The sequence below is a fragment of the Haliotis rufescens genome, unplaced genomic scaffold (genome assembly GCF_023055435.1).
Source record: "Haliotis rufescens isolate VD_foot unplaced genomic scaffold, xgHalRufe1.0.p SCAF_8, whole genome shotgun sequence".
Lineage (NCBI taxonomy): Eukaryota > Metazoa > Mollusca > Gastropoda > Lepetellida > Haliotidae > Haliotis > Haliotis rufescens.
In genome coordinates this window covers 41861968-41934056 of record NW_025964372.1, presented here as the reverse complement: position 1 = coordinate 41934056, position 72089 = coordinate 41861968, and the positions used below count along the sequence as shown (strand labels likewise).

Genomic DNA, 72089 nt, shown 5'->3' with positions numbered 1-72089 from the left:
GATTCTGTTATTATCATTGGATATGTTGACAAAAGGCGAAACTTGTGGTTTTTCTCCCAAGGGTAGCTCTGGCTGTGTTTGAGAGTTTCCAAACATCTTCACTGTTGCTGGAAATAGTGAGAACCGAGTAACATTTATCATGAATCGGATACGCGTGATTATCGTGATAATACAAATGTTTAAAATATTTGCAATGGTATACATTTCACTATTCAGAAGGGTACATTATTTTTTTACACTGAAAGAAATAGATACCAATTAAACATTCCAACTCACTCACTTGGTATAAACATGTAAGCACTTAATATACTTAGAATTACAAAATTAAATATTGGTGTGTTGATGCATGACCTATCCCCGTTATCAAGTAGTCCTAAAAGTAAACAAATTGCACAACATGTCTTTCTTGTGAAGTTGCGAAGCATTATTACTGTAATAGTAGTACTGAAGTTGGCTATTACTCACTCTCTTGATTCCATCCGTCCTTGTCCCCAGCTGTAATACTTGCACCTCTCATGATCAGAAGTGAGGCTACAGATTCATGACCATTATGAGAAGCTACATGTCGTGCCGTCCGTCCGTCCTTGTCTTCAGCTGTAACACTTGCACCATTCTTGATCAGAAGTGCGGCTACAGATTCATGTCCATTCTGACAAGCTAGATGATGTGCCGTCCATCCGTCCTTTTCCTCAGCTGTAATACTTGCACCATTCTTGATCAGAAGTGCGGCTACAGATTCATGTCCATTATAACAAGCTACATGTAGTGCCGTCCATCCGTCCTTTTCCTCAGCTGTAATACTTGCACCATTCTTGATCAGAAGTGAGGCTACAGATTCATGTCCATTCTGACAAGCTAGATGATGTGCCGTCCATCCGTCCTTTTCCTCAGCTGTAATACTTGCACCATTCTTGATCAGAAGTGCGGCTACAGATTCATGTCCATTATAACAAGCTACATGTAGTGCCGTCCATCCGTCCTTTTCCTCAGCTGTAATACTTGCACCATTCTTGATCAGAAGTGCGGCTACAGATTCATGTCCAGTATAACAAGCTACATGTAGTGCCGTCCATCCGTCCTTTTTCTCAGCTGTAATACTTGCACCACTCTTGATCAGAAGTGCGGCTACAGATTCATGTCCATTATAACAAGCTACATGTAGTGCCGTCCATCCGTCCTTTTCCTCAGCTGTAATACTTGCACCATTCTTGATCAGAAGTGCGGCTACAGATTCATGTCCATTATAACAAGCTACATGTAGTGCCGTCCATCCGTCCTTTTTCTCAGCTGTAATACTTGCACCACTCTTGATCAGAAGTGCGGCTACAGATTCATGTCCATTATAACAAGCTACATGTAGTGCCGTCCATCCGTCCTTTTCCTCAGCTGTAATACTTGCACCATTCTTGATCAGAAGTGCGGCTACAGATTCATGTCCATTATAACAAGCTACATGTAGTGCCGTCCATCCGTCCTTGTTCTCAGCTGTAATACTTGCACCACTCTTGATCAGAAGTGCGGCTACAGATTCATGTCCATTATAACAAGCTACATGTAGTGCCGTCCATCCGTCCTTTTCCTCAGCTGTAATACTTGCACCATTCTTGATCAGAAGTGCGGCTACAGATTCATGTCCATTATAACAAGCTACATGTAGTGCCGTCCATCCGTCCTTGTTCTCAGCTGTAATACTTGCACCACTCTTGATCAGAAGTGCGGCTACAGATTCATGTCCATTCTGACAAGCTACATGTAGTGCTGTCACTCCATCTTTCGTTACTGCTGCAACACTTGCACCATTCTTGATCAGAAGTGCGGCTACAGATTCATGTCCATTCTGACAAGCTAGATGTAGTGCCGTCACTCCATCTGTCGTTACTGCTGCAACACTTGCACCATTCTTGATCAGAAGTGCGGCTACAGATTCATGTCCATTCTGACAAGCTAGATGATGTGCCGTCCATCCGTCCTTTTCCTCAGCTGTAATACTTGCACCATTCTTGATCAGAAGTGCGGCTACAGATTCATGTCCGTTAGCAGAAGCAAGAAAAAGAGCTGTTGTTCCATGTTCACTTTGGTCGTCAACATTTGCCTCGTTATTGATCAAAATGTGCGCTACATTCTTATGTCCATTTAAACAAGCAATGTGGAGTGGATATGCTCCTGCTAGATACATATACTTCGTTCCCAAGTCAGGACTGTACAATGTAAGTTGAGCTCTATTTTGTACGTCGCCCGTCGTCCTGGAAACCAGATCAGAGACAGCTTCAACGTGACCGTTTTCACAGGCACAGTGCAAAGGCGTCCATCCTCGGTCATCGGTACTTGCTACAGGCTCCCCCTGGTCTATCAACAAGTGCATGCGTCTAATATCACCGAGGCTGGCTGCTTTATGCAAACTGTATCTCGTATCATCTATGCTGGTCGACATATTGACTATTGTATACGCAAACGTTCTGGCATTCGTTGACGCTGGATTATTTGTCAGCTTTTCACATGGAGACTCAAGCACTGCAAGAAGGACAACAATCTTTCAAATACAGAACCAAACAGGTTAATTCATCATTTAGCAATATATATGAAATATACACACTGTTAATCATTATATATTTAAGTCAAAACACGGAATTTAGGAACATATTTTAATTGTCTTCCTTTATCATAACCGACATACAACCCCTCTACATTATGTTATTTTTTGTCAAATCGTGATTTGTTGAATATCCTGTGATAGTAATATTAATATTAAGTTTTTGCCCATTACGAATATAGAGGTCCAGTTTAGCCAGGCTTCACTCGTATTTGAAAAACAAGAAATATTACACACACAAAAATTCAATAAAGCCTGTAACATGTACGCTGTACCTGCTTTAATATTTCACTTCAACAATGGAAATAATGCCAGTCGTTACTGCATCATTAATAGCATGTGAATAATAAGTGAGTGAGTGAATGACAATATTCTCAGCAATGTGTCAGCAACGATGGTTGACTGATATCTGAGCCTCTGATAGAAGGAATTGCGCAAAGATAATCAAAACAAGCAGAGGTCTGCGACCTTTGGAAAATGGACAAATTTTTGGAACGTGCAGTCAAGTGGAATTGCAGAAAAAAGGGTTTATATAACAAAGCCAAAAGCCATCCATGAAGATATGAATGAAGATATGAATGAATGAATATGAAGGGAAGTATGTCCCTTCTTTGCCAACATAACGAGTTGGGCAGCAGAGTTTGAGTGTAACAGGGAGTGCCTAGAAGGCCTGTGAAGTCAGCAACACCAGAACTGATCCAGAGAACCCATGTTGTGGTGATGACCGACCGGCGAATGACCGAGCGTAATATAGCTAATTCAGGAGCAGTGGATTCGCTACTGGTTTTAGTTTTTCGAATTGCTGGAAACAAGCCAGCAGCTGGTGTCAATCTAATAACTCACGTTAATGTCTCTAAGCATTCTGATGCAATTTGTCTAATATATATAAAGTTATTTAGTAGTATGTAATTACTTAAAAACCTAACCATCAACATGCTTGATATTCAGTTCAGCACAACACATGTAACAAATATTAGCTTCCCGTGTTTGCCTCTAAAAGGCGACTATGCTTGTCGTAACGGGATCGGGTGGTCAGGCTCGCTGACTTGGTTGATGCATGTTATCGTATCCCGATTGCGTGGATCGATGCTCATGATATCAATCACTGGATTGTCTGGTCCAGACTCGATTATTTACAGGCCGCCATCATATAGCTGGAATATTGCTGAGTGGGGCGTTAAGCAAACATATAAACTGAACCGCTTTATGAATTGTCCCTAACTTGCGTCTTACAGTACATAAACGTGGTACGACAATGCTAGATTTAGCGGGAAACGAATAATAACAAAGTTTGCTGACATAAGAAGTACGCCTAGTGGTACGTGGGTTTGGACATTCTAGTTTTGTTGTGAGATATATATTGCTATTGGCAGGATATGCTCACCTTGTCGTGGACATACTATTTGGTTATGATTCATAAACACCAGCCTATGACATGGTCGACTCTGATTGTGTACCATGAATATGGAATGGGTTTTGTCTTTTGTATGTATTTTGGTTTTGAGTTATATTTGGAAAACAATATTTATACTCACTATGTGTGTCAGTATCAGGCGGTATATGTTCATCAGCATATTCTCGCAACCTGCGCCAGATGTACCTCCTGTACCAGAGAGTGTGGCAGCTTCTCATGACACTGGGAGGCACCTCCGATAGTACAGCTTCTGCTGCCTGTAACAATATAGAGCCACTGGTGACGAATAATTGACAAAAATAACGACGTTCATACAACGTTTGGCCCTCGCTCAATGAAGGTTCATACTCCAATGAACTCACACAAAGTGAAAGTCAATTCTTATACAAAAAGATTATCACAATTTCTTACCTCGAAGGATGTAGGCCAAGATCTTAACACAATTTTATATAGTACGTGTGACTTCATGTTTACACTGACAGCCATACAACAACCAGCTACATCGCGGAGTAAAATAGTTCCTCAAAAAGAGAGGTGACATGGGCGTATGGATGCACAACTTGCTCTTCAGAAACATCTTACGCAGTGTATGTATTCAAATAATATGCTCATTAAATGAGAAAGGTCTGTAAAGAACTACCTCAGTAAGTATGTCACAATGACAGCGCGTCGTAATAAATTTACATTAAGTAGCAGACGTCAAAATGGCCGACACGATAAACGTGACAGGGGAGATTTCCGAAGTTGTTAATGAACCTGTGGCGGTAACATGTGTTAGGCATCATTGATCAACTGGCCAATCATTGAAAGGTGAATAAAAATGTGTCATTCAGACACTAAGGTAAATTCATAGATTGCTGGAGACGGTCAATATAAGCCTAGACATGTACACGGAGTGAGTTGATACTACGATAGTTTAGATGTGCATTTCTTCGTTTGTTCATTAGGATAGGCCGCAGCGAGGATATTCGTGAACAATCATGCAGTCACGCTCTCTGACATTTCTCAACGTATACTGAAACGCTGAGACCAAGAGTAAATGTTCTAAATGATCAGAAAGAACGATTATGTATGTTTTCGTGGTTTGGAATTCCCAGGGGTTTGTTTCCCCAGGAATGTGGAAGTAGTCCGTCAAGAACACTGTCTCGTGAAAAACGTATGAACGTCAAATTGTGTCGTTCATACAAATATGAAGGTCAATTTCGCGGTCATGTGACCGACATCTCGTTCAGTGGAAAAGCCGTATATCGTGTAAACCTTTAATTAAAAAATCATAAATGAGTGACCACTGTTGTGAGCTTTTTTTCTCTACAATTTTAGTAATAAAGTCACGAACGTAGTTTCTATTAAAAAAATGTCTTTGCACATCACAATTAATGACTGCACAAAACAGTGTCAAATAACGAATTTCTGTACAAGAATGTTCTTGTGAAATATGTGAAGTGGGTGTGGGTAGCTTTCACTCATCACGCCGAAGATCCGGGTTCAATGCCCGGGTACAATGTTGAAGCCCATTTCCAGGGTCCCCTGCCGCGCTATTGCTTGAACATAGCAAAAGGTGGCGTGAAACCAAGTTCGCTCACTCACTCACTCAGAGACTTTTTTACAACAGCATGATCCCGTTGAATATGAACGCAAAAAAAGTCCAATCTCGATTTAGAGTGCCAGAATACATTGTACACATTGAAATATATTATACTAAGAAAATAAAAGCCCAAATTGTCATTTTCCTTTCAGAGATCCCTCTCGTCAGTGCTTAATACAAACATACTGTATCCTAAAACCTTGTTGGTACTATGGAAATTTAAGTGAACACATATCGTAGAAACGGATCAGTATATCAATACTGGTATGGTATGTTGAGATACTACTAGAAATATTCAGTTTTGACAATGACACATTTGAATGGCAAGTACCCAAGCATGCTCATGCGATTGACATTTGTAATATAGTTCCTATGCTGGGTGGAATTTCAGAATATTTAGTGAAAAGAGTAAATGTTGAGAAATTTAGATTGTATATTAAATTGTAGCAATCCATCATGTTTTGCTGTATATTGCTCTTATAATTTATATTATACAATTATGAAAGAAATTTATATATCTTGTTCTCATCTAGTTTACGTACCATATTCACAAACACGCCACAGCTATGTCCATCTCTTTGACTCAGTACTGGATATTCTGTCTTTGTCCATGTGACCACTGACCCATCACCTCTCCTCAAACTGCGTGTATATTTTCTGAAATAGATAAAAGATATATTTGTTTCCGCTGCCTCAAACCCACCTACAACCCAGCGCTATACATTTAGGACTGATTAACTACACGTTTGTAGCTGAGCCAGATTGCAGCTTTTGTTTCAAAATCGGTAGCAGACATTCATCAGTGTGTACCTCAGCTCTGGTCAGCACAGTAGTCTTCATCAATTGTAGGCTGGGAGTTGACCACATCACCTGTTCGGCCCACCCACTTACTGTGTTGTTCATAGATAATCTCACCCGAGTGTCTTTAAGAGTAAAAAATATCAACGAGTGTTGAAATATTTGACATCAAAAGACACAAGGGGGAGATTTAATTCATCATCCAACATCATTCTGCCAGCTGTTTCAGTTTGTAGCAGTTATAAGCAGTGTCTTAAGTGTAAAAAGTATTGCTAACAGCTTCAGTAACTAATGATGTGACGTCATGGTAACAATGACGTCACTATGGATGCAAAACAGTGTGATGCACTTATGTTGCAGCAATATCTACAGTATATATATATATCACTTGATCTCACCCAAGTGATATCAGTTTTGGATGATAAAGGTTTATATCTACATATAGCTGGCCACGCCCTCAAATTACCTCCAATGTTGTATAAGTTTGTCCCCTACATCAAGGACAGGCTTAGAGTTGACCACGCCCACTGTTCCATCCTGGGCATTGGCGACCAGAAGCACCCAGTGTTGATTCAGTGGCATGTTCACTGGCATCAGGATCCACGTGTAAGTTCCAAGTTCCTCCTAATATACAATAAATCCGCAAAATCATTGCCATAATTAAAACAAACACCTTGAATGATACCGACTATATCACGAGCATGTGCTAATAAATCACTGGCAAATAGTGACAATACCAGTTCGCAAAAAGGTGACCGTATTCTGTCCACCGGTGGCACCCGTCACAAACACATGCAAAGACAAGTCAACCGGTCGCCCGAGAAACAGAGACATAATTATTGTACAAAAGTCAAAACATGGAATTGCATAGTGTTTGTCACTGATGCAAACTAAACATTTTAATGCTTTTCAGACTAACGCCTGGTCTCCAAAAAAGGAAAGCACATACATTTATATTAAAAAAGGAGTTCCACTGAGATGGGGGACAAGCTAGAATGTGGAAAGGGTTATGTCGCTTTTATTTACAGTAAAGGTTTTGGTGAAAAGGAAAATAATATGGTCTTGAATGTTTTACCCTGATCAAGCAAGATTCTTTGATGCTCTTTAACAACATAGACGTATGTCTATCTACAGACTACTGTATTATTATTTACAATAAGTTCTTTTCCATTTGATCAAGTTTACTGATATTAGCATATCCATACGATTACTTCCCTCTGATTTGGATACATGCGTATGATATTTATGTTGAAATGGCTATGATATTGAACATTTCAAACTCAATAACTAAAGTGGTTAATGTCTGAAACCTGCATCACTTCTTGCTTTCCTCCCTCATTAATCTGACCGATGTGAAATAATTGGAACACTGTTCAAAGCGGCCATTAAACCTCGTTATAACCGTAGTTTACTGCACATAGCATGTTGATATATGTCCAGTGATGATATTCTTGAAAAAGGAAAACTGCTGCTCTAGACCTTCAATGAACTGTCTCCAAAACCGACCTCATATCTCATAGAGCCTAAATTAGATGCTAAACAAGGATCCATAACCGAATCGAAGATCTTCAAATGTCTCTTTAATTTCCATCTTTGGACGAAAACCTAATACCAGTACTTTACTCATCCCTTAAAACAATGTACATGACTATGCTCGTCCATACCTTGCATGGGTGCACGTCATACTCGTCTTTCTCCCAATGGTTGACAAGGAAGGAATCAAGTACAGCGCAGTGGCAGCTGTGGATCCTATTCCACGTGGTCTTCAGGACATGCATGTATGCATTCATCACCTGCAATGGAGGTTAAACTACGGTTATAACGAACACGCTTATAACGAACTGACGGATATAACGAACTTACTTTTTTGGTCCCGACTATCTGCTGTAGTTATGCTGTATATATGCTTATAACGAACTACCATTATGACGAACTAAAATTAGCAATCCCTTTGAGTTCGTTATAACCGTAGTTTACTGTATGCGAAACCCGTTTGTCACGTGTTACAACCAGCAATTTAGAAAAACATGGCAACATATATCCTAACTGCTCAAATAACGATTGAGCGAGTTAATACCACTTGGCCTGTGAGCAATTTCAACTATTCGAACAAATGTTTTTTTATCATCTATCAATATTGTACCATTTTCATCTTTAATAATGTTATTCCTGATATCATTATTTGACATGGCCTACCGACCACGACCGAGAAGGAAGATTGTCCTGGTCGATTTTGTACCTTTGATTTGTCCAAGTAATGTTAAACATTTAGAAAGAATTTTCAGAATTAAATTATATAATACATAAAGAGCAAAACATAAGCTACGAAATCGTGAAAATTACCTCATCGCCAAGCCATGCTGTTTGATCGAGGAGATGATTCCTCTGTATGTTGTGGGGCCCCACCTTGCACATCTGAGGATCCGTCCCATCGTCGTCATCTGTCGCGGCGTTGTCACTCATCACATGTGATGGGTACACATAGAGGGTGTCAACAAACTGTGTGATGTCCGTCTTCATGTGATATGCACCTACTATGACAGCAGATACCAGTCTGTGATACGTCTCCTTGCACTGGTCTTCGCCGAGAACATCCGGGCTAAGTCGTGACCACTTCAACCTGCCACTAACTTCTGTGAGGTCATTTCTCCATTTACAGTCGATGTCAGCGATTAATGATAAACATGGACTGTCAAAGGTAGAAAATCTGGTGCTTTTCTCCCAGTATTTTGTCTGGTTCAACACACGTCTTGCGATAACGATATGAGTACGTTTGTTCAGCAAATATTCGGTGAGTGACTTGAGGTTGGTCGCTCTTTCATCATGTTGATGACTAACACATTCGGTGGTTATGTCCATCAAATTGTTTTCTATTACTCGTTCGTTTTCTGAACGTTTAGGAGCTTTCACACGATTTACCATATCAGGGTCATGTGTCCTTTTCCTTGAGCTAACTTCATCTAAAGAAGCCAGGAAAGTATCAAAGTTAGTATTTGCACGATCATGATCACATTCCATATCCCTGGTCTCCCAATCCCCACCATCTTCATCTCCAGAACCAGCTATTCTCGCGTTACTGTTCACTATCTGGGATTCATGGTGGAGGGATGTATTCAAACGCTTCTCATATTTTGGATCGGATAATGCTACTGTGCATTTCCCAATGTAGTGTACTAACATATATTTCACGTCTCCCTCGAGCAAGTTGTATGCCTGTCGTTTAAAAGCCTTGGTGGTGGTGCCATCACTTTTATAAGCCACGAAGTACTGCTTGAGAACCTTGGGTGCAGGTTTTGGCTGTTCACGAGAACCATTATGCTTGAAGTAGTAGTTGTCATTTTTCCAGCAGTCTGTAGAGCAAGACGGAATGAGTTACAAATGTCAATAACTGACATAACTGACAAGACTTAGGTTGCCCCCCCCCCCCCCCCCCCTATAAATTCGCGTTAGTTGATGCAGCGTTTTCTGGTTTATAGTTGGTATCTGCTGCAATGAACATAATTTAATATCTTAAACACAGAATCAAGCCAACATCCACGTCCACCCATCAAACAGAATGATCAATAACGAAATATTATTAAGGACACAATGTGAAGGTTATAGTCAGTGTCTACCCATGACCAACCCGGATGTCACGTTGTTCACGGCAAACAGTCTAAATCCAAATTTAAAAGGTTCTTAGTCGACACAAGTTGTAAGTGAGTTTACATTTAAATTAAATATTATGTACAAAGGATTTACAGTGCATCTGCTACCTGATCAGTACCGCACATGCAATCAAACTTTCTTAGTGAATATATTTGAAAAGCCTTCGTCCCAAAAAATCAACACATTGACAGTCAAATGCCTCGTATGTTCTTTAAGTGCAATTCTTTATTTGTTTTGTTTTTCTGCATCAAAAGTAGCGTTTGGAAAGAGAAACTGCCAATGCTATTTAGCGTACAATGTTTTCATTATCACTGTCTAGCTACGTGCATTGATCGGCAACCTGAATCAATACAAAGAGCTTGGTTGTGCGTTGCGTGGCCTCAGATCGGGGTGCTATTTACGAGTTGCAGTCGGGAACGTTTTTGTCATTACAGGTAACACGAGTACGTTTATTCCCTTGCAAGATCCGGCTCATTGCCACGAAGTGCGAGAGATAAGCTGTCATTCCTATGTTACGTGCTGACTGTGTCAATAGCGGTTTACATTTAAACCTTAAGTGTGTGTAAATGTAACTGATATCACGATCGCGATCACAGCATGCTAGTATGTGAACGTTTAGTCAACTATATTTGTATTTTTCATTGGGATCAGTGGGTCTAGTAGGTCGCTATTCATCTCTACATTGTGAAGGCTAAAGCATGAGTAAAGTAACATTTGGTAAAGTGGATTAATGGCGTAAAGTGGCGTTGATCTTCATAGGTCATCGACGTTTACAAGCCTAGAATCACATAAAAGAACAATCTGAGATTCGAGCCCACGACTATTTTAGATACAATGACTTCCCACCTTCTAATTGCCGCTCCGTTTTTTTGTTTGTTTTTTTTGTTTTTTTTGTTTAACGCCGCACCAAGTAATAGACCAGCTGTATGACGGCGGTCTGTAAATAATCGAGTCTGGACCAGACATTCCAGTGATTGATATCATGAGCATCGATACACGCAATTGGGATCGACGACATGCATCAACCAAGTCAGTGAGCCTGACCACCCGATCCCATTAGTCGCCTCTTTCTACAAGTGTTGTCGCCTTTTACGGCAAACCGGGGTTGCTGAAGACCTATAAATTCTTCCCCGGATCTTCACTGGTCTGTGGCTCCTTTGACTAATTGACACCTGCTACTTGCTCCCAATACCCATCCATACGACCCCATCACACCACATCCCACAACATGTCACATTACAATAAATAATACAAATAATCACATTTAGTGTTTCATTAATACTGTCTTATTTCATTAGTAATGCTCCCTTTATTAATACTCATCAGATTATGCATTTTTACTTATGTTTAAACTTCAAGACATGCACTCTTTAACCTACCTTCCGCCGAGTCTGCCTCCACCCTGTACAAGTATCCGTCTCCTCCATGGGGTTTAGCAGGGGGTGTTACTATAGCCCGTGTGTCATCAGGGTTCTCCAGTACCTCCAACACTTCAGTGAGCTTCAGTGCCTTGTTCTTCCCCGTGAAGTACGGAGCTATCACCTCTCTGTCCTCCCTATCCATAGCTCTGTCTACTCAATGTCTGCTGTGTGACTATGTCCGCGCCCCTTTATGTACAACGCATAACGAAGGAGAAACTAGGACTGCAGTGACGCGTGGCACTTGATATACGACATGACGGTTGGCTGCCTGTAATACGGGTACATTCAATGAATACCGCTCTGCTGTAACGCCCTGTCACAGTATACATTATACACATCCATGTCATTATCATATCCCAATTGAAAGCAGAACGGTTTGAATAAACAAGGAGACATTTGACGTCAGGCAACCGAGTATAGCTTCAGATTCATGAACCCCTGTTATACAGATAGACATGTTTATGTAAAACGTTTCATTATTTTCATGGATTTAATGCCTATGATATCCCCGTATCATTGCCTTGTATGTGAAAATCCGAAATCCGAAGTCCGCTGTACGTTGTCCAAACGTGTGCAGCGACCAGAAGTGGGAAAAACACCAGAGAGTTTTTTACGTATCGCTTGTATTTAAGAAACAGTTAATAAGAGCACTACTATCTGCCCTACTTGTGTTGATTTAAACTGTCTTGCGATGTGCTCCGGTGGCAGTGTTATTGCGTCGTCGTCCGACATAGTTGTTAAAAGGAGCAATGTATGACATAGTAACGCTGAACAAACCCGGAATACAACTTACAGTTCGCTTATGAATACTTTCTTATTTTCATGGTTATGTGTAATTTATGAATAATTATTGACTATTGAAGTATATCTTTGCATGTGGGTATTTGTATGAGCAGTTCAAATGGAGGAAATTTGTCACAGGCACTGTGGTAAAAAGGCAAAATAAAGTGCAACTCGTTTTGATTTTTATACAATAGGATATTTTCTAACCAAAACAAAATAGATTTATATGTTTACTTTTTTAAAGATGTTAACAAAATCCTTTGACGACAGGTGATGTTTGCAAATATTGCAAAAATTGAAGCATAGGAAGATAAATATCACCAACAAATGTATTATGTGAAGAAATAATATATCATAGCCTTAAATGTGAATATCTAGTTATATCCAATATATTATAAAACGAGTTTATTATGCTTTATGATGGCGTGGACAATCATGAAATTGTAGTTGAAAAATATACATGTCAATGATATAACAGCTTACAGCTGCGTAACTGAAATGATTTTGTTCAACATTTTTTGTTCTGAAATTTCAACATTTCAGGACAGGATGATATGTGTGATAGTATTTAAAATGTTGTCGTTTAAAGTAGCAATCTTGGCCTGTGACCTTCAGACTCATATTAAGTACTCAAAGACAGGTATTGGCGTGAGTAAAGCTTACACTACGGCCGATCATTAAGATTAGCAACAAAACAAGTAACTGAATAAAATGGACATGACAGGAACCATACTAATGATTCATGTACGCAAACATGAAATCGCGTAGTAGACAATTTAATGAAAAACGATTACATTCAATATCCAACTCTTTTTTATACCTTCACAACACATGCAATTTACTCCCCTCACCTCAAATCCAAGATCATAGACTGGTATCCGGGATCCGAAATCCACTATTTCTCGTCCAAAGCGATATTCCCCGTCGTCGAAGGGGAATCTCCTTTCTAACAGCTATAAGTACATGTAGTACGCTGGTGCACATTCTCATTCCAGCTTTACAAGTGATCAACATTTTCCATATCAGGAGAAGATGCAGTCATAGTGTATACATTTAAAATTGGAAATACTCTTCGATGTTGGCCTGGATGTCGGTATCAGGTAGGTCTAAGACATTCTTAAATAACCATTGCTTCCTTTACCTGTTACTGTTTTGAGGTACAGTGTAATATTTACATAACCAAAGCTGTATTAGGTCAATTCCACAATGGCAAAATTGGAATTGGGTGTGGTGCTCGTGCGTATATTGGTAATAACTTCAGGCTTACCTCCCTCACCAACTTGACACGTATTGATAAAGGCTTAATTTAAGTGCGTAAATTGTGTTAACACCACTTTGAACAGTATTCCAGTCATATCACGGCGTGTACTAAATCCCGAAATGATGCAAGTCTTAAACGTTTCTCACGAGCACGGGTACGGCGCTGACAAAACCTAGAACTATAGGAACCAATGGACGCAACTCTGCACAGCGAATTACGGCACCTGAGACGACTGGAAGCCCCCGTGCCCTATGTCTTGATATAAATGTAATAACGTTAACCAACACACACTCACTACTTTAACATGAACCCTTTTAACCCTACTCACGTATACTGAACAATCTATATGTACATTTTGTACATCTAGTATTCCATATATACAGTTAGATAACTGTTAACATTTCCATTACAGAGAATAGACACTGAGCCGGTTAACCACATTCAAGAGAGAGACAGACAAGGTTCGTTATAAATAATATATTTCTGGTTCGACTTGTTAGATGAAACACTGCGTTGGTAATATTACATTTCATGCAAGCTACACTGTAGCCGTTCCGAAAGATACTCAAAATGAGGTTACTGCTCATGTAGCATTTTTCAAATCATTTGATCATGCAAGATTCCATTGAATGTTAACACCGCAACTTGCCATACGATATTGACGAGGAAACACTAAAGATTCCTGTTTCAAGATCAGATCTCAATCTTGTGGCAAGACATATCGGTTTCGGGTTTGAGGTCCTCGGAACAGAACTTGGACATTCTCTCATTATAATAGAGCAAATCAAAGCTGCACACCCTTTCTCACTTTATATGCAGATCTTATACATGCTTGCCAAGTGGAAGGAAAAGAACGGGAGATCTGCCACCAGACTGGTCCTTGTCAGAGCGTTGTGGAGATGCAATGGCAGATGTACCACTGAATGGGAGGAAATTCTCAACATCCTTCAGGCATCATCATCTGTGCCAGTTAACTAAATCTAGGAATGTTGCCCGAGGGCCTTCTTTACCCCATCTACCGATTACCTTGTGGCATAACTGACCCCTTGTCCTGTGGTTTCTTGGGAAAACAAGCGGCAACATAGAACATTTGCCTGTTTCATTGGCGGAACAAAGCAGAGGTGTGCACTAACTCTTGCCATGCCTTTACAAGTTAAGTGGAGGAGGTGGGTTTCGTGTTTTGTACATAGAAATCATGATTTCTTCCCACAAAGAATTTTAATGTCTCATAAATAAAGATTGTTTTCGTGTAAATATTTGTGTATGACTTGCTGATCTTTACACATATTGTATGTATTTGTATTTTCCCCAACAAATAAAGTTTGTTTACGAGTAAATATGTGTTCATGTCCTGTTAAAAGATACACAATATGTAGAACAGTTTAAATTAGGTAGAAATTAATAATAGTATTGTATCTAATTGTTTTGACACGGATAAGCTGGTCCCTGAGGGGATATGTTTACGTGATGCAGACGGGATCCACAATCCAGAATTTGACAACCCATACAATCCATATTTTCTATGTATGTCATAGATAACTACTGTGCTTGTGTCTATGCAGCATAAGTCATTATACTTAATCATACCACACATCATTGCTTCAATAAGTGGGAGTTATATGTCTTTAGCACAGTATTGATGGAGCCATACTTGCAGTGGGGACACGTTGATTAATAATTGGTGTGTCTGTCCAAAGTGAAATCGATCCATGTCATGAATATTCGCCAACGCAGAGCGTGTTTGAATTAAACGTAAGCTTTTGATGTTAGGCAAGAATAGTTTCCTGAACACCCACCCACGTGACTGCTATACCTACTAAGTAGGAAATTGGAAAATCCGAAATCCGAAATCCGCTATATCTTGCCCAAATATTGTTTGTATCACATATTGCCTGTACCCTATCGTCTGGGGTCTGTAAAGTACAAATGATACATTTCATTTCTGTTCACAAACCACATAAATCATGTTCATCAACATCAAATGGAAAATGGTTTTAACACGGTATTGTTCGTGTCCAGGGTATATTCTTAATTACCGTTGAAAAAAGTGTATCTCTAATGTGCTTCTAATTAATCTTTGAATGTTGTTTAGTATATCAATTCAATCATGACTTAAGTCGAAACGATTTCGGCAAGTCTATCAATACAAAGTAATTGTTCCGAGCGGCAATGCGTCAACGACTTACCCTGCCAAACACTAAAAAATAAAGGATCTTTTACGTACAAATACATGGGCATGTCTTACATGGCCATCAGCACTGGGGTGGCGAGTTATAACAGAAAATGATTCAATCTCAGGTGTAAATGACGGAGAGCTATCCAAATTATTTTATTATTTTAGGAATGTTTGGATGGCGCCATATATATGTGTACAATTCCAAATATCCGAATGTATGTTTTTTTTAATTCAACGAATAAACCTGAAAGATACGGAACTGGCCTATCACTTCAAATATCAAAGCGCAAACATAGGCTTCTTATATCTCATATATATCTCATTGATGTTGATTCCAATGGCAACATGTTCAATTCTCATGTGCACAGACATATGCTGATGTTCAATGACACCATGAATGATACCTACGTAGTTTGGCCTGGTCCGTGGATCTGAAATGATAAATGACAGTGCAGACTACACTGCAACAAGAATACATCTCATTGACGTCACAGTATATGTTAATATTAAAGTTGTTGCCCCCTTTTGTGTATAGGTAAATGATACAGTTAAATGATACACACTGTGTATTAAGACTTTGGGTACCTCAACATGTTCCCCATACCGCACCAACTACTTACTGAAAATATAGGGACGTGAACTACCGCCACCTGGCAATTGCAATTAGTACGGATAATTGGAGTGGAAATACCTGCCAGGGTGGAGTGTATTTTCAGATTGTGCATGATACCAATACAATGCATCCATACGAATACACTGTCATTGTCAATACGGGTAGTTCCATGACTGAAAAGGTTTGATGATTGATCTACATGTTGTTTATACATTATCTAATCTGTCGCCGCACTTCTGATCAAGAGTGGCGCAAGTATTACAGTTGTTAATGAGAACGGACGGACGGCACTACATATATCTTGTCAGAATGAACATGAATCTGTAGCCGCACTTGTGATCAAGAGTGGTGCAAGTGTTGCAGATGAGGACAAGGAAGGGTGGACGGCACGACATACAGCTTGCATAGTTTTTTTATTCTCAACTCCCTAGGGAGTTGACACTATTCTTGAAACCATAATATTTAATCAAATGAAATGCATATTTTCCAATAGTTCATTCGTATGAAAATAAGTATCTTCCGATTTGATTATTAAAGAAAATTACAAACACTTACCTCTAAACACTGGAACATGGAGAGCGACAGTTAGGAGCCCGCTGACACCCATACCGGATGAAACAAAACGACATTGGGCTCACCACAAACCTATTTATACTTTACTATTTATGTCCTGTTTCTATGATTCTATGTTACTTAGTGCTCTCTCTGTGTCTCTCTGACTGTTTCCCCGCAATCAGTCCCACATGGTGTGCTGATACGTGTTACTGTGGCTGTGCATCCGTGTGTGTGTATGTGTATGTGCGTCTCTCTCTCTTTTGGTACGGCAGCTTATGCAAACAAAGGCCTCAGTGGCGAAGCGTCGGGGATATGTGCGTGCTCATAAGCCCGCATACCATACGTATGTGGTCACCAGCCACAAGCAGATATAGTTACTTTGACAAGGCTGATATTACTGTTGAATGTTTATTAAAAACTTTAGATTTAGTTCATACAAAATAGTTTGCTACCGAAGTGATTATTTGTAATGTTTTTATGGTAAGGTCGTATATAACTTTTTGTGTCTGAAGAGAGTACACCGACACATGATAAAGAGGACATGGCCTGAACATATAAGTGTTTGTTCGGGTTAAGTCATTCAGAATGATATGTTTACACAGCCGATAGACGACTGGCTGTGTGACCCGATTTGACGCGCTCAACGTTGATCTATTAATAACACAGATGATCCCGACATTTGCCAACAACCTGTCCTCTTAAAAGCTGTCGCCGGTGAACTGTTTATAGCGTGACGTCACACGCACCTGGGTACCTGGGGCAGAACATCCCTTTTCTTATCATCAGTGAATGACCTGCGCTACAGTTTTCCTCCGAAATTAAATTGACACTGCATTAAATAACACAAACTTATGGTAAAGTCAGAATCGTACAATCAACTCTCCGTTTAGCAGATATTTCTAATTATTCTGGAAAGGGTTTTGTTGCTATAATAATATCTGCCAAGTTCAATTGGAAGTATTCAATCATACCTCCCATGTCAGGATTTTGAGATCTGATTGGTTCCCGTGATCTTGATAAAATACTATGTAATTTATCGATGTCACATTTGACGAAGCAGTATGTATTAGCAGTGTAGCAGCAGTATATCAACGGTATTATGACGTCACAAACATACTGATATCCGTCAACTATGATTACGTTTTAACGTCACCCTCTATTGTCATAAACCGTTACGTCACAGATATTATGACGACACAAATACTGCTGGGCGTCGCCTATACCCCGTTAAAGTTTCACCTAAAGAGCCGTTGTGCGGAGAAAGATTTTGTGTGCAAAAAAGAGTTTTGACAAGCACAAATATCTACACAATCCTTTCTGTATATTAGACGCTTATACACCTGAAGAAATTACTTGTTATCCATTTGACATTCCTAATCAGCAATACGAGCTGACAGAAAAAGAAACTGTATATTTTGTCCCGTGTCCGTGCGTGCGTGCGTCAGTATGTTTCCTGTTTTCTAAGCCACATGGTTGTCGCACATATGTTCCTTATGTATCAAAAGAGATGAAGAAAATATGCTGATTGGATCTGACATCAACCGACATATTTGGACATTGTTATCATCTTCATCCTGTGTACAAGGTGCTTTACAGCCTCCATATTGTGCAGTGTGTATCTGTGCCTGTATACAAACTTGCTTCCCATTCTTACTACTTTACTCCAAGTGCACATGGATTTTTCTCGTTTCCTTATCCATGTTCGAAAATCTGGAAACAGAGTCGATAGAGTTACCTCCCTTTGATCAGCTATCACAAACCCACATTGACATTACTGACAATGTATTGTCTACGATTTTTCTTGTATATTAGTGCACACTGGAGACATGTGAAAACCAGGTAACAACGACAATGGCAGATTGTGCTATATAGTGGGTGATGTATGTGATAAGAGAGGTTTGATGTGAAATTGGGATAGGTTCTAACGACATCACTTCACAAACAGTGTAAAGCTCAGGAGGTCAAATGTATACAAAAATGTTGTGTAGTCATCTCAGAAACACATGGTGAATGGGGGCCAGCATTGTTAAAGATGCACAGTGGAAAGATTTAATTTTAACGTCTGATGATTGGCTGCTGGTTATTTGAAAGAAAAGAAAGAGTTTTCGGTTTCACAACGTATATCAGTATATCACAATTTCTTATCATGGTGTACAAATATCATTCCCATTTAATAATGATAATCATTATACTAGTAATACTACCTTCAGTTTGTAAAGAACTCGGTTCTGATGGGTCAATCAGAGGCTATTAAATCACAAGAAACCCCCTCTGATTGAAACAGTTGGTTTGACGGTCGCTTCACCGCGGAAGCTAATATTCAAGGAATAGAACTTTTTTCAGTCATTGTCGGTAGGCACATTAAAATAATAACATCTACAATTACAGGTCACAACATGCTACAATATACAAAGTGTGTGTGGGAATACATTTAGTGCAGAAAAGACGATAGAAGTCTACAAAGAGACAACAGAGAGCTTAGAATTTGGCGCTTTTCTATTCTATGTACGACTTTGACGTCATATGTTTTGCGTCACAATGAACGATATGACTTCATAATGGTGGCATACGGTGTAGAACAAAAGCCTTGCAAAGCTTGCTTAGTTTTCTTTAGGGATGCTCACCTTATGTTAGCTTCTCAAGTTGCCGTCCTTATATGCTTTCAATGCCTGTCATATGTTCGAGTGAAATATTAAGGTGTTAACAAACTATTTTAAGATATATGTATTTTGTTTACAGGCTGTTGTAGCTGATTCCGTCATTGAGATTGACAACCCATTCAAAACACTTGACTGGATATATTTGCGTTTTATTTAGTCATGGTAGAATGGAGATAAACATACTGTTTTTACATTGAAGGGCTAGTTTACCTTAGATTTAACTTCGCAAAATTGAATTTGGAACTGAACGCGCAGTCTACCTCCTAAGCATAACAGCCGCCTCCTTGGGAGAGCGGAAGGTCCGGGGTACGATTCCCGGCCGCGTCATACTAAAAGACGTTTAAAGATGGTACTTGTTGTTACCCTGTCTGGCGCTCGGCATTAAGGGATAAAACAAGGACTGGTCGGCTCGGAGTCAGTATACTGTGTCTGAGTAGGGTATTCATGTTAAACTGCGACATGGTATCTCACTGAGCTTGCACTATAAATCGGCATCAGCCCGGACTAGTACAAGCAGCAACAAACACACACACACACACACACACACACACACACACACACACACACACACACACACACACACACACACACACACACACACACACACACACACACACACACACACACACACACACACACACACACACACACACCATACCACACCACACTACACCACACACACCACACACCACACACCACACACACACACACACACACGTCGATATATGAGCGCAATAATCTTGGACGCGACGTCATACCCCATTTCAGCTCACCTCAAGTATAACAAATACATTTGCATAACGTTAGTTGTATCTAACACATGTCCTCAGCGCGTGCCATTTGAGATCACTTGTTATAATTAAATTTCACTTTATTCAATCCAACACCATCAGTTGAACCTTTACAACCTGGGGATATCCCATTCCGAGACACACTTTTCTCTGCTTTACCATATGAATGTATAACTCATCGAGGTACATGTATTGACAGCAAGTCAGAAAGCTTCACCCTGACTCAGTATACCTTCATATTGGTGATACCACTGATGACCAACTGCCAGTGCCCGTAATCTTGGAATCACCTTTGATTCAACAATGGCCATGGACACTCATATTTCACTAACCAGCAGAGCATGCTACCATAGCATCTATAACATCAGTAGAGTCCGCCATCTACTTGATACTCCAACAGTTAAATTGTTGATGCAATGTCTAGTGACATCCAAACTGGATTACTGCAATGCATTGTATGCTAATCTTCCCATGAAAGCCATATCAAAGCTACAACGCATTCCGAACTCTGCAGCTAGATGCATCTCTAAAGTTCCAAGATCCAATCATATCAGTCCTGTCCTCAAAGCACTACATTTGCTTCCAGTCTCCTTTCGTATAAACTATAAGATATGTATCATCACTCACGACTGCCTCAACAATAGCGACTATCCAGACTATCTCAAAGATCTTATATCCCTGTACTCTCCGATCCTCTGGTGATACTGTATCAGCCTCTGTCAACTTCTGCTATGTCTGACCGTGCCTTCTCCTTTTTTCAGTGCACAGTTATAGAACTCTTTGCCTTTGAATCTGAGAAACTCTGCTTCTAAGGAAACGTTTAAGGCTCTCCTCAAAACCCACTTCTTCACTTCAGCTTTTCAATAGATCTCCTGATTGTTGGCATATGTACATGTACATAGACATTACTTTTTAACTTTGTCACAGCGCCATTGAGCAACTGTCGATGGATATTAGGCGCTTTACAAATCAATTATTATTATTATTATTATTATTATTATTATTATTATGGTAATCTCTTCAGACAGTGATGCTGTTTTCTCTCTTGATAGTCTAGATGAATACCGATATTGCCAACCTAGACACGTTGTCATATGTCTATGAATGACTAGAACTATTAACTATGAATCCACAGGGTTTTCACATTTAATGCGACAATTGTGCCATCTGTCTTCACAAATGGGGTTCACTTTATCTAATGCTTCGTTTGGGTGTTTTACATCTCTTTAGCTTCTTCTTCTAATATATGTCACATATTATTAACATTATATCTTTGATCAATAATCCGCTTGTGCTAAGAATACAAAAATACACACCGTTGTGCTCTGTGTTATATACGCGTGGTAGAACTATTTGAAAAGATTGATAATTTGATTGAAATATTATTTAAACAACACTTTCGATAAAACAGCCTCGGCTTTAGAGCACATATAATACAGACGTAGTCGATCGTCAAGCCATTTAAGCAAACCAGTGTCCTGGTACACAAGAAATACCTTTTATTTGTAGATTGAACATTTCACTTCATTGGTCTGAAAACCCAAGACCTTCAAACAGACATATACTTGCCTGTAACAGGCCTGTCCAATATTCTAAATGTATAGTTTATTCAATCATCAATTCCTTAATATCTGACACTTGTTCTGATGCTCACTTCGCCTGTGTAACGTGGGTACGATATCGTAAACATATAAAATTGAGTTTATCTGGGATAATGGGACATTGTCGTATACAATAACCATTTTACACATTCCTCTTTGCAACCTGCACAGTCAGTTGATAATGATGAAGTTTGAGCAGATTTTCTTTTATAAATACGAAAAAGGATTCTTTTGCTTTTGTCTACACATGCTCCATCAGTCTTTGCGGGATGTTTCGGGAGTAGATGTGAAGTGATTGAACTGCTTCCCATGCACATCGACATCAATCAAGCAGAAGACGGTTCAATCAGACTATTAGTTTCAAGGACGTTCTTTGTTATGTACTCATATCTCAGTGAGATATCATTTGTATCTATTCTGGCGGAAGTCAATTGTACCCGACGTATTGATCACTGCCTGATTATCTTATGCACTATCGACAATTAAACCAGTTAAAGAGTTTTATTGAACACTTATATGATTAGACATGTGAATGTATATAACAACGTATCATATCATTTCCTCAATATCCCAATCCAGATCATTGCTCATATTTGCCCTCATTTCTTCTTCAACTTTTCAAATGAATGTAGCACGTTAAAATGTATACACCCCGCTACTGACATATGTAATTCATAGTATATCATTTCTGTATCAGCACAGCAACATAATTGTTCCTACGTACTGTGATCAACTTGAGTATGACACTATATAAACAACCAACCTTCCCGCAAAGCCCTGACACAATGTGTACATTCCGGTATGAACAGTTCCTCCAGCGACATGTATTTATAGCCTTGTTCGGATTTTCGGATCAAGGATTTTTATCGTAATCGATCGGTTTAAACAAGGTTCACTTTTAATGTATCATATACCAGTGTCAGATTCCTGCACATACCGATTTATACATATCGTTTTCCTTGGTAATATTGCTTTGAGCCTATAATATTATGTGCAAACCCCTGAAGACATTAGGTCGGATGATATCTGAATGTGTATACTATTAGTTGGCTATTTTAGTATTTATTCAGTTATTGTCCGTAACATAGACTGAAGACAGAAGCATTTGTAATCGTAACCTCGAAGGAAATGTGATGGGATGTATTTAATGGTTCTTGTATACTGTGTATTGCTGATAAGGAAAATGAGGACGACAGGCTCATCTACACCTGAGCTGATGAAGGAGACGAATGAACAAGTGAACTGAATACACCAAGTAGTGAAATGGTAGCTATAAAAGGAATCAGCTCATTTTGGTTGAATCTAGGGGTCAATATCTCTGGATGAATTAAAAGTATTAAACCAGGTTTATGACAAATATTATCGAAGTAAACACAACCTTTAATAATCCCAATCACCATTTCCACTCCTTAGCCTAAATATAATAATCGTTTGTGGCACGCAGAGCCTTATTTAATCAATACCAATTTCAGTGAGTGGTTCAGTTTAACCCTGCTTACATTCCAGCAATCACGGCGAGAGACACATGACGTCACACATTGTCCCCATGATGGGAATTTTAACTGGATCTTCGTTGTGTTGAGCCAACGCGTCAACCACTTGGATAACACACCATGACAATATCAAATTACAATCTGATTTCACTGAACATAAGGTAACATAAACAGGTTTATTATTTGCTGCACCTGAACAAGACAGATGGCCAAGAAAGGACAAATATCGATATGGCTTGTTGAATACTCTACAAGAAGACAGACATGAGATCACTATTTCTCTATTATTTGTAACGACGTTTCAGGACTACTTCTTGTCCCTTCACCTGCATCATCACCGGCCTATTTTACCCATACCCATCAGCCTGATATGAAATCCTAAAATCCGAACTCCGCGATCTGCGATCCGAAAATCGGTTGCAAGTTGACTGTAGCATATGCCTGTGACTGACAATGTACCACACCACATCTCATCAACAAGTAGGCGAATCCCCTTATGCTAGTCCGATATATAAGGCCCGTCAGTACATTTGAAACTATCAGATTGTGTCAGCTGGCTGTGGGATACACATGTGTGAAGTAGAGGCATAATTACAGACAGCATGGGTAATATTGTTTCATGCTGGCCAATATCCCGATATCAGGTGGGTCAAGATGTTATGTATACTTGAGGCATATTTCACGTGCTTTCCCTATTCGAACATAAGCGTGTCAATGTTTATAATGCGTGTGTACATGTTTAAGTGAATTTGTCAATGCATTGTCTTGTTTATATCATGGAAGATTATCCTTGTTGTTTTATTGCTATGATGGCGTAGCTATCAATCGTGTTTGAAACTGTGTTTATTCGATTCCAGAGGCTGTCCAACACAGAGAACTCGATAAACTGCCAAAATGAACCCAATCTGACAGAGAGAGTTACATGTACGTTAAATTACATTGTTTGTTATTTTGTTTGCTTGTTTTTTGTTTGTTTTTTGTTTAACGTCGCACGCAGCAATATTCCAGCTATATGACGGTGGTCTGTAAATAATCGAATCTGGACCAGACAATCCACTGATTGACATCATGAGTATCGATTTACGCAATTGGGATACAATAACATGCATCAACCATGTCAGCGAGCCTGACCATCCGATCCCGCTAGTCGCCTCTTATGACAAGCATAGTCATCCTTTAGTTCTTTATTTAAACAATCTGTTTGTCTTATAATTCTATTTTAGGAAGTTTAGTTCTATGTGTACCCCATTAATTTCTTTTTAAATTACTGTATGTATGTATCGTATTTTTCTTTGTTTAGTGAAATAATTTGGATTAATGAAAGCGAACCGAATGTTGTTACATCATCTATCAAACAAAATGTACACAAGTAAATTGGTAGTTTATTGTGAGTTTAATGTTGTAGTGCCAACACACTGGAATCATGCATATGCTGTAAATGACGAGATGTTGGATACTCCAGTATCTGGAAGAGATCTCAGTCTTGTTGCAAGTCACATCGGGATCGGGTTCGAGTCTGTTGGCATCGAACTTGGACTTACTCTCGTGGTTATCGAACAAGTCACGTTTGCACACCCTTATTCACTATACATGCAGGTTGTGCACATGCTTACAAAGTGGAAGGAGAAGAACGGGAGAACTGCAACCAGCCTGGTCCTTGTCAGAGCACTGTGGAGATGCAATGACAGGTGCACCATTGAGTGGGAGGACATTCTCAACATCCTTCAGGGACCGTCCACTGTGTCTGTGTAATCATGTCGGAGAGATGTTTTCACCTGACACTGTCTTGCTTTACGCTGTGAATACACGAGTGGGTATATACGTAATGCTTCACTGAGTTTCCCCGACCACATACAGAGAAATCATGCCTACATTTATGTTTTCTCATATACGAGCGCTGCACTGAACACTCTTCTCATGTACAGTTATCATTGATTCATTGGGTTCCCGATTTGAAATATCGAGTCGAGATGCTAGGTTCACTGAGGCTTTTGTACATAAATTGGGATCCTGACTGATCTGATTGATTTTCTGTTTCCTCAAGTTGCACACTGAACACTCTTCATTTGAACATTATTTTATTTTCCGTTTGTAATACATTGTGATTTTATTTGTATGTGTTGAGAATAAATGCTTTTAATAAATAACTGTGATGCCTTTTGTAATAACTTGTCTTTCTGTCGCTTGTGATATTTGAGGAAGAACTAGCGAGGGATGATTACATGCGCCCTAAACGTGATCCGTAATCCGAAAATCCGGAGACATAATTGCGTCTCACAATATGATTTGATTTTACAGTGTCCCGTCACGATTGAACAGTCAAAATATTTGTGTTATGTTGTTCCAAATGAGCTGTTTCTCTGTTGTCTCTTATTTGGAACAATTTCACAAGGGTTTGCCGGTCGTAGAATCTTGCTGATTGATTATGGACGACAATCAGTGTTCTACTTTCTATAGTAGGTGTATTATAGTCCTGGTTGGAAGTTTGCAAATACTGGTTATGGGCGGTAGTGGTTCTCGGGTATGAAATCAAATAGAGATGATACCAGAAGTTCGCAAAAAGGTATTTTGTCCCACTGGTGGCACCCGTCACAGACAAGGAAATGGCTATCCTATCCAGTCTTCTACACTTTTGCCATAAAACATTTGGACAATTAGTGACTGCATTCATATCTATGCACCATTGCAACAGAGTTGTAGGGATGACAAATCTAGTTGTTTCGAACATCCGATTTTATGTATTCAATAATATGCTCCCCTACATTCTACAAATATCTTGACAAAGTATTCGAATGACAAACATACAAGTCATATTCTCAATAATAGAGAAGCCTGAAACACTGTCACTTTTTTATGCATAGAAAAGATGAAATAGTGATGAAAAGTATATGAATGGATCACTGGAAATCAGTGATGACACCAGGTATTCCACAGAATGATTAGCATGTAATGCTCTACCAGAAGCACCCGCCACACTCATAAAATTCATAAAAGATGTAAGCTGTTTGATGTTGCCAAATGCCGCCACCAGCAATACTCCTGACATATCACAGTGGCCTGTAAAGTATCGAGTCTCGACCAAAGAATCCAGGGATCACTATCATGAGCAATGATTCACGTCGTCGGGTTACCACTTCACGCTGTCAACCAAGTCAAAAAGCATGACCACCCGATCCATTTAAGTAAGTGGGTAAGAAGGTGTGAAATCTCCATGTAAAGGTCATAGTATGGGATAGAATTGAAAATCACTTTGATAGGCAGCATGTCATATTTCGTAAAAAAATCTACCTAATTTCCTACTTCTGGAATGACTTGATCAGGCCTATGATGCCGAACCTTGATTTAAGTTTAGCTTAGTTGTAAGAAAAATGTGTGTTTCCAGGAAATTTAATGATATGCACATGCGTTTAAGTACATAAGCAACAGGGAAATGTAGATGACATGAGTTGAAGCTGAAGGCATATTATTCCACGTGACATTCACTTTGAAACATCACTAGAACGAGATGTTTGTATAGTTTGTCCCATTTCTACACTAATGTATGTCACATATGCATTTTATCCCTTGGGTTCAATAACATTGTCAAAAGCGGGAGTTTAAGATGTTACTTCATGTAAAATACCTGCACTCTAACTATGAAAACCATTGAAATGAAATACTATTTACTTTGTACCTTTTCGACAAAACAATCTCAGCTTCAGGGTATAGGACAGAAGTAGTCGAGACCCGGTACAAGAGACGACAAGAACGTTTACTTGTCGGCGGCGATTGTGACGTAGCTAGTCCGAAAATCCGACACAGTCAATCAGAGATTCTCCGTTCCAACTGGATTTATTCACGTATCTATTCAAAAATATCAATGCATTTCAGAATAGTTATTCAATTGTCAGTTATTTAATAATAACACATGTCAAAATTCCATAAAAAAAATATCAATGCATTTCAAAATAGTTATTCAATTGTCAGTTATTTAAGATCCGACACATGCTCTGCAATAACCAATGCGCACTTCAGCGCCGTTACCTCAGTACCATATCTAAAACATATTATGTTGAGTCTATTTGGCTAATGTGACATTGGTGTATACTGTAACCATTTTTCGATATTTCTCTTTGTAACCAGTACATTTAATTGAACAGGACGATATATTTGCAGATATTCCTTTATTATTACCCAGATATTCCTTTGTAACCAGTACATTTAATTGAACAGGAGGAAAATATTAGAAGATATTCCTTGATTATTACCCATGTCGCTTTTATCAAAACTTGATGTATAGAAAATAGATGTGAGATGATTCAACTGCTGTACGTACACATCGAGGTCAATTAAACAGTAGAAGGTTCCGCTTTCGCAATCAGTTCAAGTGATTTTCTTCGCTATGTTGTTATATCCCATTGAGCTCTCAACGCAAAATGACCTGCTAATGTGTATAAGTTCATATCATATTATGTACTATTGAAAAGCAAACACATTCACGTGTATTGGTGCACGAGACGATTTACTTTGGTTAACAGCATGCTTGTCTCATTTCTCCTGTGTGCCAATCCACACCACCACTATTTTTCCTCTTATGCAGCTATTCATGCTTTCACGCCCATTAAGTATTTCCTGGATATGAAAACATGTGATCCTTTTCAAATTTCAGTTTTGCGAAGGAAACATTCTGCAGAAACATCTTCATGAAAAGTTTGAAGTTGTTGTTTGTCTTTTGTTCGTTCAAACACACACACAAACACGAACAGACGAACACACACACACACACAAACACGAACACACACACACACACACACTCACATACTCACTCACACACACATACACACAGAAACACTATTTTATCTGTATGTATGCCAAATGCCGATACCAGCAATACCCGAGTCTCGACCAAAGAATCCAGGGATCACTATCATGAGCAATGATTCACGTCGTCGGGTTACTACGCCACGCTGTCAACCAAGTCACCAAGCATGACCATCCGATCCATTTAAGGAAGTGAGTAAGGATGTGTGAAATCTCCCTGTAAAGGTCATAGTAATTATAAGGGATAGAATTGCAAATGACTTTGACAGGTAGCATGTCATATTTCGTAAAAAAATTACCTTATTTCCTATTTCTGGGATGACTTGATCAGGCCTGTGATGCTGAATCTTGATTGAATTTAAGCTTAGTTGTAAGAAAAATGTGTCTTTCCAGGACATTTGAATGATATGCACATGCGTTTAAGTACATAAGCAACAGGGAAATGTAGATGACATAAGTCGAAGCTGAAGGCATATTGGTCCACGTGACATTCACTTTGAAACATCACTAGAACGAGATGTTTGTATAGTTTGTACTATTTCTACACTAATGTACGTCACATAATACTAACATTATATCCAGGAACACTAACGTGGATGTTAAGTGCTTTTTACCCCCTGGGTCAATAACATTGTCAAAAGGGGGAGTTTAAAATTTTACTCATGTAAAATACCTACAATATAATTATGAAAACAACTAAAATGAAATACTACTCATGCTGTACTTTTCGATAAAAAAAAAGTATAGGACAGGCGTAGTCGATCGGCAAGTCAATCAAGAGGCGACAAGAACGTTTACTTGTCTTGTGACTTAGCTAGTCCGAAAATCCGACACAGTCATTTAGAGATTCTCTGTTTCAACTGGATTTATTCACATGTCCATTCAAAAATATCAATGCATTTCAGACTAGTTATTCAATTGTCAGTTATTTAATAATAACACTTCATCAACTGTAACGTTAGTATCATATCTAAAACATAATATATTGAGTCTATTTGGGATAATGTGACATTGTTGTACACTATAGCCATTTTCTATATTCCTCTTTGTAACCAGTACATTCAATTCAACAGGATGAGAGTATAGCAGATATTCCTTTCTTATCACGCATGTCACTTTAATCACAACTTGATGTGTAGGTAGTTGATGTGAGATGATTCAACTGCTGTCTGTACAGCCTTCACAATCAGTTCAAGTGAAGCTCTTCGCTATGTTGTTATATCCCACTGAGCTCTCAATGCGAACTGACTCATCACACACACACACACACACACACACACACACACACACACACACACACACACACACACACACACACACACACACACACACACACACACACACACACACACACACACACACAAAAAAAACACACCAAAAAACAACAACACAAAACCAAAAAAACACACACACACACACACAGCCTAAAGACGTTTCCGCTAACTAGTTGACATTGTGAAGTGAATGTACAACAAGTCGGATTTTCGGATTTATGATGTATAGCATGCATTACCTCTCAGTCTTCTTAGTTGCTACACCCTGGGAAAGACCTCGCGTTCTCGCGTCTTGCTTCAATAAACGCCCGTCGATAAACTCGCGGCCGCTTATCTGCAACAGTAATTTTTGTCGACAAGTTTAGGGAAATCCCCTTCACAAAGCCTACATATAAAGAGCAAGCGATTGAACGGACAGCAGATCAGTAAAGCAGAGGGTAAAACGTATGTACAGAGCCGACAATGGGGAATTATGTGTCATGCTGGTCCGGATTTGGGTATCGGGTAGGTGAACTTTAATTATTAGAAACTAACGAGCTCATTGTTTGCATGTCGATGTGCACGTTTGTGGTTGCATGGTCTTATACAGTCTGTCTTTATTTCTGTGTGTGTGTGTGTGTACGTGCGTGCGCGCGTGCGTGTGTGCGTGTGTGTGTGCGTGTATGCGTGTGTGTGTGTGTGTGTGTGTGTGCGTGCGTGCGTGCGTGCGTGCGTGCGTGCGTGTGTGTGTGTGTGTGTGTGTGTGTGTGTGTGTGTGTGTGTGTGTGTGTGTGTGTGTGTGTGTGTGTGTATGACAGCACGAAAAGTATATATGACATAAGCTTGCAACATTTAATTTTATACATGACATGTGATGGTATAAACATCTCCCTTCCAGAGACTTCACCAGCCACACACCCAGATGATCCGTTCATATAATCCATTGGTCACATTGACAGGTTCGTTTATTTAATGTCATTGAATATGTCCTTTTCATCTTGATCAATTTGATTATGTTAAATATGCAATATGAACGTCGCATAATATCTTAAGTACACATATGCTATACTGTAGACGTGGAGAGAATATGTATTCTCCTCTGCATATATTAAGATGTACTATGTCTCGCAACATACTTTCCGTATCTGTTCTGATTTGTAAGGTGTTTGTTAAAATGTAAGTTTGTAAAGACAAAAACAAAATTACTCAAAACGCAAACTCATCTATAATTTTCATTCACATTTTTTAAATCATAAAACGTGATGTTAATTTGTTTTGTAGGCCCTGTAAATGAGGAAAGACTGAGAATCCCTGTTTCTCAGAAAGGTGTCAGCTTGGTGGCAAATCATATTGGGATCGGGTTTGAATCTATTGGAATCGAACTTGGACTCAATCTTGTGGTGATCGAACAAGGCAAAGTTTCACACCCAACTTCACTTTATATGCAGACCTTACACATGCTCACCAAGTGGAAGGAGAGGAATGGCAGATCTGCCACTGGCCTTGTGCTCGTCAGAGCGTTGTGGAGATGCAGAGGTAGATGTACGCTCGAAATGGATGCCATACTAAACATTCTCCAATCACCATCGACTTAGTGTGTCATTCGTAGTGCACACCTAAAATAACAACAACACTGTCGACTCACTGCTCTAGTATATGTTAAGAATAGCGTACATGTTTGATATTTCCTTATGTTTCACGAATAAATGTTGCTTTAAAAAACTACAGGTTTTTTTGTTCATTTATACATTGCACATATGGATGTTTGAGTCTATGTTAGTCTACGTGGTGTTACTGGCAGTCTGATAGTAGTTCCAAGCGTCCCAGCTTATGCTACTGATGATGATCATGTGATTATACTACATTACATCTGCCCTGTGTATAATCCGGTGATGAATAAGGCACCAGTATCCTATGATTGCTGCAAGAGCTGACTGGAGCGAATCAGGTGGTCAGAGTTGGTCATTCAGCTGTGTTGGTGTCATCCGAACCCAACGGCGTCGTATGCTTTCAGATAAACCTTCATGTTGTTTGTAAGGGAGTTTCCTTCATCTCCATTACATTTAATACCACTTAGTTTTCATATATACCTCAGGGGGCAGCCTGTACTAAATGCCTGATGAGTAGTATAACATGAAGTCCGTATCCTACCTAGAACTAACTGCTTGTCTCAACCACAGTGTTATGAACTGATTTTGACAAACAAACGAAACGTCATATGCTATGTCGGATTGTCGGATTGTCTTGTTCACATCTTGCATGAACTATCTGCCATATAGCTGCCCGAAGTGTGTTTCGTTTCGTTTCGTTTTATTGCGTAGTGCCCACAGACAACCCCCATTTCAGACAAACCAGAATAGTCCCTAGTTCGATAGATAGATTAGTATCTGCAGTGAGAGTATGCAAAATTGCGTCATATTTTCGAATGAAATTGAAAAGTTCATTCACTCCGGAAACGACAGGAAAACATCTGACAATCTAACACTAATATCATCATTATTACTGGAGAAAGTGAGGAAAGTGCAGAAATCCTGCATACGTGTCAGTGTGCCTGTCCACTTTACCGGATTCCCATGATAGGAGACAATTAATTGATACACCATAACTTATATTGATTGATATACTGCTCAACATCAACATATTGTGTGTTATCCCACACGAATTTATGCTTTTCGAGTAAAATAAAACCTCATCACACATATATACAAAAGAAACAAATCATATATACGAGTTTTATTGGTAATGATATGGCTTCTCTCGTCTCAATACTATGATCAAACACGCTTTTACGGCGTCTGAAGTAGACAGCTTACTCCACGTGGTGTTGACATTGAGAAGATTTGATAAGCAGCCTATAACCACTGAGTATGAATGAAAATATCCCCCCCCCCCCCCCCCCCCCCCCGTTGTGACAACTATGTAACTCAATGACATGGCGATTCATAGCCGAAAATCCGGAAATCCGAAGTCCGTGATTTAGAGAAATGACAGCAATTTGTTGATTACATACGTCTGAGATTTACAGTGTGCCGGTAAATTGTACAAGGGAGTCCCCCCCCCCCCCCCCCCCCCCCCCATCAGTTATGCATGTATAAACTGGGCTGGCTACATTGTGTTAGCTGTGTCACAATATCACACGCTGCGGATTCGAAGATGGGAAAATGATCATGGGGAATATTAGATCATGCTTGTCAGGATTTAGATATCGGGTAGGCCTTCTTTATCAACTGCAGTACATGTGAAAGAGACGGCCATCACTGTGTGACACATATAAGGGTCATACTTCGTGTCATGCATGTTAAGTGTGGTGGGACATACTATCATATGTAAAGACATGACGCTACAGAAGTGTCTGAAATAAAATGTTAGGTCACCTACGTGTAGCATGCTGATAATACAGGCATAAGGTAAGGATGTGCTGGGATCAGAGAGGGACGACAGGGGTTGCATCATATGTTTCCTGTGCATGAATGTGTTCGAATGTGTGCACATGTATATGTGAATGCACGAATTTCTCAATATTGTTGGTGTTTGTACATATGAAAGACTGGTAAAGATGTGATTATTGTTATTTATACTGTTATATATTAACGGCTATCAAAAATGTTTAAAAGTCTACAACTTTTGAGTTCCACACACCAAGGAATGTGTCGGAGTCTTTTGCTCTTTCCCGAGAATTGGCACGAAAGATAACCCATCCTTCCATATTAACCACCACTGACCGGCACAGAGCGGTACAATGATTTCATTTGTGTTCAGCGTTTTCTTTTGCTTTTACTGAAGTTGAACACATTGAACACATGCTTATGATGTGCGTTTAGTCGAGATCTATTCCAATTACAGAAAGGGTTTTATTTAAAGATGACGTAATTGAAGAATTCCATGAGGTCAAGTACGTGTGTTTCCAAATGTCATTCCTTTACAATGCCACACACCAACTGATGATAAGCTGGTATTGAGAAAGGAACAAATGTCATATATAGTAACAGGATATATATATCGTTTCTTCACCTCGTGTGTGATATGATATGCGACGTTGACTGTAACCTACATGTAACAAATGTAGTAGAATTATAATTCTGTGTAGCTGACGATGGGTGGGTGCTTAGGTTTGGTCTGTGCAACGAAATTTATCTTTCCTGAGCGACTGAATAATAACATCAGCGAATCGAAGATTACATTTTCTGCATGCTACGTTTCACACTAATTATATAAGATACCGTCAGCATGCATGATTTACTGTCATCTGGGCTTCAGATCTAGAGCTACACATTTTATCTGCCCTAGCTTAACATACATGTTCAGTTGTTTCACAGATATTCTACATATCAACAGCAATAGAAACGCTGTAGTGCAGCTCTGGCTGGAGACCACATTATAACAATTATCATCCCAGAGAGACATTAAAGTTGAGCAACTGCTAATTATCCATCCGTCCTTCGAAACGACTAGTCACTCTGCCTCATATGTACACGGGGAAGAGAGAATGAGTGAAGGTGTAATGTTTACGCAGCTTTTAGCAATATTTTAGCAATATCACGGCGGTGGGCACCAGAAATGGGCTTCACACATTGAACCCATGTGAGGATTCGAACCCGGGTCTAAGGCGTGACGAGCGAACACTGTAACCACTGGACTACCCTACCGCCCCTCACGGGGAAGAATGGGCAAGTGATAACTAATTGGGTTCTTCTGTCATTAGCCATCTGAAATTCTGGAAACTGAAATTGATGTAACGAACGAACTGTTAATAGAAATGTTGTTGATCATCACATTACCTGCGTTTGAAAGATGTTTTACAAGGCGTAGGAACAAAGAAAGTCAACGATTAGAATGTATGTGACATTATTGTCAACAAAATTCATGATACGTGGACCTTGCAGTGGATATTTGGAAGAGGTATGATAGTGTGTCCGTCTGTCCGTGTGGACGACTTGACTACAGCTGAAGAAGATCCAATCATAATTATAGTCCAATCATGGACATTTTCGTATTGCTGACACGTCTAACATCAAGTTCTGATCCATTCTATGGTCATGATTTCTAGATACTTATTTAGATTGAGACCTATTATCCTTTTTAAAAGACTATTTTTGGGACAATATTCCCATGTCTATTGTCTTCGTTGCAAGACTAACATATAAGTCATGACACCTTGAAAGGGCTGGCTTGGTTATTGACTCAACAGGCTCTCTTATCTACATGTGTAAGAGGCATACTGAACCGCATGTTGCGTTTGTGACCACACGCCAATTATCGACACTGCTGTGATGTTATTTCTTTATTATTGTTGGTCATAGTATTTGACAACAAACTTTAAATGCACGATAAGAGGTATAACCCCCACATAGGTCTATTATAATCTCTTTTACATACACACCATTTTGCCAAACTCCGCCTTTATATCAGTTTTGAAATCCGAGAATCCGAAATTCCTAAATCTTTGGTTGAAGCTATTGCGAGAGAGAGTGAGACGTTGTGTCCCCTCTCGTGCCGGGGCATCCCGCTGTGCTCACATATAGCTTAGAGGTTTTGATTTAGTCATACCAGTTGGAACACACAGAGTGGTGAACGTCAGTGTCATACATGTATAGGCAGCATGGGGAACATTGCCTCGTGCTTCTCTGGACTTCAGTGGCAGGTACGTCTTGATAACGCCCTTTTAGATATGTTCATTAAGGTGCAATAATGGTAGTAACATATGTACACATCATTTAACACTACACGTGTGGCATTCTGTATATATGCTTAATAGTGGATATAAGGTAACGAACATACGGTTCAAAGTCTTTATATACTCACTCCTGTTCCGCCAGACATTGTCTCTGTTTATCATTCCATATTCAGTGTTATTGTGTGGAAGTTTATCATCCCATATTAAGTGTTATAGTGGGGAAGTTTGATCCCACCTGAAGAATAATACTGTATTTGAGTTCAACGCCTTTCAGGAAATACTACAGCATATCATCTCAACACACAACTGATAGTGTGTGTTTTTCGTTCTAGAGAATGCACCAGTCAAGCAAAGAGCTGATCGAGTATAACATCCAACAGATCATAAGCAGAGGTGCGTTTACTATAACTGCCCATTAAATTGATAATTTTGTGCGACATTCTTTATCATAATTTGAAGATTTCATTTCAGAAATTTGGTAATATATGCCATGTGTTCAGCATAAACTTTCAACTTATTTTAATCGTTATTATGATGACATATATGTATATGGGAGGATATGTGCAACTTCTTTTTCTGTCAATTTGTATTGCTTATTTCGAATATCGATGAGCATTGGAGATAAATAAAGGTTAATTCGATACCACATGTCAATCACACAAAACAGAAAGAAACCTGTTGATGTGAGCCTTTGTAGTAGAATTGGTGTTTCATCAAGTAATACAGATTTCTGTGTAGGTTCAACACGCTGTGTGAATGAGAGACTGAAGACTCCTGTAACTCCACGAGATCTCGGACTTGTTGCGAGACATATCGGGATAGGATTTGAGCACGTCGGGATTGAACTTGGGCTCAGCGTTGTGGCTATTCAACAGGGCAGAGTTGCACACCCATCTTCAATGTATATGCAGATCTTGATTATGCTCACTAAATGGAAGCAGTGGAATGGCAGTTCGGCCACCTATCTGGACCTGGTCAAAGCACTATGGACATGTAAAGAGAGATGCACGATCGAATGGGAGGACATTCTCAACATCCTGCAGTGACGGCCCTCCTTGTCAGTGTAATTGCACCTCGGTCGGAGAAATATTACAAGAAATGAAACTTTGTTTTTATCATTTCGAACATGACTATCGTCATGCCTTTTAACCTTCTTCAGAGATATTGTAATCTCACCTCTACTTTACAGCGATCAGTAAACAGGGGGCATATCACCAGTCATCATGTTTGGGAAATAAATATATTTATCAAATCACTGTTTCTTTGTGTTCTCTGCATTTGCAAGTTTACCCTAAGAACTCGTGGAGTCAGATTGTACCAATGGCGGCTCCTACACGTGGAGTCAGATTGTACCAATGGCGGCTCCTACCGTTGGGCAGGACATGCGTGCACTTTCACAAAGACGTGGTGTCATCAGTGATTATCAGTTATCCATTCCTATAGTTTTCCCCCCTATTTTGCCTTTTACGCCCAATGGAATGTGTTTCGGTAGATAATCAAGACTGGTTATTCTCTGGCGTTGTATTTTTATTAAGTTTAGAATGCTACGGATTGGGGCTTACATGGGAAATATCTCCCGGAAATAATGAAAGTTCATAGTGATGCTTTTAATAAAGTCAGAATCGTAAAATGGAGTCGGCTTACAACAGCGATTTCTTGTGATTATGCAAAGGGTTTTGTCGCTCTTATCCATACAAACATCTCTGACGAATTCGAATACCTCCACCTCACAGTGATAGTGATAAATTACTCAGAAATTCACAAACTTTCTAAATTGAATTGAATAAAAAACTGATTATTCAAGTCAGTAATCAGAACATATTCGTAATTCGTAATTCGATCACAGTGCTATACAACCTTCATATTGTACATCGTTTCAAATATTCAAACCGTCCCTCTGTTTATATCACTAGAAATAGCATAAGTAAGCATATACGTTTTCTCTCCCTTTCACACAACCTGAACAATAGGTTACAGGTACAATGGTTGTGGTGATCAAAAGATCAAAGTTTCATGTACATGAAATGAAGAACAAATTTGCTTCATGGTATGATTTAAAACAGGAAAATACTATTTACATTTTGGAAAATGAGTTCAACACAAAACACAACATTTAAAGCCGTTTAAAAATCAGTGCACTTCATATCATTATACCTTTTGTCATTATTACGTACATTTGCCACATTCAGAAAACAAAGCCATTTTAGCCCAGTACGAACAGCTACAGGTGATGCTTCTATTGACAATACGCCTGTAAGCATTTTACCCACAGTATCCAGGTCTCGTCAGGATAACTTCCGTACTTTTCAAATGCTGACGTAATATCTGAAAACAGAGTTGCCTCCCTTTGACCAGCTACCGTAAACGTGGTATGCATTATTCAACCCTATCTATCCCTGACATTGTCTACAATTGACTTTGTTGACTGGATACAAGACGGGATAATGTTTGTAACGGCGTTGGTAGTACAGCTTGCGATAACATGTAATTGAAATGAAATCTTGATAATTTGAGATCGGCAAGGGACAATCACCATGTTTCGTCAATGACGGGTGTGAGTGGGGCTGAATCTAATTTCCTTTCTAATTAAATCTCCAGAGTGTGTGAGTGAGTGAGTTGGGTTCAACGCTGCTTTTAACAGTATTCCAGTTATATCACGGCGTGTCAGCTTAATGTGAGAGGAAAGCCCGAAGTGATGCAGGTCTCAGACGTTTACCACTTCGGTGAAACCCAACAGCACGGGTATGGTGCTGACAAACCTAGAAACATAATCTAGGCGCACCGGGATTCGAACCCACAATCACAGGTTTCTGGCGTGCCCAAGGGACGCAACTCTGCACAGCAAAAGGCGGCGCCTTAGACGACTGGGCCACTCGTGCCCCGAAAATCTTCAGACCTGACTTCACAAACAATATTCAGTATACGTTTGCCGAGCATAAATAAGCAGGCATTTTATTTATTTTTTCCCCTTAATTGTTTCATTCTCTGTAGAGGTGAGGCAAGGCAAAATGAGGTTTGAGGTTTAACGTTGCGTTCAAGAAAATTGCACTTATATGAAGTGACGTGCATGCACGCGTGTGTGTACATGTATGTGTGTCTTCTCATGTCGTTTTTACAGAACAAGCCACTGATACACCATGGCGAAGTTTTAACATGAACACCTCACTCTGACACAGTATACTGACCTCAAATTGACCAGTCTTATCCCCTTAATGCTGAGCGCCAGGCGGGGTAACAAGAGCACCACAATTAAACGTTACTGGGCAGATATTCTCTCCCTTTACGCAGATGCTTAAGGAAGTTCAGGCGTGGTATACATACCCTCACTATACAATTACACAGACATTCCAAAGATAATGATGCTTTAACATCGATGTGTCCTTTCTGCAAATATAACCAAGAAAATGAATACCATGTTTTATTGATATGTCCAGTATATGAGGATATAAGAATCAAATACCTGCCTGACTATTATTACACGAATCCATCACAAAGAAAATCTGTACAGTTAATGAACAGCAAAAATAGCCATATTCTTCTCAGACTTGTGTGTGTTTATAAGATATTTGAAAGAAGGATAATACATTGAATATAAATAAAACTGTGTACACCATATTTAGCTACAATCTAATCAGTATACAAGTGTTGCTTCACGAGGAATTGTTTTACAACAAAATGTCATTGTGCTATTGGCCTCATGGCCACACATACGAAATAAGTCTGTCTGATACTCTACCCATACGACAATGGAGGCGGTCTAGCCCACTTTATTTCAGAGCAAGGTATTTACAAATGCAATGGTGTATGATGACAATTCTAGAAGGCTGTCTACCTGTATACATATTCAGATATATACTCATAAAGGAACAATCGGACCCAATTGCCTCGAACTCCTGGGGACCAAAGAAATAGTTCGACTTATCCGAACTATTTGAATTCGACCTGGATCTTGATAAGTTTTACCTTTTAACTTTGGGGACTGTAAATTGAACTCAAAACACCCATGTCCAGCATTCAGGTAACAATACTATAAATATGGTAAGATGTTGGACTGTGATTTCGCCTGGACTCGTGGAATCGGCACATCCGAGTTCAAGACATCGGGGTTCGACTGTATATGTACGTCTGCATAATTGGATAAGGATTTTCATATATTTGTCACATGAATGAAACTGGTGACATTTTAGAAATTAAAATTAATCGCCTCTGTATGTTTAAATTGTATGGCACAGTGTTACGAGGGGATTTCCGAATTAAAACGCGAAGGTTAACTTAGAAAACGGTTCAAACTATATTGCCAAATCAGTAAATCAGCACAAAATATAAATGAATAAAAAACAACTTCTATTGAAAAACATAATTGTAGGTCTACAGTCACAAAGGGGTTATACAATGGGTCAACTATGGGCAATACATAACAGGCCACTTAACTAATGCAGCACTAACAAGAGTTATCTGATGATAAAAGTATATAAATTACACCATGAATGTTAGTACAATAGTGTTATTAGAATAGTGCTTCCAACATCTTTCGTTCCTTAGATACGTTTTCAGATACAATGTTTGTAATAAAAACGATATCTTACGGGGATTCGTTCAGTGATCTATCACATAATATGTCACATACGAATATGTCAGATATCATGGAAGAATGTAAAACTGGTTGGTTTTCCCCATGACTATAAAGTCTGTATTTGTTTAAGGGACACAGCTCAAAGTATTCTATTTGATCTTAGCATTTTCATGTTTGCCAAGACATCATGGAAATTAATAGGATAAATTGCTTTGAAATAAAACAGTCATTATATTCCTGAATATGAGGTCACCGTGAACATACTTTAAAGTCTATATTGCATGTACAACAGGTTACATGGCTTCGTATTGGGAGTGAGACTTCACTACTCTGACACTGGAAATGGTGCAGAAACAAATCAAAGTGACAATACCGACTATGATAGAAAGACAACCACGTGTTCCTGCAAGTACATATTTTACACAGCGACATGTAGCTGCATTGTGTACGTCAAGCTGTACTCACTCCCACTAATTTCAACAAAATACTTTGCTTTAATAAAGTTCGGAACACACTGAAATCTGCATATGTCCAGTTATAAACATTTGTAAGAAACTGTTTTGTAATCTTCTCAACATTAAAGTTAGCCATGTTCCTAGAATTTGTAACGTACAATGTTTTTTTTATGGAATCGAGATGCATACAGAAACGTCAAAACTTCATCGACACAAATCACTCCCACGGGGGTACGGGTGGCCCAGTCGTCTAAGGCGCCGCGATTCGCTGTGCAGAGTTGCGTCCCTTGGGCACAACAGATACCTATGATTGTCCAGGTTCTCACAGATTGTGTTTCTAGGTTTGTCAGCACCATACGCGTGCTCTTGGGTTTCACAAATAACTCGTTATTTTCTGCAAACCGAATTCGGACGACTGACCCCTAATGGAGGTTGTAAAACTGTATATGTATACTGTAACATTGGACACATCATAATAACAATGATAACTCCTTTCTAGACCACTTTTAGAGCTGCAGCAGCTCTATCTTTTCCCCAGACTCAGTGTAGTGAATGATGGTATTCTCAGAATTACTAGTGGTATCTGAACTAGGCAATGTGTCACCAACTACTGGAGCATGGACATAGGTGGGAACATGACTTGAGATTCCATATATGGTTTCTGATCTTTGATTGCGTGAACGTATCTCCATGCGTGCAGGATCTGTAAGGAGGTTGTTAAGATTTCCGTCTATATGATATGGTTGGGATGACTGCAAGGCGATCTCTTCCATAACACTTTGTCTGTCTGTGGAAACTGCTTGTCCCAGTTGACTCGGAACATAAACCCCTGGCAATTCTACTGATGTGTGGTTCACGGGACACGTTGATGTTGGTGGTGTGGATGTAAGCCAACCGCCATTGTTATAGCTTCCGTGTGGAACTGACGATGATTTCATAAGAAACTGGCCATCGGTTGTCACCCTGAAACAATACCACATGCACTTGACACAACATTTCAGAGAAAATAGGACTTAATCAAAATAGTGATGCTATTGTGACATATAATACAAAATCAAGATGTAAAAGCCTCCAGCGCTTACGAATTCGTATCTAATGAAAAAGACTCCAAACTAAATGGAAGCCCCATTTACTCATGAACGTAAACCACTGAATCATTCAATATTATACACAGTGGAGCCTAATTAATTTCAAATATTGGTTAACATAATTTCAGTGTTTTGGCAAAGTCCCCATTGACATATGTAGCCCATGGAAAATAAGGTTCCACTTGGAACAAATAGCAATAGAGTTCATTTCATCACAATGCATTTCTACAAGGTCCCCAAAACAACATACTTAAAGTCCCAAGCAATCCCAGTTTGGGAAATATGTCTAATTTACATAATCCAATATGGCAACCAACTGTCAATAGTATTTTCCTTATTTCAGATGAGGTTCAATGTTTTGATGAAAAACAGCTTGTGTTGTGTTGCAAAATAGCCATATTATGTTTCTAAAAATATATTCATAACTATTGATCGTTTTCGACTATTGACAAATCTACAAAACATCAAGATGGCCGGCAATTTCAAGATGGCCGACACATTTCCTAAATATGAGTTTAGAATGTTGAAGCTTTTATATCTGAAACAGTGTGCTGGGACTAATATGCATAAAACTTGTCACACTAACTGACTGGCCCAAAATTCCAAGATGACCTCCAAGACATGGACAGACATGGAATATCAATACACTGTTGGTCTCTCATGACATATTTGATTTATTGATTTGGGACTTTTAGAATGTTCTTTGGGGGGCCTTGTAGAAATGCTCTGTCCATATTCTTAGATAAATGATAGATATTTTGATAAATCTCTGATGGTACTGTCCTCTTCGAGGTCTCATATGGTTTCGTGAGATTTCAAAACTGTTCTGCAAAACAGCGTATACAATATATGTGTTTGGGCTGTCAACTCAAGCATGATTTCCACATTGCTCTCACCTATCTTAAATTGTACCATGGTTGGTTGTCAGGTCATGTAAAGTTGTTGCCTCAGTTATAATCCTTGCAATATCATCGTAATGTTGTGCCTCTGCTTTTTGTAAAGCAGTTTCTTCTTTATCGTCTTTCTCATAAACATTTGCCTTGTTCTGTAATAACACCTCCACAACCTCCCTGTGTCCTTGCAAGGTTGCATCATGTAGAGGTGTGCAGCCTTCCTTATCTTTCTCATCCACATTTGCCTTGTTCTGTAATAACACCTCCACAACCTTCCAATGTCCCTGCTGGGCTGCATCATGTAGAGGTGTGCTCCCTTCCTTATCTTTCTCATCCACATTTGCCTTGTTCTGTAATAACACCTCCACAACCTCCCTATGTCCCTGCCAGGCTGCATCATGTAGAGGTGTGCGGCCTTCCTTATCTTTCTCATCCACATTTGCCTTGTTCTCTAATAACACCTCCACAACCTCCCTATGTCCCTGCCAGGCTGCATCATGTAGAGGTGTGCGGCCTTCCTTATCTTTCTCATCCACATTTGCCTTGTTCTCTAATAACACCTCCACAACCTCCCTATGTCCCTGCCAGGCTGCATCATGTAGAGGTGTGCGGCCTTCCTTATCTTTCTCATCCATATTTGCCTTGTTCTGTAATAACACCTCCACAACCTCCCTATGTCCCTGGGAGGCTGCACGATGTAGAGGTGTGCGGCCTTCCTTATCTTTCTCATCCATATTTGCCTTGTTCTGTAATAACACCTCCACAACCTCCCTATGTCCTTGCCAGGCTGCATCATGTAGAGGTGTGCGGCCTTCCTTATCTTTCTCATCCACATTTGCCTTGTTTTGTAATAACACCTCCACAACCTCCCTATGTCCCTGGTCGGCTGCGAGATGTAGAGGTGTGCTGCCGCCTTGATGTTTCTCATCTACATTTGCCTTGTTCTGTAATAACATCTCCACAAGCTCCCTATGTCCATGGTAGGCTGCAAGATGTAGAGGTGTGTTGCCATCATTACGTTGTTCATCCACATTTGTCCTGTTCTGTAATAACACCTCCACAACCTCCCTATGACCGTGGTAGCCTGCAAGATGTAGAGATGTGTTGCCATCATTACTTTTTTCATCCACATTTGTCCTGTTCTGTAATAACACCTCCACAACCTCCCTATGCCCCTGCCAGGCTGCAAGATGTAGAGGTGTGTTGCCATCATTACGTTTTTCATCCACATTTGCCTTGTTCTGTAATAAAACCTCAACAACCTCCCTTTGTCCCTGGTAGGCTGCATCATGTAGAGGTGTGCTGCCATCATTACGTTTCAAATCCTTATTTGCCTTGTTCTGTAATAACACCTCCACAACCTTCCTATGTCCCTGGGAGGCTGCACGATGTAGAGGTGTGCGGCCTTTCTTATCTTTCTCATCCACATTTGTCTTGTTCTGTAATAACACCTCCACAACCTCCCTATGTCCCTGGTAGGCACCGTCATGTAGAGGTGTGCCGCCATCATTCTGTTTCTCATTCACATTTGCCTTGTTCTGTAATAACACCTCCACAATCTCCCTTTGTCCCTGCCAGGCTGCACGATGTAGAGGTGTGCCGCCATCATTACGTTTCTCGTCCACATTTGCCTTGTTCTGTAATAACACCTCCACAACCTCCCTTTGTCCCTGGTAGGCTGCATTATGTAGAGGTGTGCCGCCATCATTCTGTTTCTCATTCACATTTGCCTTGTTCTGTAATAACACCTCCACAACCTCCCTATGTCTCTGCCAGGCTGCACGATGTAGAGGTGTGCCGTTATCATCACGTTTCTCATCCACATTTGCCTTGTTCTGTAATAACACCTCCACAACCTCCCTTTGTCCCTGGCAGGCTGCATCATGTAGAGGTGTGCTGCCATCATTACGTTTCTCATTCACATTGGCATTGTTCTGTAATAACACCTCCACAACCTCCCTATGTCCCTGGTTGGCTGCAAGATGTAGAGGTGTGCGGCCTTCTTTATCTTTCTCATCCATATTTGTCTTGTTCTGTAATAACACCTCCACAACCTCCCTGTATCCCTGCCTGGCTGCATCATGTAGAGGTGTGGGGCCATCATCACGTTTTTCATCCACATTTGCCTTCTTCTGTAATAACACCTCCACAACCTCCCTATGTCCCTGGTTGGCTGCAAGATGTAGAGGTGTGTTGCCATCATTACGTTTTTCATCCACATTTGCCTTGTTCTGTAATAACACATCCACAACCTCCCTATGTCCCTGCTGGGCTGCAAGGTGTAGAGGTGTGCTGCCTTCCTTATCTTTTTCATCCACATTTGCATTGTTCTGTAATAACACTTCCACAACCTCCCTATCTCCCTGCCAGGCAGCATCATGTAGAGGTGTACTGCCGTCCTTATCTTTCTTATCCACATTTGCTTTGTTCTGTAATAACACCTCCACAACCTTCCTATGTCCCTGCCAGGCTGCAAGATGTAGAGGTGTGCGGCCATCATGACGTTTGTCATTCACCTTTGTCTTTTTCTATAATAACACCTCCACAACCTCCCTATGTCCGTGCTGGGCTGCAAGATGTAGAGGTGTGCTGCCATCATCACGTTTGTCATTCACCTTTGTCTTGTTCTGTAATAACACCTCCACAACCTCCCTATGTCCGTGCTGGGCTGCATCATGTAGAGGTGTGCGGCCATCATGACGTTTGTCATTCACCTTTGTCTTGTTCTGTAATAACACCTGCACAACCTCCCTATGTCCATGCCAGGCTGCAAGATGTAGAGGTGTGCGACCTTCCTTATCTTTCTCATCCACATTTGCCTTGTTCTGTAATAACACCTCCACAACCTCCCTATGTCCCTGGTCGGCTGCAATGTGTAGAGGTGTGCAGCCATCATCACGTTTGTCATTCACCTTTGCCTTGTTCTGTAATAACACCTCCACAACCTTCCTATGTCCCTGCCAGGCTGCATCATGTAGAGGTGTGCTCCCTTCCTTATCTTTCTCATCCATATTTGCCTTGTTCTGTAATAACACCTCCACAACCTCCCTGTGTCCCTGGGAGGCTGCACGATGTAGAGGTGTGCGGCCTTCCTTATCTTTCTCATTCACATTTGCTTTGTTCTGTAGTACCACCCCCACGACCTCCCTATGTCCATGCCAGGCTGCAATATGTAGAGGTGTGCTGCCGTCTTGATGTTTCTCATCCACATTTGACGTGTTCTGTAATAACACCTCCACAACCTCCCTATGTCCCTGGTAGGCTGCATCATGTAGAGGTGTGGGGCCATCATCACGTTTATCATGCACATTTGCCTTGTTCTGTAATAACACCTCCACAACCTCCCTATGTCCCTGGTCGGCTGCAAGATGTAGAGGTGTGCCGCCATCATCACGTTTGTCATTCACCTTTGCCTTGTTTTGTAATAACAACTCCACAACCTCCCTATATCCTTGCCAGGCTGCAAGGTGTAGAGGTGTGATGCAATCATTACGTTTCTCATTCACATTTGACTTGTTCTCTAATAACACCTCCACAATTTCCCTATGTCCCTGGTAGGCTGCAAGGTGTAGAGGTGTGCTTCCATCATCATGTTTGTCATTCACCTCAGCCTTGTTCTGTAATAACACCTCTACAACCTCCCTATGTCCCTGCTGGGCTGCAATGTGTAGAGATGTGCTGCCATCATCACGTTTGTCATTCACCTTTGCCTTGTTCTGTAATAACACCTCCACAACCTCCCTATATCCTTGCCAGGATGCAAGATGTAGAGGTGTGCAGCCATCATTATCTTTCACATGAATTATTCCCTTGTTCTGTAATAACATTTTAACAACTTCTGTGTTTCCATATATACATGCCAAATGAAGCCCAGTTTCACCCTTCTTGTTTTGCTTACCAATGTCCACTAGTTCCTGTAACAGATAGCTTACAAAGCTAACATTTCCAACTGCACATGCGTAATGTAAAGGTGTTGATCCTTCAGGGCCTGTTATATTGACATTCAGTTTTCCCATTTTCGTAATTGTATCCATGGTATCTTTGCCCTTTAGGCACAAGGATGCAAAATGTACATATGTATTTTGGGGGGTATTTTTTTTCTTGTTCATCTTTATCAAATAAGACAATCTGGAAGCCACTGCAAACAACCCACCCATACAGGCAATGTCCAAAAGTGAACATTTACCAAACTTTACTCCCAGATCATCTACAACTGCCAACTGCAGTTTGATGATAAGAGGTCTTGGGAGTTCGGGTAGCGTCATACACAACGTATCCAACTTCCAGTCATTTTTTGAACACAAGTACTCGAAGTTGGCCAAACTACTCCCAAAGCAACTTCCAAACAAAGCTTCCTGTCTGTTCTTTACCTCAAACTGAACACTGTTCAATGCTTTCTTCAGCAAATTCGAGTTGTCTGTGATGCTCGCCCAAAACAGAAAGGAATATCCATATATAATGTCATTTTTTGACAATACTTTCAACAGTTCAGATCTGTCCTTGTTCAGATTATGCAAGAGATTCTCCCAAACCATATCAACAAATGCCTCTACCTGGAATAGGGAATGCATGCACACAAAGGCAAACTTTCTGCCATACACAGCTGTAGCAAACCGCTTCGCTACAATATGCAGATCTTCATGTTTCAATTCGATTTTAAAAGGCACATCTAGTTGTTCCTCTTCGGTTGGATCCCCGCTAGATGTCACATAACGAAATATGAACTCGAGATCCATCCTTTCAACCAACTGTCTCACATCACTGAGCAGTATTTCTCTTAGCTTTATTGCTACTTCATGATTTCTTATTCTATATGAGCCTGCTTCATGATGGAGACAGCATCCCGCCAATTGGGATAAAATATGTTTCATCATATTTTCAGTGTATTCTTCTTCATTGATGTCAAAAACCTTGAGTGCCCAAACAATATATTTTTTGTAGGTTTCTCTTTCCACGCGAGTCCCTGTGTCAGACCCTGCCCATAGCATCCTCTCCTCCAGGTTATTCTCCGCCAAAGCAACCACTAACAAGCACGCCATCTTCTGCTTATGCAACAGGTGCTGATCCAAACATGGATAGTCCTCTGTATCTGTGAAAACAAATAACGTTTGTAAGAAAGCAGTGTACAACATTGCACATGTAGATCTAAAGTATAATACCTTGCGTAACGCCTTACAATTACGTAACAAAGTAATGATCTCCAGAATGCATACTTTCATCACTGGCGACAGCACAGTCGGTTCCTTCATGTGTTTTATGTCCATCCTCTTCAGGAATAGTTGGACCTCCTTGTTCTGTTGTCATTGTACAGCTATTTTCCAGTACATCTCTTGTCTCCAGCGTTACAGTTTGAATTTCGTTTGTGACATTACTCTGTCCATCAACTGCCATCATGTGATTTCCTCCACCTTGCATATCTCCCTTGTCCTTGGCAAACTGTAGTATCCTCTGAAGCACATACAGCCTGTATTTCTCAACGTGACAGTTCCTCATGATGCCTGGAGACTTCTCAAACAAAATTGCATCAGCAGCCTGAGAATATGAAAGTTAGAAATGAAAAGGTATCTTTCATACGTGGTTATTGAGACACATGTTGCCTTTCATATCAAAAACATAGCTTCAAACCAACCTACCATCAGAACGAATATCCCACAGCTGTGTCCATCAGACTGTTCTATCACTGGGTACTGTTTCTTCATCCATGACTTGCTCCCTTCCTTAGGCGTAGATTTCAAGTGGTTTACAAAGAGCCTGAGGAATACATGTATATTACTCGATGGCCATAACATCTTCAACTCATGTGGACTGGTGTTAAAGTAAAGGTAGAGCAGAAGGTAAATACAGCAGTGCCTCAAATATCCGGTCCTGGCATTTCTGATGTTCTCTCCTGCTTTATCCATCATTAGGTTTAATGTTAGCAAATACAGATGTTATGGTTTAAATGAGTGAGTGACATAACTGTATTTATGGCGTTTAAATCATTCACACAGTGTACCCATTTGGGGAACTGAGTAACCCTGTGAACAAGTTGTTCTATATCTTCTACCCAAAAGTAAAAGCTACAAATGTGAGTGTATCGAGAATTTTTCAATGGGTCTTATTTATATTCATGTTTGTTTTTGACAAATCAACATCTCAAATTTGATAGTTTGGTTTTAAAGGATTTGCGTAATGACCAAATAAAAATACATTCTTGATGATTTTTAAATATAATCATGTACTTTTTTAATGTGCAGCCACACGTCCTGTTTTTTTGTATCTACCTCTAGCGTTGTACAAATGGGTCTTCCACATCTAAGGCGGGTTAAGAATTGACCACGCCCACTGTTCTGTCCACCTACCTCCAGTGTTCTACAACTGTGTCCTCCACATCTAAGGCGGGTTTAGAATTGACCACGCCCACTGTACCATCCTTGACATTAGCCACCAGTAGCACCCAATGTTGATTACACGGCATGTTCACTGGCATTAAGATCCATGTGTAGTTTGTCAAATTTTCCTGAAAGTTCACAACAAATGCCTTTCCGGTGTACAATCAATATATCCAGAAACACGTGCTTCACATAAGATGGATATGGTGTAGTAACAGAGATATAAGTGAATTGGTATCATGAACTTGGTACTGAGAACTTCTAAAGAACTCTCTCTGACAACCAGATTTTCACTTCGTAAAATAATATGTAGCAAGATGAATATGTTCATGTGCAATATCTGCTTTTGTAACTGCATATTGAAAACGAATAGCATTATGATCAATGGGGCTACTGGCTTTTACTCAATCTAAACCCATTGCAGGACATGAATCTTTCATGTGCACAATTGCAAGTGGCAATTACTATCATACTGAATACGCAATCATGGCATAGAAGAATCATATGTTTTCACAAGAAATATACAATTACTACAAAGTATCTTTCGAGTCTTGCCCATGTTCTTGGTAGGGTGGACATGCAATTGTACACTCGGAATGACAGAATCATAAGAAATATAAAAATCTCATGTCACTCACATCTTTCCCCCTTATCCTGTCTGTGTACTGTCCTGCCTCCCACAGAAGGATAGTCTCTGTAGGCAGCACCAGGCAGTGGAAGCTGACACGGGAACACCACTCTCTCTCCAGGAGGTGCAGGTATGTGTCCATGATCTGGACAGGTAAGAGTTCATTTATTAGAATATTTATTATACTGTTTAATCCCCCAATGCTTTCGCTTCAAAGGGAACGCTTGTAATTTCAAATCAAAGCAGGATCCGCTGCACATCAAATATCCATCATGAAGGGAATATCTCGGCTGTTAGCAATGACTGACAATTGAACTGATGATTTAATAGATTTTGTGCACAATGCCCATTGCAGGTAAGTAGTGTTATCATTGCAGAATCGAGATGCATGGCAAAGAGTTGATAATTAGCACTATTATATTAATTGATAGTTAACTAATACTGGTGTAAAAAGAAGAAACCGTCAAACGTTGCTGTATTAATCTTAAGATGGGGGCTCAGTGGTCCAAGGCGCCGCATTTCGCTTTGCAGATTCACCATGGGAATCAACAAAGTAGTAAACGTCTACGATATGCATCACTTTGGAATTTCTTCATAATTTAATCAAAGCCATCATGCGATACTGTTCAAAGAGGCGTTTAACCAAACTCACGCTCTAGCTTGCTTACCTCAAGGCACTATCATGAGTATCACGTGACTGAACCACTCACCACCCTCACGCCCCAATTTTTTTGATTTTCTTAGATGATTAACTACGCATGTAGTTTGTGTGATTGTGTAATAGAGCAGATGGACTACTTACTTCATCTGTCAGCCACTCGTTGGTTTCCAGGCGAGACAGAATATCTCCTCTGATGGTGTAGCAGCCAACTGTGTATGTACAGTCACGTGACAAGGGGACGTCCTCTTGTACATGCTGCAGGTGTGAAGGAGGATCCTCCAGTGTTTTCACAAAGTCCTGTACTTCAGTCCTGGTATGACATGCTCCAACAAGCACTGCTGCGATGAGGTTTATGTAAACTGACCGGTCTTGGTTCAAGCTCAGCACGTCAGTATTTACAGAACATTTAACCCAGTTCCTTGCTTTTATTGCATCTAGATTCCAGTTCTTGTCGACCTCTTCAATGAGTGACAAGCACGGATTGCCTTTGTTGGTACAGTCCTTGTTCCAGAACCTTGATAAAGATAAAACCTGTTGCACGACCTTGATCACATCACGATTTCTTTCAACGCCATCAAGAAATGTGTACAGATAAGCGTAGGGTGTGTTAGTGACACAGGTTACAACTGTGTTGTCATTGTCAACTTGAGGCTGCCAACGGGGTTTTTTGACAGGGGAGCCTGACGTTGTACCCAAATATTCAATGTCATCATCACTTCTATGATCTCCTGTCCTGCAGCGTTTCTGATTTGTGTCATGATCATTCTTTGTTTCAGTCTCTGACACCTTTGCTTCATTCAATGTTACACCTAGAATAGTGTTTGATTTACCGTTGTCTTCCAATTCTGTCGGTGATGAATGATCTTCAGGGTCCAGGTTGGAGTTAGTGTTCTCCGTGACACCTGACTGCACAGCTCCACCAGTTGATTCTACTTTCCTACATTTACTGTCACCTGAGGTATTAACTGTCTGTTGACCACGCTTCTTGCGTTGTGGAGCAGGCTGTGCTTGTGTGTGGTCCCCGATATATTGCACTAGGACGTGTTTCAGAGGCTGGTTGTACAGATACGATGCTTCTCTGACAAAGGCCCTTGTTGTTGTCTTGTCCTCGGTGTAAGCCTTGTGGTACTGTTTCACTATGACTGGACTTGAGCCAGGCTGCTTCCGAGTTCCATCACTTCGGAAGTGATATTTGTCATCCTTCCAGATATCTGCAAATAGAAATTAACATCATAACATTGCAAACAATGTTGTAATCCTGAAGATGAACTATCCCTCAAAAAGCTTTGTTTGTTAGTGTGTCACCTGTGATGTAGATGTTAATTAATAAAACTGTGAAAAGTCAATTGTGTAACATTACTCTAAAATCAACCCACCTCAATGCCAAATCAGCTGTAAGGTCATGCATAAATATGTTGTATTAGAGGTTGTGATGATAAATACCATGTCCTTTTTTCCTTCCCTGAGATGCAACACGATACTTGATTCTTGTTTAGCCCATATTGATTAATCCAACAATGGATTTTCTACAAGTTGACATCAAACAATGTTCATTATTTAAGTACACAATTGTTGTAAAGGGGATGGAAAGAGTGAAAAGAAAAACATAAATAGAACATGTTGCGAAAGAAGTCGTTTTGATAATGATACAGACACATAAACATAATTATTGTAGTCACTTAGTGCACGACAATCACTTGTCAACAATATTAGCGAACATAAAACCGGTTATCACAGGGCTGTACAAGGAAGCTGATACCAGGGAAGGGTGACCCCGACGTCAAGCAGACTATTACTGATAACGTACATGTATATGAATGTGGCTTTGAGGACATTGGTCATGTGTACTTGACAACCCCAATGAATTCAAATTGTGTAATAAATAATATCAGCTTTCCATGAAATATTAACATGGTTCATATGTATTAATCCCTGACTCATGGTAATATTAAGCCTGAACACAGCTGCCTCACCTTCTCCCATTCCCGAGGTTATCTTATAGAGGTACACCTCCCCTCCCTGGGGTGTGGCGGGGGCATTCTGGATGGCCTTGCTCTCATCTGGACTCCTCAGAATGTTAACAATTTCCTCCACTTTAAGGGCTGAGGTTCTCCCTGTCAGGTAAGGCTCGGGTGGTTTCGGATTAGGCGCCATTTTGTAAAGTTATTAATAGTCACATGAGTCACACAGGTGTGATAAATAATCGGTTGTTCACTTGAACCTGTAGATGACAAAAGGTTATATGCTGAACTACACCCAAGCATGAATATTCATTATGTACCCTGTATTTGTCTACGCATCAGTGTTGGTCTTGTTATAACGGCTCCGGGCTTCAAAAACGTCTCTCCTTGTACCGCAGGGGACGTTCTGTAATTGGTTTGTTGTTCTGTGTGTGGCTTGCGGGGAAAATAAAGCGAGTCTGTCCGGAGAGCGGAAAATAGGTAGTTCGCGCTCCGGCCGCCTTTTACCAAACGATGTTAAATGATGATATTTGTTATTACCCTGCATTATTTCTGCAGTACACTGTGTGACCATATTTCAAGATGAGCATTGTACATGTCCGAGTAACAATCCAAAAAAGCGTCAGTCTTCGTGATCAGGTGAATCCACTTAATATACATACTTTATTGTGGTTTCAAATCAGGTCTTGATCAAAATATAACATAATATTACAAATTACAATATTGTTGTCTGGCGACATGAGTAGAGAAATGTTACTCAGTTAGAAACCTATTGTTTTCAAAGGTTTCTGATATTGTAACAATGACCTCTGTTGATCTTTATTGCCTGGTTCAACCTATGCTCACTGAGAGAATGAGTGAGTGAGTATGGTTTTACGCCGCTTTTTAGCAATATTCGAGCAATATCACGGCGGGGGACACCAAAAATTGGCTTCACACATTGTACTCCACGTCGCCGAGGATGTTTTTTTAACAATTTTCATAATAACCTGTACCCCAACTTACACAGATAATTATAATTAACAATGTCTTCCTCCATTGAAGTATCCCAGCATTGTCATTGTTCTAAAGTTGAAATTTGGTTGATCTGAGTTTGCTTACTTGAAAAACATTGTATCAACATTGTTTCAACTCCGTTCGATATTGATATCATCCATAACAATTTTGTCTGAGATATTGAAATTGTTTCAATCTGACTTTCAAAAATGAAAAGTAAACTAAAAATCAATATTTCATCAAACATTTCACAGGTTGTTTATGAAATATGTGTTTTTGTTGTTAGTTGGAGTCAATATATTTAGACTCAAGACGTTTTTGACCAAACGATAATGATTAAGTAAGACTCGGAAGGGAACGACTAGTAAAGTTGAATGAAGCCAAGGCAAATTTAGTTGTACCAGATGATTCTGCACCCATGTATTAAGGGGCTAAAACAAGGACTGGTCGGCTCGGAGTCAGTATACTGTTTCTGAGTGGGGTATTCATGTTAAACTGCGGAATGGTATCTCAGTGAACTAGCTCTATAAATCGGCATCAGTCCGGACTAGTACAAGCAGCCACACACACACACGTACATGCACGTCGCTATATAAGTGCAATAATCTTGGACGCGACGTTAAACCCAATTTCACCTCACCTCAAGGTTAATTACCAGATGATTCTGCACCCAGATTCTTCAAGACAAGACATGTGCCATATCCGCTCCAGGAGGATGTTAAAGCTGATCTGGATAGACTTTGAACAGTCTGGTATCATATCCAAGCTTTGATCTCAGTGATTTGGACGCACCCATCGTTCCCATCGTTCAAACATGGGCAGGTCAGACTATGTGGATACTTTATGGTCACTGTGAACCCAGTGCTGCTGACTCATTCAATGGGGAAGGTAGACCTTAATTTTTACGAAGATAGACCTGAAGGGAAGGGAAATTGGGTTTAAGGTCACGTCTAAGTTTAGTACACTTATATAGCGACGTGCACGGACCTTCCGCTCTCCGGATAGATGTTCTATCACTAGACCACAGAAGCGGTCTAGTGATAGGGCCGTGTTGCAGAAGTATTGTTTTAGTGCAGCGTTAGGTGAGTAGAAGGTTATACAGATACAGCAGGGCATGTTAACCCTTTCGTAAGGACCTGGTGTCATACCTGATTGATTTTGTCTCTGATCATGTGCGCAATTTTGCATTTACACGCTGTGGAACCTGTTTCGGCACATAAGAGAGACTTGGCTCAGACGATTTGAATTAAAATTTAAGTGGGTAAATAGAGGTGGGTGACAGGGTGGACAGGGTTGACCAGATGGATGTAGATCTCGTTCGTTCGTTCGTTTGTTGTTTAACGCCACACTCAGCAATATTCCAGTTTATAACGGCGGTCTGTAAACAATCGCGTTATGTAGCCAAGTATCTACGTAGTTTACACTTGGGGAACTCTAAAACGTTGAAATAGCGAGTAACCATACTGGATTCAATGAGTTTCCTGGACTTAATATGCAGCAGTAGTATCTTAGCTGAACCGTAAACAGTATTGCAATCAATTATTTTCTTGTGGATGTTTACTTCTTTGAGTCAGTTGTTAAATGTCATTTTCACCTTCCCACACACAATGACATGCAGCCCTAAACACTCTAAGGACGTTTTCGCCCACTAAATGATATTGCGAAATAAATTAAATGCCATGTGCAGAAGCTGTTAATCTTGTCAGTTACACCTCCCCGGGAAGGATACTGCATGCACACTGCTGTCACATACATCAACCAAACAACATAGCTGCCGGAAAGGTTCAGCTTAATATTGTCCACATATGACGCCTTTACATTGTGTATGGCTTCGCAGGCCCCGTTTTCCTAAGCGATCTTAGCGCTACGACTGTCGTAGGTCTATGCTAAAGTGTGGGAGTTACGGTCGCCCTGGTGCTACGATCGCTTTGTATGAATGACGGGTGCTACCGGTAGGACAGGACATGCTTACCCTTTCCTCGAACACCTGGTGTCATCATTGATTTTCAGTGGTACATTCATATATTTATTTATTCTCGTGCATTGACAATTATATATTGTGGAACGGCGAAGGGACCTTCGATCTTAACCTCAATCGGTGTCACGGTGTACGAAAACCACTTGAGTGTGACATCATAACTCCAACGAACCTTTTGCCAGTCACTGCTACAATGTATATACGCCGGTATGTGCATCCATGTAGTGACATATATTTATAGCCTTGCAAGGTTGACGTTTGTCGCATTTTCGGACCTAGATCGGTTCAAACACTGTACCGTGGTTGTCAAAGGAGCATGTGCAGTTCGTGATCAGGTGTTACGTATTAGTTTCATCAAGGAACGGCTGTAAGCCAAATCCTTAATAGAGCTTTGACTGCTCCACATTAACTACCGACTGTTTGAGTATGCTTGCATTGAAAAAAAGCACCTTATTTATTCTGTATTAGAATAGTATCGTTATGCGTACGGGTGTGTTTTTCCTCATTATCTTATTTGATACATTTGCATCATCAATTTATTCCTGATTTCAAATACAAACTTTTGACAAATTTACCATAGCCTTCACACAATGTAATCCCTACTAAACTTCCTTTACATAAAGGGCGATAACACAGTAAGACACCATACGCTGGGCTCGCATATATCTATTACACAGCGTTAGGCTGGCTAGACTGTCAGGTCACATCACCACAATCTCTGATGACTCTTACATCATTTGAGGCCTACATTCTGTGTAGTGGAAACTCGAGTTTGACACTATGTGTACACTATTGGTTCGATCGTATTAGTTGTGCGACAGGGAAAATCCCTATTTATAGACAGGCGGACGATATCTCTCCTGGCGAAGTCAAGTGTGTAGTGAATGAATATGTCAATTCCTGACACACGATTTTTCGGGGGATAAAGAACGTGTGCTGAGAACAACAGGCAAATGTTTTCATGAGTTGATGAAAGCAACACGCTCAAAGTAAACAAATAGATCATTTAATAAAACAGATATATTATTAATTATAGAAATTAAGTGCCAATATCATTACATATCCGGATGCCCCTTTACCTACACGTACACTCTATAACCGCTTGGCTACCCACCGCCCCAGTATCAATGCACACGATGTGCATACTGATGATTCAATTCAAACCAACCAGTCGTTTAATGCACCTGGACTAGAAAGCAGGCCCAGTGAATGAAACACTTATTTACACCGTCATTGCTATTTAACCCCCACACACCCCAAGATTGAAATGGTTTATGAAATCCGAAAACCTGCGGTCCGAGAGCTGGAACAAGATTGTCACCTGTGCCTCACAGGTCCTACAACAATTCCCGTACAGCAAGCAGGGGGAATCCCCTTTCCCTATTCATATGTGTTTAATGTAGTTGTGTTAAGTTGTCATATTGTCGCGGCGACTGAGGGATACACATGTATGTTTCATTTTCTCACTAGACGTCGTAGATACAGGCAGCATGGGTAATATTGTTTCATACTGGTCAAGATTCAGATATCAGGTAATATTCCCTTCACGTATTTTCTTAACAATTAATGAATATGTACACGTGCAATTGCGACTTTATGTTTATTTATGCATACTAGTGAATGTAACATTACCCTACTTCTTGTGACGCTACAGTTCTCAATCGTGGTTTAAAACTGGTTTAAAGTTTACAATATGCGGGATCCAAGCGTCACCAGGAATATGCCTCATTGTGTTCATTTTGATTCCAGAAAATGTTCAAGACAGACGACCACATGACCTGCTATTATAACCATCAGCTCGAACTGAGAGGTACGTTCAGTCGCATTTATCCATTTACTAAATGTAAGATATGGATTGTGTGTCACGTTATGCTTTATCAAATGCAAGCTTGACATTATTCCCATTGTCTGTGCATCCACCCAAACGTTTTCTTTACACGTTGTGGTACATTAACAATATGTTTTTCTCTTTGGTTTTTGAGTGAATTTAATCTTAAGATCAGTTAAAATAACGTAGAATATTGATAGGGAATTTAAAAATTGACAGTAAATATACAACACACATACACACACACACACACACACACACACACACACACACACACACACACACACACACACACACACACACACACACACACACACACACACACACACACACACACACACACACACACACACACACACAAACACACACAAACACACACACAAACACACATACACACACAAACACACACACAAATACACAAACACAAACACACACACACACACATACACACACACACACACACATGCATTCATGCACACACACATACACATGTGGAGAACATGCTTATTGTGAGATGATTCTTGTAGGTACAACACCCTGGAACCAAGCATATGCTGTGAATGAAGAGAGGCTGAATATCCCTGTATCTGAAAGAGATCTCAGCCTTGTTGCAAGTCACATTGGGATAGGGTTTGAGTGTGTCGGCATCGAACTTGGACTTACTCTCGTGGTTATCGAACAAGTCACGTTTGCACATCCATGTTCACTGTACATGCAGGTTGTACACATGCTTACGAAGTGGAAGGAGAAGAATGGAAGATCTGCCACCAGCCTGGTCCTCGTCAGAGCATTTCGGAGATGCAACGAGAAATGTACGATTGAGCGGGAAGACATTCTGAACATTCTTCAGGGATCGTCCACTATGTCAGGTTAATAAAGTGCTGCTCTGAACACCCTTCTCAAGTACAGTTATCACTGATTTATTGATTGGGAGGATATTCTCAACACCCTTCGGGGACTAACATCTATTTCTGCGTAGCCATGCACCTGCATGTACGAATCACATTTAGAGGAAACATCCGCTTTGAAATATCGAGTCGCAATACTAGATTCACTGAGGTTTCTGTGCACAATTTGGGATCATGACTGAACTGAATGATTTTTGCTTCCTCGTGCAAGTTGCGCACTGAACACTCATCATATGTACAGTTATCATTAATTTGCCGTATATAATACATTGTGATTGTATTTGTATGTTAATAAACTGCTATGATGTCCTTTGTAAGAACTGGTCATTCTGCCTCTTGTGATATTCGCGGAACAGTGACCGAGGGATAACAAGCTGTGCTCTAAACGTCATCCGTAGTCCGAAAATCCGGAAACATAATTGCCTCTCACATAACATATGTCCCGACTGTATTAAGGATTGAAAATTCTAAATATTTTTAGAATGTAATTTCAAGGGTACTGTCTATCTGTTTATTCTGATTTTGAACACTATTACAAGGTTTGCCGGTTGTAGAATTGTTTTTGATTCATTAAGGACGCCATTATTTTCTGACTTTATATATTAGCTCTATTCTACTTGTAAGGTCATGTAGCTGAGATATATATAGACATAAACATGTTCCTTAAAACATGCTACCTATGTATATGAGCCAGTGCCCAATAAAATATCTAAACAACGCCGAAATATAGCCTGGTAAATAACAATATGCAAAATTTACTATTGGTCTTATGGCTTAATATACAATAAATATTGTTTTAGATATATGAACAATTATTATGCATATGATGCAGGTGCTTGTTTAGATTGATAACAAATGACAACTGTTGCAATTTTTTCAACAGTCGTTATAATGCACAAATCTTATATCACAAAAGCAGGAACTTATGTTACAAAACATTGCCTCGGATATACAATTTATATTATATTTTATTATTTCAATCGAAGGTCATTATTGAACAAATTGTCATGCCTATTTTCTTCTTCGCAAATCTAACAAATAAAAAGAAAAGCGATAACATTATCATGTATTTTTTCATTACTATCACATAGTTATGATACCGAGTGTCAGCGTAAAGATGAGCGTGTCCTGCCCACTGGCTGCACCGTCTGAAACACATGCAAGAGAAAAGCCAGTGTTATCCAGTGCGAACAGACACGGGCTCATATAGTCAAAATCGGAAACTGCATCGCACGTCATTTTTGCCACTGATGCTTCAAATTTGGAAATGTTCTCTTCACCTACCGTAAAACGTAAAACACGTTAGCATGTGGACTGAGAATGATGACGGAAGGGATTGACGTCAAGACGAAGTATGTGTTGATACAGATGTTCTCTCATCTCTACACTACAGAAACATATTTGTATTGGTGATAAAACTAGTGGGTCCAACAATTCGATTTTATGTGTCTAATATTCAACAATATCCCCTCTTACATTTTATAACTTTAATAGGACTAAGTCTTTCAAATAAGGTTGCACCATCAAAGGCCTGTTCAAGTCATTTCAAACATTTTATGGTAGACATTCAGAGGATTTTATCAAACATAACACGCTGTTTGTCAACATCATGCGCGATGATCTGACATGCCATGACATTACAGGGACGTTTTACTCCTCCTAACTTAATGGCACTCATTTGAATCGATGGGATGGTCACGATTGCTCATGATAATGATCACTGGTCTAGAAACGATTATGTTCAGGCCAACGTCGTGGCAGGAACATTGCACACTTACTTTAGTAAATTTGTGGGAGTGGTGGGCCGCCCAAGTAGAGCAGAACATGTTCAACATTTTCTCGAAAACCTGGTGTCATCATTGCTTTTCAGTGATCCATTCATAGTATTACACTGCATCGAGACAATCGCAATATCTTTATATCGATTTTGAAAATCCGAAAATCCGTTGATCCTTGCTGGAAGCGAACATGAACGATAGAGAAGTAGTAGTTTCATATTGTGGTGGGGGATTCCGGAATTTGCTCACGTGAAGCTGCCAGTTCTCGATTCAGTCCGATCATTTCAGGTGAGTGTGAGATACAGATAGCATGGGGAATATTCTGTCGTGCACCTCAGGAATTCAATATCAGGTACTGTACGTCTAAACGATTTTCTAGTACATATGATAAATGTGCAATTTGTAATACTCAGCACTCGACCCTCAGAGTATAGCATTCTAAATGCATCATACTGGGTGTTATTTAACAGTGATTGACCAAATTCTTTGATATTCTCATTGACTATGTCAGTGATAGTCAGCAGCCCAGTAAGGTGTTCATCATTTGAATGTCAACATGACATTGCAGATTGTATGTTATTCCATACAAATGAAATTATCAAGTGGAGCATGGTGAAAGTTTAATGTTTTCTTTGACTATGAAGTAAAATGCAATGCGTGTCCAGAAATGATCCAGCATGTGAGCTTAACACTGTTAGTGTGTACTTTCTATTCTAGAGTTTGACAAACAACGAACTGACCTGTCTTTGTATTCAGCAGATCGTAAAGAAATGTTTGTTTTACTCATTCTTCAAAATATCTGTTTTGAAGATTGTATGAATGCATTTTCTTCTGAAACTTTCTGGTAGGTTTTTTTAAGCTGTTTGACAATATAGTTCGGTAATTGAGTTAGGTTAATTCAAAACATATCAATAAAATACAAAAGTGTTCGTGAAACCAGAAGTCAAACCAACTCCTTCAAGCTCCCTCAGCTGGGAATCCCCGGGTAACAACATCTATGTTCTGCTGAATGCGTTTGTTTGTGAGGCAACCGGGTCTGGAATTGCCTTTCAAATGATTTGCGAAATGTTGAATCATATATAGATTCCTGCAGGCTTCTTTGGAATTGATCAGGCTCCATATAGAAATGCTTGCTCAATATGTAAAGCTGATACATGATTGTCCCCTGTGGTTTCCTGTATTTCTCTTTAACTGTTTTACTGTAATATGTTTTAGCTTCCCATGCACATGTTATCATTTCAGTTATTTTTTCTCTTAAACTGTTTTGTCGCAATAACAGCTCTCCGGAACTAATATTATATTCTTACATCTAATTACAGCCGTTAAATAACATATTGTGTCTCTTGTATTTGTCTTGTATTAGTAGTTTCATATTGTGGTGGGGGATTCCGGAATTTGCTCACGTGAAGCTGCCAGTTCTCGGCTCAGTCCGATCATTTCAGGTGAGTGTGAGATACAGATAGCATGGGGAATATCTGTCGTGCACCTCAGGAATTCAATATCAGGTACTGTACGTCTAAACGATTTTCTAGTACATATGATAAATGTGCAATTTGTAATACTCAGCACTCGACCCTCAGAGTATAGCATTCTAAATGCATCATACTGGGTGTTATTTAACAGTGATTGACCAAATTCTTTGATATTCTCATTGACTCTGTCAGTGATAGTCAGCAGCCCAGTAAGGTGTTCATCATTTGAATGTCAACATGACATTGCAGATTGTATGTTATTCCATACAAATGAAATTATCAAGTGGAGCATGGTGAAAGTTTAATGTTTTCTTTGACTATGAAGTAAAATGCAATGCGTGTCCAGAAATGATCCAGCATGTGAGCTTAACACTGTTAGTGTGTACTTTCTATTCTAGAGTTTGACAAACAACGAACTGACCTGTCTTTGTATTCAGCAGATCGTAAAGAAATGTTTGTTTTACTCATTCTTCAAAATATCTGTTTTGAAGATTGTATGAATGCATTTTCTTCTGAAACTTTCTGGTAGGTTTTTTTAAGCTGTTTGACAATATAGTTCGGTAATTGAGTTAGGTTAATTCAAAACATATCAATAAAATACAAAAGTGTTCGTGAAACCAGAAGTCAAACCAACTCCTTCAAGCTCCCTCAGCTGGGAATCCCCGGGTAACAACATCTATGTTCTGCTGAATGCGTTTGTTTGTGAGGCAACCGGGTCTGGAATTGCCTTTCAAATGATTTGCGAAATGTTGAATCATATATAGATTCCTGCAGGCTTCTTTGGAATTGATCAGGCTCCATATAGAAATGCTTGCTCAATATGTAAAGCTGATACATGATTGTCCCCTGTGGTTTCCTGTATTTCTCTTTAACTGTTTTACTGTAATATGTTTTAGCTTCCCATGCACATGTTATCATTTCAGTTATTTTTTCTCTTAAACTGTTTTGTCGCAATAACAGCTCTCCGGAACTAATATTATATTCTTACATCTAATTACAGCCGTTAAATAACATATTGTGTCTCTTGTATTTGTCACATAGGTTCAGCACATTGTGATAAAGGACAACTCAAGACTCCAGTGACTAGACGAGATCTCGGACTTGTTGCGAGACATATCGGGATCGGCTTTGAGCATGTCGGGATTGAACTTGGGCTCAGCGTTGTGGCTATCCAACAGGGTAGAGTTGAACACCCATGTTCAATGTATATATGCAGATCTTGATTATGCTCACTAAATGGAAGCAGTGGAATGGCAGTTCGGCCACCTATCTGGACCTGGTCAAAGCACTCTGGACATGTAAAGAGAGCTGCACGATCGAATTGGAGGACATTCTCAACATCCTGCAGTCACTGTAATGTCAGTAATAATAAACATTCAATGAAGCATCAACTGATTTTGTGGTGGAATCATGATATTTTGATATTGATATCACCACTCCTGTACAGCGATTAGATGTGTTGAGGTAAAAGTGGCTATGTGATTTGCCTTCATGTATAGCAAATATAAATATTTATCGGCGAAACCGCATTATCAGTGGTTCATATTGGGAAAGGGAGGTCACTCTAATTTCAAACGGGAGCTATCTCCGTTGTTTTCGTATTTGCGAGAAATGGCGTCACCCACGCTGCACGTTGTTGGTCCAGCTATTAAATGCCCCGCTTATCCCTAAGGTAAAACGTAAGGTAATTAAATGTTTGAATGTTTATATATTTATGTTTCCATCAGTACATCTTCTAAGATTGGTTTAGTGGTGATAACCATTTTCCAAAATGTGGGCCCACATTTTCCCCGTCATCTATGGTGATCGAAACAAGTGGGCCCACATTTGTATTTCGCCTAGCTTCGTTAGGTTGTTTCGTTAGTTCTGATAATCAATCCCTAAATGTGGGCAGACGTTCTTCCGTCATATTGATTGCAACAGGAGGGACCACATTTATTAATCGCGAAATTCTACTTAAATATTGATAATCATTTTCTCAAATGTGGGCCCACATTGTTCCCGTCATATATGGTGATCGAAACAAGTGGGCCCACATTTGTATATCGCCTAGTGGGTAGGCGTTCTTCCGTCATAGTGATTGCAAAAGGAAGGTCCACATTAAAAAATCGCTAGCTTCATTAGCTTTGCTTACTTATAACAATTTTCTAGAATGTGGGCCCACATTGTTCCCGTCTTAAAGTGATCGAAACAGGTGGGCCCACATTTTTAAATCGCTGGGTTTCTTAAGGTTGACGAAGTCATTTAGGCTATTGGGCTCACGTTTGTCATTATGTGACATTTTATATTATTCATATTTTGTAATATTGATGGGAAATATCTTTATAAATCATTTCGTGTGACATTAATTCCATAAAAGGCACAACAGTCTTTGAAGTTTGAATAACTGCGTCATAGCTGACCACACTAGTTTTACAAAAATAGCTACCAAGCAAGAAACATAAATCTACTTCAAATTCAAATTACAGAGGCAAAACCACTCATTCTACATTTTCGAGTATAACACATCAATCTCATCATAAGTATTGGTGGCGATATAAGCCTGAACATATGTCTACACTTGATTTGATCTCGGACATGATACAAGCCTCAGACGTTTCCGAGAACTTGTTCCATAAAAGGAATAACTCATGAATATTAATAACCCCACGACCTAGCTAGTTTGGCGATGTTCGTAGAAGTGAGTTCTGCTGTATTGCCATCTTATTTGTAAATTTTAATCCAATTATAAGTCATAATACTTATTTTAAATAGACAAATTATGAGTTCGTTATGCGGGTTTGTTTACGTAGTATATATTCTCAACAACAAGTGCGTTTAGTTTCGAATGTGGGCCCACGTGGGAGTTAGCTCCCTTCTCGAACCACCGATCATGCGGTTTCGCCTATTTATCACACCTATCGGGGGATTTTTCCGCTCCCTGTCTGGCCTGTGTAATAATATGAAATACTAAATTCGGAATGCTTTGGATTCCATTTGATCTGTGAAATATCGCTCATATATACATACAAAGAATAATGAAAGATCGTACTCTTTTGTTTTATCATATTTCAGTTAACTTCAATCGGAAGGAACATACACTACAGTGATGAGCTCGGTAATGCGAACAACAATGAAGTCTATATTTGTCACATAACCAACACTTCATTTCCATGACTCAAGATGGTGTCTTAGTAGTCTGGTGCGTTGCAAATAGCTGTATATAATCAGCGTGACGAAATCCTATGATTGTGGGATCGAATCCCAGATTTGTGCTGATTATGATTGTTGGTTTGTCAGGAACATACCAATGATGGGATGTTCCGCCAAAGTGGTAAACGTAAATGATCTGAGCTACAGTTTTCCTCTAAGTTAAGTAGACACTGCATCAAATAACACATACTTATGATAAAGTCATATTTAAAAAATCTGCTTTACCTTTGGCAGATATTTCTAATTAGTCTCTGTTTTGTTCCATCGTATCTCCATTTCAGAATGTTGATATATGATTGGTCCACGTGATCTTGATAAAATATTATGTAGTCTGCCTTGGATGAACATAAATGTCTCAGCGGGAGAATAATCGCTTATACCCCGCAACGAAGAAGACAGGCATCACGTGATCCCTGAGCGGGAGAATGAATCCCTTCAACCCCGCTTCGAAGCAAAAAGCCGCACGCATTTTTCCGAGTCAATGAAAGTCGCGTAACATAGCACCACAAGTTATCCTCAGCTCAATCGAGCATCTGTTTTCTATCAATTTTGAATTTGCTTCAATTCTTTAACAAGTGCAAATTAAAACATGTGAGTAAGATAAATTCATTTTAGCAGTACCACGAGGGGTTAATGTGGTTCATGCGTCCCACCCTAGGTTTTATACCACGAGCCGAAGGCTTATAATACTTTCACCTCACAGTGATAGCAATGATAAAAAAAAAAACATTCAAGTGTTTGTAAACAGTAATCAGAACTTATTCGTAACGCCATGCATTTCTTTTCAATATGCCTTTTGACGGCAGTCCGAAAATCCGAAAGTCCTGAAACGTCGTACCGCCCGCTTTACTATTTACGCACAATTTAACTTTAACAGAGTACCAGATACCACAGGTGATGCATAATTCTCACCCGAAACAGAATAATAAAAGTAACCACTGTTTTGTATGCAGTCGTGATACCAAGGTTTTTAACATTTTTAACTCGTAATGTAAGTCAGTTTAATATATGATAGCCACATAACAAGGGCATCCAAATTGTCATAAACGTTATTGTCATGTTGAGAATCGTACCCGACAATGTCTATCATCAAGTCATTCAAGTAAGCCAGTGTCCTGACACATATATCATATGCAAATGGTTTTGTTTTTACATCCTTGCCAAAATAGTTATAATCAATTCTTTAACAAGTGCAACATGTCAGTAAGATAAATTCGTTTTAGCAGTACCACGAGCGTTTCATGTGGTTTAATGCGTCCCGTCCTATGTTAAATACCACGAATTATTTAGCAACTCGTAGCCACCTCGTACCAAGGTCGTACACAGAATCACTTATAATCGTAACATCAAAAGAAATGTGATGGAATGGTTTTAATGATTCTTGTCTTGATCAGTTTCTGCATACCGTGTATTGATGATAAGGAAAATGAGAACACGCGTATCTACAGATCTACAGCCAACATGAACAATTTAACTGAATTAACTTAAACAAGTGCATTATTTACTGCACCTGAACAAGACAAATGGCCCAGAAAAGACAAGTATCGGTTAGACTTGCGTGCAAGTATGATCCAAATAGACATGAAACTCTTATGGATCACAACTTCTCTATTGTTTGTAACGACATTTGAGGGCTACTTCGTCTCCTTTCACCTGCATCGTCACACGATGAATGGGCAAGAAGTTGTCATCCAAACAACTTTCATTTTTTTACATTCTTCCAACTTCTAAATGGCTATAAACACACGACTGACGCAAGTGTTTATACCACCGGCACAAGTATTTCACCCATGCCTATCAGCCTGATATGGCGAATGAAATGCTAAAATCCGAAGTATGATCCGCGATCCGGTTGTAACAAGTTGCCTGTGACTCATTCCTTCCCCTAACAAATAGGGGAATTCCCTTACGATACTCTCATATATAAAGCCTGACAGTATCAGATAGTGTCAGCTGACTGTGGGATACACATATGTGAAGCAGAGGCTTAAATACTCACAGCATGGGTAATAATGTTTCATGCTGGTCAAGATTCCGATATCAGGTGGGTCAAGATTGTATATATACAGCCACAGGCATATTTCACGTTCTTTCCCGATTCGAACGTTAACGTATCAGTGTTTATAATGCGCGTCGGCGTGTGTACACGTGCATTTGTTATTGCATTGTTTTGTTTGGTTTAGTTTATGAAAGATGATCCTCATTGTTTTATTGCTATGATGGTGTAGCTATCAATCGTGTTTAAACCTGTGTTTATTCGATTCCAGAGATTGACCACCACAGGGAACTCGATAAACTGCCATTATAAACGCGACCCGGCAGAGAGAGGTACGTTGGAACACATTGTTTCAATTTTTTAGTTTCACTGAATTGAAATGACCTGTTTGTCTTATAATATTTGAGGAAGTATAGCTCTATGAGTACCACAATGATTTTTGTTCACATTACTATATGGATGAGTGGATGAATTGATGGACGGATCGTTTTTTGTTTTTTTTGTTTAGTGAGGCTAATTTAGAATAATGAAAGCGAAGTGAGTGTTGTTACATCTACCAAACACAATGTACACAAGTAAATAGGTAGTTTATTGTGAGTTTAATGTTGTAGGGCCAAGACACCCGAACCAAGCATATGCTGTAAATGAAGATAGGTTGGATACTCCTGTGTCGGGACGAGATCTTAGCCTTGTTGCAAGTCACATCGGGATCGGGTTCGAGTCTGTTGGCATCGAACTTGGACTTACTCTCGTGGTTATCGAACAAGTGACTTTTGCACATCCATGTTCACTATATATGCAAGTTGTACACATGCTTACCAAGTGGAAGGAGAAAAACGGAAGATCTGCCACCGGACTGGTCCTTGTCAGAGCATTGTGGAGATGCAATGACAGCTGTACCATTGAGTGGGAGGACATTCTCAACATCCTACTGTCACCAGCATCTACGTCTGGGTAATCAGGACGGAACATTACTGTTGAGTACACCCACTGGCTTCATTGCTGTGAACACACGAGTGTGGATATATGTATGTTTCACTGAGTTTCAGCGACAACATGTAGTAAAATCATGCCTTATTTTTTGTTTCCTCGTGCTAGTGCTGCACTGAACACTCAACCATGCTTCAGGGACTACCATCTATTTCTGTATAGAACTGAACGCTCGTCATATGTAAAGTTATATATTTTCCGTATATGATACATTGTGATTGTATTTGTCTTTAGAATAAATGTTGTGAATTAGCTGCTACGATGCCCTTTGTAACAACTTGTCTTTCTGCCTCTTGTGATATTAGCGGAAGATTGAGCGAGTTGTGAAGAGATTTCCCCTAAACGTAATCCGTAATCCGAAAATCCGGAAACTGAAACTAACGTAACGAAAGAACTGCCTCTCACAAAACGCTAACATTCACACCCACTAAATGCAACACTTTATTACCGAATCCCTTCATCTCGACCCTAAATACTGAGCTGACAGGAACCTACTGCCATTGAAACGGCTGTATGCTATTTGGTAGTTTATTTCCTGGTTGGAATCGTACAATCGACTCTGATTGATTTTAGCAGACATTTTCAAGTGAATTTGGAAAGGTTTTTTTAGCTTGATTCTATTCACATACTTATCAAGTAGTAGTTCGCAGGCATAATGGATGACAGCTTGCGATAGGTCTTGTAATGCAGAAAGTGTGATCACATTCTTAAGGCCAGTGCACATCATTAATGCAGAGATTGACATATTCTTCTAAAACTTTAAGGACCACAAGATTCGGGTTCTCCTTTACCTATATACGACTCAAGAGAAGTTTATATGTAGACATAAACATGTTTCTTTAAAAAAGCTTTCTATTTATATGAGCCAGTATTAAACATTAACAACGCCGACGTATGCCCTACATTTGACGCACTTCACAAATAGATACAATATTTATTTTAATTTTTGACTTACCCTGCCAAAGACATTCTGTTTAATATATTCATTTTGTAGGGTTACGTCAAGATCAATAGAAACGTGCAATCAGACACCGTTGTGTCGAACTTTGGTGTGTCAGCAACATACCATCCTTCCTTCTATTAATGGCTTCGAATTTGATTTACAAACTTGACGAACATTATCTCTGTATCAAATAAACATGATTTTTATTCACTTACCTTTTCACTATTAATACCAATACATGTTAGCCAATCTCAAATGTTGTGAAATAGCAGCTTTTACACTGTTTGAAAAGAGAATATTGCATCCCAAATTTCTTCACTGATCCCGTGACATTGGGGGTTATCTTATCCCTCAGCCTTATAACGGCATTCCAACCTTTTGTTTTCATTTTCCAACACTATTGTCGTGTGGATTCTTTATGAAGGTTGTTCACAGTCTCTCACACCACACTTAACACACATGACAAGCAGTATGCCTCTGATATAGGGCTTCTGTAATCTGGTTCTCATTACAGATCAGTTTGACGCACGCCGTCAGTGTAAATCCGAAAATCCGTAAATCCGAAATCCTTGATTGATGTCTTGGATCGAGAGAGAAGTTGCGTCCAACCTGGTACAGGGGATCCCCCTATTGCTCACATGTAGCTGAGAGGTCGAGATTCAGGTAGGATCAACAAACAGAGAAGTGTACTTCGGCGTCATATTAAGTTAGATACAGAAAACATGGGGAATCTAGTCTCGTGCTTCTCAGGACTTCAGTATCGGGTACGTCTTATAACTTTCTTCTATGAAGATGTTAATACACTTAAGCTAGCAGTAATATAACATGTACACAGAATTCAATCCTCAGCTTAGTGCATTGTGTATGCTTAATAGTGGGTATACAGTAACAGAGCTATTGACCAACGTGATATTGTGTGCTTTTCGTTCTAGAGAATGCACCAGTCGAACAACGAGCTGTTCGAGTATTGCATCCATCAGAACATAGGGAGAGGTGCGTTAAATTCCCATTTTAAAAAGATAATTGTGTAAGACATTGTACGTCTCAATTTGAAAAATATAATTTCCGAAATTTGGTTATATATCCCATTTGTTCAGTATTACTAAAAACTTTGTGGTCATTATTTTGACGACATATACGTATATCAGAGGATATACAAGTTTCTTTTTCTGTCATTTTGTAATGATGATTATTGATCAGTATTTGACATACGTTAATTCGATATCACATATCAATCACACAATAAACAGAACCTGTTTATATGTGGTGATTTTGGCGTTACGTCACGTAATACAGATTTGTGTGTAGGTTCAACACGTCGTGTGAACGAGAGACTGAAGACTCCTGTAACTCCACGAGATCTCGGACTTGTTGCGAGACATATCGGGATCGGCTTTGAGCATGTCGGGATTCAACTTGGGCTCAGCATTGTGGCTATCCAACAGGGCAAAGTTGCACACCCATGTTCAATGTATATGCAGGTCTTGATTATGCTCACGAAATGGAAGCAGTGGAATGGCAGTTCGGCCACCTATCTGGTCCTGGTCAAAGTACTCTGGACATGTAAAGAGAGATGCACGATCGAATGGGAGGACATTCTCAACATCCTGCAACTGCGGTCCTCCTTGTCAGTGTAATTGTAACTCGGTCGGAGAAATATTACAAGAAATGAAACTGTGTTTTTATGATTTATAAAATGACTACCGTCATACCTTTAGCTTGTTCAGAGATATTGCATATAATCAGTCATCATGTTTAGGAAATCTATATATTTATCAAATCATTGTTTCTTTGTGTTTTCTGCAAGTTTACCCCAAGAACACGTGGCGTCAGATTGTACCAATGGCGGCTCCTACCGGTTGGGCAGGACATGCGTACACTTTCACAAGACGTGGTGTCATCAGTAATCCATTCCCATAGTTTTCGCCGCTCGTTGCCTTTTACACCCAATGGAATGTGTTTCGGTGAATATCCGAGACTGGTTATTCTCTGGCGTTGACGTTTTATATTTATTGAATTTAGAATGCTACGATTTCGATTTTACATGTGAAATATCTCCCGGAAATAATGACAGTTGATAGTGATGCTTTTAATAAAGTCAGAATCGTAAAATGGAGTCTGCTTACAACAGAGATTTTTTGTGATTATGCAAAGGGTTTTGTCGCTCTTATCCATACAAACATATCTGACGAATTCAAATACCTCCACCTCACAGTGATAGCAATGATAAATTAGTCAGAAATTCACAAACTGTCTTAATTAAATTGAATAAAAAAATGATTATTCAAGTCAGTAATCATATTCGTAATTCGTAATTCGATCACAGTGCTATACAACCTTCATATTGTACATCGTTTCAAATATTCAAACCGTCCCTCTGTTTATATCACTAGAAATAGCATAAGTAAGCGTATACGTTTTCTCTCCCTTTCTCACAACCTGAACAATAGGTTACAAGTACAATTGTTGTGGTGATCAAAAGATCCAAGTTTCATGTACATGAGATAAAGAACAAATTTGCTTCATGGTATGATTTAAAACAGGAAAATACTATTTCAATTCTGGAAAATGAGTTCAACACAAAACACAACATTTAAAGCCGTTCAAAAATCAGTGCACTTCATTTCATTATGCCTTTCGTCATTATTACGTACATTTGCCACATTCAGACACAAAGTCATTTTAGCCCAGTACGAACAGCTACAGGTGATGCCTCTATTGACAATACGCCTGTAAGCGTTTTACCAACAGTATCCAGGTCTCGTCAGGATAACTTCCGTACTTTTCAAATGCTAACATAATATCTGAAAACAGAGTTGCCTCCCTTTGACCAGCTACCGTAAACGTTGTATGCATTATTCAACCTTTTCTATCCCTGGCATTGTCTACAACTGACTTTGTTGACTTGATACAAGACAGGATAATGTTTGTAACGGCGGTGGCAGTAAGGCTTGCGATAACATGTAATTGAAATGAAATCTTGATAATTTGAGAACGGCAAGGAACAATCACCATGTTTCGTCAATGTCGGGTGTGACTGGGGCTGAATCAAATTTCCTTTCTAATTAAATCTCCAGAGTGTGTGAGTGAGTGAGTTGGGTTCAACGCCGCTTTTAACAGTATTCCAGTTATATCACGGCGTGTCAGCTTAACGTAGGAGGAAAGCCCGACGTGATGCAGGTCTCAGATGTTTACCACTTCGGTGAAACCTAAGAGCACGGGTATGGTGCTGACAAACCTAGAAACATATTCTGGGCGAACCGGGATTCGAAACTAAAATCACAGGTTCCTGGCGTGCCCAAGGGACGCAACTCTGCACATCCTTCTGTTTATATCACTAGAAATAGCATAAGTAAGCGTATACGTTTTCTCTCCCTTTCTCACAACCTGAACAATAGGTTACAAGTACAATTGTTGTGGTGATCAAAAGATCCAAGTTTCATGTACATGAGATAAAGAACAAATTTGCTTCATGGTATGATTTAAAACAGGAAAATACTATTTCAATTCTGGAAAATGAGTTCAACACAAAACACAACATTTAAAGCCGTTTAAACATCAGTGCACTTCATTTCATTATACCTTTCGTCCTTATTATGTACATTTGCCACATTCAGACACAAAGTCATATTAGCCCAGTACGAACAACTACAGGTGATGCCTCTATTGACAATACGCCTGTAAGCGTTTTACCAACAGTATCCAGGTCTCGTCAGGATAACTTCCGTACTTTTCAAATGCTAACATAATATCTGAAAACAGAGTTGCCTCCCTTTGACCAGCTACCGTAAACGTTGTATGCATTATTCAACCTTTTCTATCCCTGGCATTGTCTACAACTGACTTTGTTGACTTGATACAAGACAGGATAATGTTTGTAACGGCGGTGGCAGTACGGCTTGCGATAACATGTAATTGAAATGAAATCTTGATAATTTGAGATCGGCAAGGAACAATCACCATGTTTCGTCAATGTCGGGTGTGAGTGGGGCTGAATCTAATTTCCTTTCTAATTAAATATCCAGAGTGTGTGAGTGAGTGAGTTGGGTTCAACGCCGCTTTTAACAGTATTCCAGTTATATCATGGCGTGACAGCTTAATGTGAGAGGGAAGCCCGACGTGATGCAGGTCTCAGATGTTTACCACTTCGGTGAAACCCAAGAGCACGGGTATGGTGCTGACAAACCTAGAAACATAATCTCGGCGAACCGGGATTCGAAACCAAAATCACAGGTTCCTGGCGTGCCCAAGGGACGCAACTC

General features: G+C 39.7%; 3 protein-coding genes and 2 long non-coding RNA genes across 5 annotated transcripts in view; 2 read left to right on the top strand and 3 right to left on the bottom strand.

Annotated features, from left to right (window-relative positions):
* Positions 1-11797, bottom strand: part of LOC124114941 — a 14672-nt gene extending 2875 nt beyond the window's left edge. Inside the window, exons 1-8 of the mRNA XM_046475702.2 lie at positions 11415-11797; positions 8731-9737; positions 8052-8180; positions 6854-7011; positions 6132-6246; positions 4126-4261; positions 466-2511; positions 1-107 (exon numbers count right to left, since the gene is read on the bottom strand). The exon at positions 1-107 is cut by the window's left edge and continues 2875 nt beyond it. Coding sequence (XP_046331658.2) covers positions 1-107; positions 466-2511; positions 4126-4261; positions 6132-6246; positions 6854-7011; positions 8052-8180; positions 8731-9737; positions 11415-11598 — 3882 coding nt within the window. The 5' untranslated portion in view covers positions 11599-11797. The remainder of the gene's footprint in view (positions 108-465; positions 2512-4125; positions 4262-6131; positions 6247-6853; positions 7012-8051; positions 8181-8730; positions 9738-11414) is intronic.
* Positions 11798-29657: 17860 nt separating this feature from the next.
* LOC125376914 lies at positions 29658-30803 on the top strand. The gene is made up of 3 exons (XR_007219375.1): positions 29658-29967; positions 30341-30401; positions 30724-30803. It is a non-coding gene; the product is annotated as an uncharacterized LOC125376914 (long non-coding RNA).
* A 7718-nt stretch (positions 30804-38521) lies between these two features.
* On the bottom strand, positions 38522-42389 carry LOC125376913. The gene is made up of 2 exons (XR_007219374.1): positions 42129-42389; positions 38522-41107 (listed from the first exon to the last, which is right to left on the bottom strand). It is a non-coding gene; the product is annotated as an uncharacterized LOC125376913 (long non-coding RNA).
* A 2049-nt stretch (positions 42390-44438) lies between these two features.
* LOC124125545 lies at positions 44439-51970 on the bottom strand. Its single transcript, XM_046488875.2, has 7 exons — positions 51759-51970; positions 49927-50996; positions 49135-49269; positions 48467-48624; positions 47759-47876; positions 47339-47657; positions 44439-47214 (listed from the first exon to the last, which is right to left on the bottom strand). The coding sequence occupies exons 1-7, from the start codon at positions 51937-51939 to the stop codon at positions 44654-44656; spliced, it is 4542 nt and encodes a 1513-aa protein (XP_046344831.2). The 5' UTR covers positions 51940-51970; the 3' UTR covers positions 44439-44653.
* A 4518-nt stretch (positions 51971-56488) lies between these two features.
* Positions 56489-57874, top strand: LOC124125546. The gene is made up of 2 exons (XM_046488876.2): positions 56489-56530; positions 57076-57874. Exons 1-2 carry the CDS (start codon positions 56494-56496, stop codon positions 57420-57422), a joined length of 384 nt encoding a protein of 127 aa, XP_046344832.2. The 5' UTR covers positions 56489-56493; the 3' UTR covers positions 57423-57874.
* The last annotated feature ends 14215 nt before the right edge of the window (positions 57875-72089 follow it).

Coding starts and splice junctions, on each gene's coding strand:
- LOC124125545 (XM_046488875.2), bottom strand. CDS start 51,939: ATGGCGCCTAATCCGAAACCACCCGAGCCTTACCTGACAGGGAGAACC. Junction 50,997..51,758: donor AACCTCGGGAATGGGAGAAG/GTGAGGCAGCTG, acceptor TTCTATTTGCAG/ATATCTGGAAGGATGACAAA. Junction 47,877..48,466: donor ACAGTTGTAGAACACTGGAG/GTAGGTGGACAG, acceptor TGTATTCCTCAG/GCTCTTTGTAAACCACTTGA.
- LOC124125546 (XM_046488876.2), top strand. CDS start 56,494: ATGACCTGCTATTATAACCATCAGCTCGAACTGAGAG. Junction 56,531..57,075: donor CCATCAGCTCGAACTGAGAG/GTACGTTCAGTC, acceptor TGATTCTTGTAG/GTACAACACCCTGGAACCAA.